Source organism: Papilio machaon, chromosome 26 (genome assembly GCF_912999745.1).
Source record: "Papilio machaon chromosome 26, ilPapMach1.1, whole genome shotgun sequence".
NCBI classification, from domain to species: Eukaryota; Metazoa; Arthropoda; class Insecta; order Lepidoptera; family Papilionidae; genus Papilio; species Papilio machaon.
Window position 1 is genome coordinate 1,100,700 of NC_060011.1, and position 72,089 is coordinate 1,172,788.

The following is a 72,089-nucleotide window of genomic DNA, read 5'->3' on the forward strand; positions in this document are numbered from 1 at the left end:
CATAGGCTACTAAATAAGTTTTTATTTTTATTTTCGCGCGGACGGAGTCGCTCGTGTCATTTAGTACATTTAGCATATCTGTATTCACTACCTTTTTACTATAACATGGAAAAGATGGGTAAGTTAATCTTAAATCAATGACCCAAAAGAATATTATCTTAACACTTTCAATGCCACAACGATTTTCACGTATAAAAGTGAATTAGCGCAGGATTTGATGTCATTGAACGTGTTAAATTACATAAGTTGATATAAGTTATACATGCTATTAACGTTCTCTACTGATGTCCCAAACCGCATGACTTAATTAACTAGCAAAAGGTCTATTTGCGGTTGAATGAAAATCAATTAAGTACTGACCACTAAACCTTACTGACCGATACTATTTATAGGTATAATAAAGCTAAAGATACTTAAAGAAGCTATTTGTGACCGGGATTCAATTAGTGAATGAATGGCTATAAAATCATTCACTCACTCGTTCATATATGTTGAAATGAAAGTCGAAAATTGTTTAACACTTTATACCAATGATTTATTAACAAATCATTGTAAAGGAATTTTTCTTTTTGTGTAGATTTTTTGATGGAATTGATACAAAGGAAACATAACTTACTAGCTTTTGACTATGACTTTCTGTTTGCGCGGAATAAAAAAAACGTAATAAGTAGTCTGTGTGTTCTTTCAAACTATGTTCTATATCTACGATAAATTTCATTAAGATCCGTTGAGCCGTTCCGGAGATAACTTCTAACAAACATCCATTTATACATCCATTCGTATATGCGTTCATCTAAACATTCGCTTATAATATTAGTAAGATTAGTAAAATGTACATCCTAATACTATATACATACTATATAAAAAAACGATTATATCTTACTAGTATTATAAATGCGAATGTTTGTATGGATGGTTGGATGGATGGATGTATGTATGTTTGTTTGAAGGTATCCTCAGAACAGCTCAACGGATCTTGATGAAATTTGGCACAGATGAAGATCATATTCTGGAAGAACATATAGGCTACTTATTACATATTTTTTTTAATTCCACGCGGACGGAGCCGTGGACGACAGCTAGTATTTAATAAATAGTTTTTTTAACTTTGCATCTAATTCTTAAAAATATTTATACTGAAGAATCTTAAATTTTGTTTCTCATTGTTTCTCCACTTTAATTTAATACTTTTATAATTTTGTACTCCACTTTAATACTTTTGTGTTTCAATATTATTCGACGGCTAGCTCATAATAACGATAAACAGACACTCCTGCGGGAAACGTTGCACTAACTGTCTTATATTTTCCTGCAACAATATTGCTGTATTTTTGTCTAGATTGTGCTACGAATGATGTTTTATTTAGGGTTCTAAAGAGCGGTAAAAAGGGAGAGACCAACGAACCCCTTATTTAAGGGCTTGAGTCCAAGGATTTTGGCCAACGATTGATTTCGGTCTGCTCACCTAATTTAAAAGGGAAATCTTTTCGTGTTTACATTTTTTTGTAATTAGTATCACTTATATTTTAAAATTAATATTTTTTTTTTCAGTAACACCGTCTTCGTTTTGACGAGCCGCAGAGAAGTGTAGAATAAATGACGTCAGCGGTCTCAAGTCGCTTTCCAACTCTTTTGTCAAGTGAGGTCAATTAAGATTTAATCACGATCTTAGAATAGTTTTTTTTAGTCGTGATTTTAAAGTTGAATAGCTTGAGAATAGATTGCAAGATTAATAAAGTAAGATTGTATAAAGTTTTTTTTAAATGCCATAGTTTTTTTTTATTAAAATATTAGGTCCTTACATATGAAATTGGCGTTTTGTATGGGAGGAACAAAAAGTCGAATATTTTTTAATATAATATATTTAATTAATCAAAGTATGAACCATTATTTTCTATGCACTTTTGCCATCTCATAGGTAGTTCATTGATCCCTTTACTAAAAAAACCAGTCGGACGGGAATCAATAAAATCTTTGAAGGCGATTTGGACTGCCCCATCGGAGTTGAAATTTTTCCCTTGCAAGAAGTTATCCAAATTTCGAAAAAAATGGTAACCTGTTGGAGCAAGGTCCGGGGAGTACGGAGGATGTCTTAGACTTTCCAATTGAAGCTCTTCTAATTTAGTAGCCGTCTGTTGCGCAGTGTGTGGTCTAGCGTTGTCGTGAAGCAGCAGTGGCGTGGAGCGATTGACCAGCCTAGGTTGTTTAGCCGCTAGCTTTTCCATCATGGTTTGCAATTGCTGACAATAGACATCAGCCGTAATAGTCTGGCCAGATTTGAAAAAACTGTAATGAACAATACCGGCACTAGTCCACCAAACGCTTACAAGTAACTTTTTTGGGGTTAATTTTCTCTGGGGCAGGATTTGGCTGGCTGGCCAGGATCCAACCATTGCGTTGAGCGCTTCCGATTATCGTAAAGAACCCATTTTTCATCACAGGTAATGATTCGGTTTAAAATACCTTCATTATTGTGCCGGTTTAGTAATGTAACGCAACAGTCGACGCGCGTTTGCCGGTTTGCTTCAGTCAATTCGTGAGGTACCCACCTTTCAAGCTTTTTAATCTTCCCAATTTGCTTCAAGTGAATTAAAACAGTTTTATCACTAACATCGCAGTCTGCAGCTAACTCGGACGTGGTTTGCGATGGATCCGCTTCCACAATAGCCTTCAACTCTTCATTATCAACTTGAGTCTCAGGCCGTTCACGGGGCTTGTTCTGCAGATCGAAATTTCCAGAACGAAAACGTTGGAACCAAAAACGAACTGTGTTTTCTTTTGCAACACGACCGCCATACACATCAATCACCCTTCGAGTCGTTTCCGCAGCACTAGTGCCACGGTGGAACTCGTACTCGTAAATAATGCGATATTTTAAGTTTTCCATTTTGTAAAATGAGTGACGCAAACAGAAAAAAACAGAAGAAAAAAAACAAATGAATGACGGTCATCGAACCACAAATACATGAGTCTATAGCTGTACAAATTTGAATTTGGAATTCCTTACCAAAGAGGAGAAATTCGTGATTAAAGTGACCAGTACGAAAAACGCCAATTTCATATGTAAAGACCTAATATTATATGGCTACTTATATTAGCATATTTATTAGTTTACTTATTAACAAACCAATTGTTTAAATGCAAATAACCAAACAATAATTACCATATCAAATTAACCTCTGCCAAGACTGAGTCATACAATATTCATGACTCGGATCATTGGCTTAAGTAAGATTACTACCAAATTGACCACAAGTTAATCTAAGTTAAACTATCTACGTGATGTAAACACAAGTAGCTAATTTGTAAAAATAAAAAATTCCAATATGTCCCCAAATTTCTTTTATATTTTGAAAGTTTAAAAAATAATTTCTTAAATTTCCAATAAGCTCTACACTTGTTCTACGATATGGTTCACAATATTCAAACCTAGAACCACGTAAATGTACTCTTAATCACTAGGTTATTGACGTGTCAAAACAATTTGCTTTATCTTACTAATATTATAAACTAGCTTTTACCCGCGACTCCGTCCGCGCGGAATAAAAAATAGAAAACGGGGTAAAAATTATTCTATGTCCGTTTCCTGGTTCTAAGCTGCCTGCCCACCAATTTTCAGTCAAATCGATTCAGCCGTTCTTGAGTTATAAATAGTGTAACTAACACGACTTTCTTTTATATATATAGATGTGATTGTTTAAATGGATGGATGAATATATCTCCAGAACGGCTAAACGGATCTTGATGAAATTTTCCATAGATGTAGAACACAGTCTGGAAGAACACATAGGCTAATTACGTCGCGAGCGACAACTAGTAGTTTGACAAATGTATATAAAATGTTTTAAGCAAAGAGTATAACCTAAGACGTGATATATTGCAACCGCCATTTTGTAAATAAATCTTAGTATACAGACACGTTTTGGCCATTGCTGTGTTGCCAACACCAAGTGTTCCGTATTGTATTATATTCCTTTAGCAAAATGCTGGCAATATTACCTTGTGTTTGACATACAAATATGTTTTTATAAAATAAGAAGTTATGAGAATTTGGCAAGGGAGGGAAGGATACATCCCTCCTTACGTATCTCTGTCTTTAACGGTAAACAAAATATTACTCGAAAGACAACACCGTACTTACTCAGTCGGATAAAAGTTTGAACCCGAACTATAAAAAACAGTTTTTAATTACATTTCAGCTTAAATTTGTCAACCCTTTAACAACACGCTGATATTAGACGTTAATAAAAATCATGATTATCCAAATATGATTCTACTTACGAAATGCGATCTTGAAAAAAAAACATACGGAGAGCGGTTTTAGTAATACATAGTTAAAGGGTAAAATAGACTTTTAATACGTTGACGTCCATAAAATCAATCATCGGCGGTCAAAGGGTTAAAACGCGTGTTCAACTAAACACTGTCTAACTGTATTTTTTGGAGTAATACAGTTATCTTATATATAAAATTTCCATGTCACAATGTTAATTACCGTACTCCTCCGAAACGGCTTTACCGATTTTTACCAAATTTTATATGCGTATTTAGTAGGTCTGAGAATCGGCTACTATCTATTTTTCATACCCCTATTAAGTTTTTTTTAACTGCGTGCGGACGGAGTCGCAGGCGACAGCTAGTAATTTATAGTTTTCTCATTTGTAGGGGGAAATTACAATTAAATATGTTTTTGTTTCAATGTCTTGCAGTGGACACGTAAATTTCTCTTCTTACGTAAGGTTTTTTCCGTTAATTTCATTGAAATCATTCAGTGAAAGGTTTTTACTGAAATTTTTACATGATATATTTAATTAATCACGCTTAATTGCAGATAATGTGAGGTTAAATTTAAAATATACCATTTACTTCCATTTGTATTCAATTAAATTATGTTTAAGTACACTTTAACATGTCGATTGAGTAATATATTTAATAAATGTCCCTCTAAATCAGATATATGAGATAAAGCGTGGATGTAACTGTCCGCACAGGAAGGGGAAATACTCTCTTTCTGTGCGTCCCCTCCTATTGATAAAAGGAAGTCAAGACATCTGCAATTTCGGATGTCTATGGGCAATAGTCACTTTGCTATTTCGACGAATTCAAGTGGCTTCTTCATTGTTTGCCATCTTGTAATGTAAAAAAAAAAATAATGTCGTAGAAACTCTTCTATAAAAACATATTACCATCACTCTTATCATCAGCTTATTAAATCTTAACTCTCGGGGCTCGAGTTTGCCCTTTGGGATGACTAGCGACTAACTCAACTACGCTGGTCCAGTGCCAGTTGATTTCACACACAATTATAGGTTGAATTACGATGTTTTTTTTAAACATAGATAATAAAAACATGTTTTTATACAAGTTATAAGCAGTCGAATTTCATGTTAAGATTTCGAAAACTCTTTCTTTATAGAACATTCAAAGTAACTGTTATTTTTTTATTATTTTCATGTAACATTTTACATTTCATTTATTTTACTCAACTATATACTTTTAACGTGTATCAAGTAAATTAAACAAGTTCAATTTAACCGAACCGAGGCAAATACGGTGTTTTTATTTAATTGGATTTCATTTTGCATACGTAACTATATTTTTATTTTTAATTAAACAGTCTACGAAAAGACCTGAACAATCTAGTTATCTTAATTTTCATTTAAATCTTAATAATTATTTTGATTTAAAAATAAAACTATGTTGTCAAGAATTAATGTACGTTTTCAAGTAACATTTTGCAACGTAATGTGAAATTCTTGTTTTAAAAGAACTTATAAAATGGATTAAAGAAAAAGAAATGTAAGCCAAATCTTACTAATGTGTTAGTTGGATGGATGGATGTTTGTTAGAAGGTATCTCCAGAACCGTTCAACGGATCTTGATGTAATTTACCACAGATGTAGAACATATTCTGTAAGAACACATAGGCTACTTATTAATTTTTAGTTTTAAATCCGCGCGGACGGAAACTCGGGTGACAGCTTGTAGATATATACCTTTTTTTTTCAGATAGGAAATCTTTAAAAGATACCCTGCCTCCTGGGGGACAGGGTTATGAGTCACTAAAACCCCCTTGTTGGCCATCCTCAAGTGCAACTGGTCTCCAAAGTAACGCACTGAGACTAGTAGCCTAAAGTCTAAAATACCTTGAAAACTAAAACTTGAATAGAAGTTAAAAAAAATAAGAGAAACAAATCAATAACCACAGAACAAGGAATACAATTTGAATCACAAAAATATAAATAGTAACATTAGTAAACATTATTCTCCATAGTCTTTCGCTACTTGAACGGTGACTAGAACTCTACACAAGATCCATTGTCACGTCACGCATTGCTACGTCATCAAATATCCATGACGTATTCACGTACAAAGAAATCACGAACATTTGCTTCGCATTGTCACAGCAAAATGCGTTACTAGAAAATAAGAAATTGTAAAAGTATTTTTAAATTAAGATACAAAAATATTACGAAGACAACACGATCGCAACAAAAAAATAGAAGCAAAGAAAAACGTTGTATTCTCTTTGCACTTGTTTGTAGAAAAATTTTAATTAAAACGGCAATTACTAAGAAGACAAAAATAAACGAATATTAGTTTTTTTTATTTCTTAATACTTTATCAGTTTTAGTTTTAACACAGCTTCTTGTTATTTAATTAAAGTACTGAAGTATTTTAATTTGTAGAGTTAATAATTTTATAGAGTTTATTACAATAATTATTTACTCATTAAAAAAGGAGGGATAAGAATACGTAACTCACGTCTTAAGCGCTCATTCGCACGGGCGCTTTTTTATCGCACGTTAAAAAATCGTTCATATAGAAAAAAACTCCGCTTTTTATCGGCGAAGGAATTCAAAGCGTAGAAATCATATTGGAATAGTCATAAATAAATTGTTTAATAAGATATTAATAAACTTATTATAACAATAGTGATCGCTTTCGAATTTCTCAGCGCAGAATAAAAGACAAATAACATCAGCTACTTTTTAACCCTCCGGAACATTACGCAGAACAAACGTGGCCTTGCAGACAGATATACACACAGACAGACAAAAGATTAAAAAAATGGTTTTTCATCAAAAACATCATATATACAAAATATGAATTTTTTTTCGATGTTACATACAAACAATCCAATTTTATTAATATGTATATGTTGGCACGAAGTGTAATCTAACGCTGGTCGGGCACAAAGGTATTCGTCGACTGTGGGCGTCACAGAGATACGAGCAGCAACGAAACACTGCACCATTACCACGAGGCCACTCTTTGATACAATGGTTGTACGCGCCATATAACGCGCAACGAGCCATAGTTTAAAAACGAACAAAGTTACGCAAGGTGGCTAGTGGAGAGGCAAGCCTCGATCCGTTCAACAACCCGTACGAACTGCAACTGTCCAGAGTTTGTCGAAGCGCAAATTTATAAGTGGGCTCCCCCTTTCTCAACTAAGAATTGCCATTCAAATCAATGTCCATCTACCGCTTCATAGCAATGAAATTATTTTATTCAATAGATTAAGTTGATATAAGTTGAACCTCAACACTTGCCACCTCCTACTATATATTACAGAGTATAACACAGTTTATAAGTTGGAAGGTAGAATTTATTAATTAAAGGTAAATATACCTATAGGTAATAACTGATTTAACTCGAGTAGACGAGTAGCTCAGTAAAATGGCTTTTAACGTTTCTAATTCAGTTACTTTGTAGCGTCAATCTTACGCAATTGCAGTTTTTAGTGGCTCAGTGGATGTAATACGAAATTTATGACATTCGACTTCGTATCGTCATCGTCAACTATGTCAAATTAGTATGAGGTTTTTAGTGTTCTTTACGCACGATAGGGGGCGCTGCACAAATTTTAACACAAATTCAGTTGATGATAATACGATGGCGATTGTCACAAATGTTCGTGCTAAGACCACTGAAAACAATATAATATAGAGCGTCGGTGGCTCAGGGGTTTAACACTTGAATTACAAACCGCAGGTCTTAGGCTCGAATCCCGCCATGTACCAATTTGTTTTTCGAGTTTCGATTTACATATTTACATTTATCCGACGTTCTTACAGTGAAGGAAAACTTTGGCCTAGTCACCCCTTAGTTAGGGTAGGCTCCGAGCCTTTCGGTGGGGACGTATATTGAGCTGATGATGATGATCACGATGATAAAAAAATCTTTCAATCAAATCTATCTATATATATATGTCGTTTTCTGTATATTGTTAGGTGGCACCAGCAACGGGCCGCAATTCACCGAAATAGCCTAGTGATTGGCCTGTAGACATCCATAATTGCAGATGCGTTTTCATTTCAGAAGACGTATGAACATTTTCGCTTACTCGTAACTATTTAAAACTTGAAGGTGCTTCATTGCCAATATCAAAAAACTTCTACAATATCCTTGTCGTAGTCGCTTATCAAAAAAACATACCTATTGTCGTGTCATACATCCTTTTGAAAAAAACTGAGATAGTTTTATACGGCTCTTTCGGTAGTGGGATTTCAGTGGGATTTCAGAGTAAGAGGCACTAACTTTATTGTCAATAAAACTTTATCCATTCCCATTATACTTACTAAAACCACTTAATTAAACATCCTTAAGGACTGTGGTTTAAGAACGGACATTGTCAATTGATCCCTATACGTAGTCTATTGTAGTCTTAATTAAACAGGCTATGAAAAGTTTTACGTCTATTGTCATGAGCTCAGCGGTTAAAGGGTTAACTTTTATTATTAATGCAAGATGAAATTCTGGTAAACAATATTTTTAATTAAAATACATGTCTACATAAATTGTTTATTTTTCATCTTTTATTAATGTTACATTAGTTTTAGTTTTTTTTTTGTATAATAGCAACATAACCGACTGACAAAGTAAAATTGTCTTAGAAATAACACTAACAAAATATTTTAACAATGTATTTTCACGTAAACTAATATTTTTCTATTTGTAATGATTCTCTTAACATATACATACTTGATAAGAAAATATACATTTAAAAGATAACGGCTCGCATGACAGAATTATAAAGTCCTTCGTACTCAGGAAAATACTAAATGCTGAAACTTTTAAGTGTAGCCGTCTCGTGTGAAAGTTCCAATTACAGATTTCTTTTAATACCGTACAAAGTGCTACTAAAAGAACGCATTTCAGTATTTAATCCAAAATTAATTGAACCGTTGGTTTCAACTGATGTATGTAAAAAACATGTAATCTATTACTCTTTGAAATAAAAGTAAGGTAACAATATTATGTTTTCGTCATATGTGGTACGTCAGATGGAACCCTTTTTTCAATTGAAATATTTATTTCTTCATTTAGACCGAAAATCCGAGTTCCCTGGCAACAAGCCAGAGGTCAGTGAGGTCACTACTTTATGCAAATTGACTCGCGATTCGTCCACGCTTTGTATACACTTCATTTGTATACCCCTGTGTATTCATTGTCGGAACACTTGTATAATAACATATTTTTACCTCTGTTCTAAATTAAATAATATAAAAGGATAGATTATGTGAAAAAAGATACGTGAAAGTTAATACAGATATCATATACTTTGTATATATATGCTATTTTTTACTTCCACTATGACTAAATTGTAGTCCATTTCTCTCCCCACCTTATTTTTACTATGAAACGATGGGAAGGGAAAGTGGCATTGGACTATGGAGTGGCAGTATGGGACGTAAAAGAAGAGGTATTATCCACTTTCCGTATGTCCTTTCCTCTGTAAGCACCGCACCTGCAACTAAACTTCTCGCGGATGTTTATGGGTCGAGGTCACCTTTTTTTTAGCCGACTTCAAAAAGAAGGAGGTTTTGAAGAAGACATTTTTTTTATGTGTGTTACCGCGAAACTCCGCCCCTGGTGGTCCGATTTTGATGAAAAATATTTTAATCGAAAGGAAGTGCTTGTAGCGAAATAACTTTGTCTCTAGCTTCTTTTCTACCTTATGATATATAAGGAAATGAAATACTTAATTTTGATTATTTAGCCTTTTAATATTATTTTGCCTTTGCAATGCATCAAGAGATCGGCTAGTATGAAATAAAAATGAATAATAGTCACTTAAGTTATGAAAAATTTTCCCCAAAAAGGTACAACCTCAGTGAGGTAAATTGATTTCGATTTATTACCGAAGCACGACGTATAAATTGTGTGGCTTAACCTCTTTATGTCGTGTTGGATTTTTACCTGACCTGACTATATAGGCGTGATAAAAAAAAACTTTTTTATTAACGAATATATAGTTTTGACATATGGTATACTAACATCCATACAGCAGTTTTGTTATCTCAGTTTTTTCAATATGTTAGAAAGAGATCACAATATTTTATTATTTTCGAATACCTTATGATATTGGATATGGTCTTAATTAGGTAACGGACTATGGAATTTAATATAGGAATTTCGAATCCGTAATTCGACTAGTAAAGAAAATAATGTTAGGAAGTTATCTATCTATTTATATATATAAAAGAAAGTCGTGTTAGTTAAACTATTTATAACTCAAGAACGGCTGAATCGATTTGACTGAAAATTGGTGGGCAGGTAGCTTAGAACCAGGAAACGGACATAGGATAATTTTTACCCCGTTTTCTATTTTTTATTCCACGCGGACGGAGTCGCGGGTAAAAGCTAGTCTTATATATATAAAAGAAAGTCGTGTTAGTTAGACTATTTATAACTCAAGATCGGTCGATCTGATTTTGTTGAAAATTGATGGTGAGGTAGCTTAGAACTAGGAGACGGACATAGGAACTTTTTTATCCTGTGTGCATTTTTTTTATTCCGCGCGGACGGAGTCGCGGGTAAAAGCTAGTTATTAATACAAAAAAAATAGTTAAAGCATTTTTTTCTTATATAAAATGATGTGTTAGATTTATATGTCTAAAGATTTTAATTCATTTTCGCTAAAAAAAATATTTTTGAAGAAAACTATAAGTTATACGTAAATCTTATCGCTTTTTCTTTATCCTAAAATAGTTTGTACGTAAATTTGTGCGTTCTTTATATCTGTTTTATCATTCTTTTCCCACAGAATATCATAAATAATCTAAATAAGGGAAAGGCGGAAAACGATATAAATCTCTTGCCGCGTCAAAACTACCTATAAAAATAATGCGGTCCTATAATGTGTATAACAAAAAGAAAAACATAATATTTAAACGTATTTTGTATAAATAGGTACTTACTTTATTTATATTATTCTTACTAATATTATAAATGCGAATGTTCAGATGGATGGATGGATGGATATTTGTTTGAAAGTAACTCTAAAACAGCTAAACGGAGCTCGATGAAATTTGGTAAAGATGTAGAGCATAGTCTTAAAGAACACATAGGCTACCAATTAACTTTTTTTATCCACGCGGACGGATTCGCGCGCTACAGCTAGTATTATAATAAAGAGGAAAGATTTCTTTGTTTGTTTGCATTGAAATGTCTTCGATACTACGCAACCTATTTGAAAAATTCTGTTGGGAAGCTACACTATCCTCCCCGCATTGCATAGTATATTAAAATTTCTACATTTTTTCATTCCACGCGGAGGAAGATGACAGATAACTGTCTGTATTTAATATTTATAAAAAGATTGTCGCCCTAAACTGAATGTAAATTTGGCATTACTATTTAATTAACTGAAGAAATTACAAAAAAAAAAAGAAATTACAAGAGAGGAATTACTAGAATTATGTAGTATTTTTATGTAGCAAACGAGCTAGCGACCACCAGATTCGCTGAAATAGCGAAGCGACCGCTGCCCATAGATGTCATATCATAAAATACATAGTGACTGATTTAAAAAAAAATGTCAACATTAAAATATGTCATTTCATTAAAATACGTTACATTAAAATAGGTCATTAGATTCAAATATGTCACATTAAAATATGTTATCGTATAACAATGTATATCTACATTAAAATATGTAATGTCATAAAACAAATCACTGAATTAAAATTTGTATTCACATTAAAATATGTCATATTCAAATATGTCACATTTTATTAAATAAATCATTGTATGACAATTTGTATCTACATTAAAATATATAATATCTTTTATACATGTCACATTAAAATATGTCATGGCATTACAACATGTATTTTCATTAAAATATATCATTTAATTCTAATATGTCATTACGTGCATATATGCCACATTAAAATATGTCATTACATTCAAATATGTCACATTAGAATACGACACGGCATTAAAATATGTCATTTAAATCTAATGTCACAAAGTGTCATTTCTTTCTTACATGTGAGTATTACTGACATTCAAATATGTCACTGTATTACAATAAGTCATTTCATTCAAATATGTCATTTAATTCTAACATGTCACATTAAAATATGTAATTTCCTTCATACATAACACATTAAAATATGTTATGACATTACAATATGTCATTTCATTAAGATATGTTACTTTAGAATATGTCATAGCATTAAAATATGTCATTACATTCAAAAATGTTACTGTATAGCAATGTGTATCTAAAGTACGTCACTATATAAAAAAATCGTAACTCGATAATTATTCATCCTATTGATATTATATTAACTAAACCTTAAGAGATTTCTCTGGTACTAAAATAACCTTAATAAAACCTCGTAAAGCTTTCTTTAGATAAACCGATCCTACGTTGTTTGTAGAGAATTTATACAATTTCGTATTCAATGACATCTGGAAAGTCAAGTACCTTTTATCGGAAAAAAAATCAACGTAAATCCATTTTATGTCTACGTAAAAGATGTAGACGTCCTTGATTGTTAAGAATAGATTACATTTTGTACTAGCAGTCGCCCGCCACTTCGTCAGCGCAGAAATAAAAAAATACTTGTAACATGCCCACTTGCACTACCTTCCCTTCAAAGTCCTCTCAATATCGTTCCAACCGTTCCATAGATTACCCGGAACAAGCACAGCTTTGCGGGCAGACATGCAGACAGACAAAAATTTGATAAAATTGACTTTTCCTTATCAACAACGCAAATACATCACGTGTACGAAATACATTTTTTTTCTCTAGGGTACAGACAGTCCAATTTTACTATTATGTTTCATTTTGTATATATTGAATCTGTGAAAAATAAAAACGACACAACTCACTCAAGTAAGCAGTAGGCAGGTAGGCAAAGATTAAGAATTTTCGACGCGGTCCTGACACACCTCAGTCCTCTCTTCTTTATACTTACATCTACGCATCTGTTTTTTTTTAATAATTAACTATTAATCATTAAAAAAAAACAAATCTGGTGGAAAAGATAACAAATTACAATTCCCTTGTTATTTCGATGGACGACTATTATTAATTAAAAAAAATCTTTATCCAGGATTATATTCTTTTAAAGGCAACGAAGCATTAATTACTCTCACTAAATCCCTCTTTGGTTCTTTAATTTGTTACGTACTTTAAAGAAATGATCCTTTTTTAATTATCTCATTTTTTTATATTAGTAGTATATCTTACTTATGTTATAAATGTGAAAGTGTAGATGGATGGATGGATGGATGGATAGATGAATGTTTGTTTCAAGGTATCTCCGGAACGGCTGAACGGATCTTGATGAAATTTGGCACAGATGTAGACTATAGTCGGAAAGAACACATAGGTTATTTGTTAAGTTTGTTTTCAATTCCGCGCGGACGGAGTCGCGGGGTACAGCTAGTAAAGTATAAATATTGGTCAGAGTTATTTTTTTATAGTTGCGGCATTAAGAGCTTGTATTAAATTATGTTAAAAGACATAGTATCTCTGTCCTTGTCCCAAATTACGATTTAGGTGCAGCAGGTACTCAAGATAACTGTGGTTGAAGACAGCAACAACATTTCATGATTGGGTCGGTACCACGACAATACAGAAGACAAGCGAGATGTCCAATGCCGGAAGTTTTATTTTAGTCCTCTTTCCCTTCTCATCATTTTCTTATCAGGAAAGGATGGAAAGGGAAAGTATGCTTCACTCCTCCGTCGATAAAAGGTATGCAACATACAATTTCAGATGTCTATGGGGAGCGGTCGCGTCGCTATTTTAGCGAACTCAGGTGATATAAAAAAGTGAAAGTAAATTATCTGTCCCAACACAAAAGATCTTGTAAAGTAGTGTAATTCAATTTATTATTTTGATACGCTAACTGGGTAAATGAGACGACTTTGTCAAGTGGAACAACTTGGCAAGAATTCGCGCCACAGAATTCCGTGCATGATTGATTAAGCTTAGTACAAAGTTCCATTGTCTTTGTAAGTAGGAAAGGAAATACATAAGATGTAAGATACATAAGATGTAATACATAAGCTACAGGATGTTCACTGAATGGAAGACTAACAAATGACGTCGTACGAACAAAAGCATTAAACCAAAGCTGCTAAGCTAAGCTATCTTTATTTTTTCCACACAAATCGAAGAATTAAAATTATGTAGAATTAGTAATATTAACATTTTTAAATAATATTTATATTAAATATGATTCTTGGAGTTCAAAGAGAAATATATACGAGAGTGTTTTTGTTCCAGAAATCTATAATTTTGTAACGCATTTTTGACCGATCTAAATTATTCTTATTTGATAAAGTACTGGAATGAAATACTTATCGATGGTTTTCAAGACCAAAATCTCTGCATAAAACATATCGCTATCCCTTTCATTATCATCGACAAAACAGAGATAGCAATATGTTTTAAATGGGGATTTTGTTTTTTCTTTTTTTATATATTATAAGGTGGCAAACGAGCAAGCGGTCACCTAAGTCAATCCATCGTTGTAAATAAAACATCGTTAAAAGGAAAAGGAGTTATTACTGTTCATAAACTTAGTTATATCTAAGTTAATATGCACGATTAACTTAGATATATTTCCTCAAACATTCTCCGCGATGTCTTCGTAGCTGCGCGTAAGAATTTAATGCGAAATAAATGAGATCAGAGGCAAATATCTCCGCAGATAGGAATTTCTAATAAATGATTGATGAGAAAAACAATTACTAGCAGTTGTCCGCAACAAAACTTACCAATATTATAAACGTGAATGTTTGGATGGATGGATGGATGTTTGTTAGAAGTTATCTCCAGAACTGTTAAACAGATCTAGCTGAAATTTGGCAGACATAGTCATAGTCTGGAAGAACACATAGACTACTTAGTACATGTTTTTGAATTCCGCGCGGACGGAGTCGCGGACAACATCTAGTTTATAACATTAATAAGTTTGTGAAAGCAACTAAAAAAAAAACAGATTTTCAAAATTGTTTTACAACTTGTTATGTTTAACAACGCTATAATTTTATTTTGATAACAGTTTTTTTTTATATTATAATGAATAACTTGATGTAAGTCTGAATATATCTGCGCCTCAACTAGAATTGTTATCTACAAACAGTTAGATAGGTAAAAGGTTCGAGATCGATTATTGGGCTTAGCAATAAGTGATTTTTAAGGTAGCTATAAATTTAGGAAGAATAACAAGTGAATTCCGGATTTGTAACGATTTCAGTAATCGAGTATTACTATCATAAATTATGGGTTACACAGCAAGATTTTCGCTGACAAATGCACAGACAAAAACTAATAATTCGTAACCTAGGCGGAACATTTGTTACAACCCTTGTCCGCTCGTTCCAGGCCATTAAGTCCGGGATATTACCCTATCGACATGGGCACGCACAGGCATCGTTCGTGACTTGACAATTCACTACTTTAGAATACTTACGATATAAGAGAACTTATTTAATATATATAGTTATATATATGTCGCAATCAGAAGACGAAATCAAGTTAAATAGTAAAAAATACTTAGTAGCCTATGTGTTCTTCCAGACTATGTTCTACGGTTACGATTGAGCCGTTCCAGAGATACCTTTAAACCAGTGTTTCCCAAAGTGGGTGATAACGCCCTCTTGGGGGCGTTTGAAACCTAGGAGACGCGATAAGGGGCCCCAAAAATGGGGGGCATTGAAATTAATTAAAGTAATGAAATTGTGGTTTTTAAATTTTAGAGCTGAATAAAAATTAGGGGACTCTGAAATATAATTGATTTTCAAAGGGGGCGGTGAAAGAAATAAGTTTGACAATCACTGCTTTAAATAAACATCATCCATCCATCCATCCACCTAAACTTTCGATATATTAACCACCTATAATATTAGTAAGATGTGATAACAATTTCATTTTTCTTATGCTACTTAGAAGAAAGAGATAACAACATGTTTTTAATTATGTTAACGGCAGTGGAAACACGCAGTTCACACAACAAAATAGTAATCACACCATTACGAGTTAGATGTTAACATTTAGTTTGTCTTAATGGAGGTAACATGTCGCCTTTATAGACAATTTGGCTCAGTGACAATGTTGGAGATTATACCTAATACGTTGAAACAATATATAGTGTGATAAATATAACTAGTCCGGTGGACAAAAGTGAAACTAAATTACCTCATTGATCTCTCCGTCAATGTCAAAAAAATGTCACAAGATTCTTGTCGGACTGTAGCATTCTTTTCACATCTTGTTGTATATTTTTTGATTAAATTAACTACGACTATATAAGTTATCCCTGACATAGAGTAGGCTCCGATCTCTTCAGTGGGAACTCACTTAGTGGTCACCCTATGACTTTGTCATAGGAGTCATATTTTAATACTCGCATTGTAAAATCTTTGTCAGACTATCTTAGGACATTGTTCATTTAAAAAAATATGAAAAACTATATTTAAAAATAATAGTTTTAAAACATTACCAGTATCAAAATAAATAAATTAATTATTATTGATCTACAAAATTTTACAATTTCCTAGGACTCTGCCTCCTGTGTAACAGGAGGTAGTGCCTTCTTTTAACTTACTTAACAAATATACTTACTTAACAAAATAGGTACTTACTTAAACAGTATGCTTTTGTGTGTTCGCAAGCGCGCACGTGTGTATATGTGCGTGTTTGTGCTTGTACTTGCGTATGTGTGGGTATGTGTTTTATTTTGTAATTATTATTTGTTTTATTTTTGCATATTCATTTACAAATAAGTAACAATAGCTTCTTTAGGAAAAACATTTTAAAAAGTATATAAGAAAATATTTGCATCAGAATTATTATGAATTCACACGAGAGCTTTAGAACGTAGCGCAGCAAATGCAAATTTCGTAGCACATGAATACAATGACTTTCAAATTAGTCGAGAGAACTAAAAAAAACAATAACTTTATTAACATGTACGTGGACTCAATTGAAACTAAAAAAGTGATCAAAATATTCTTCTAACAAATTACTATAAAAATTTTAGAAATCACAGATAAACTCTTTCTCGATTTCTTTTCCTCTCTGATTCTTTCTTCTCCGTAGATTACAAGTCAAGTATTTAACCCATGAGCCACCGATACTCTCAAAGAAAGTTTTAGATAGTTGATTTTAATAAATATTTGTTAATTCATTATATATTTTTCAATAAGTATTTTACTTTAAAAATTAAAATTACTTAACAACCATACAAATGTATTTTTGATGTACGTAAAAACGTATGAATAGAACTACAAGAGTAAAAAGAAAAACAAATTCAAATCAGAATTCCAGTTTTAAATTATTCACGGCATAACAGCGCGAGATTGAATTTACAATCTACTTGCTCTGTTCACAAGAACATCATAAATCTCACAAGTTAGGCAACAAAATTTATTTATTCTCGAACAGAGTTCTTTTATAAAGATAATATTGTGTTCCTAAGATATTCTAAATCTTACTATATTAAAATTTAAGTCCTCTAGCACACCGACGATTATGAACTGGATTTTTTTATCACGGTAGCCTCCCGCAGTAAGTATTTTTAATTTCAGTAGCCAAGGTCCAGTTATTTGGCAGAGACTTTTGTAGTTCCAGCAAATCACCTAGCAACTAGTCTTGCCTCAACATTACTACTTAATCAGAAGTGATCGAGGATAAGCGTTCATTATCTTACTAATATTATAAATGCGAATGTTTAGATGCATGGATGGATCAACGGAGCTCGATGAAATTTGACATAGATGTAGTCTGGAAGAATACATAGGCTACTTATTAAGTTTTTTTTTTATTCCGCGAAGACGGAGTCACGTGTGACTACTATTCAATATAAAAAAAATTATCCCTGTAACAGTTTCCAACGCTTACGCATTTATATATTGCGATGGAACTAATTGCACAGATTTTACAAACAAAATGCTTTTTACGCTACGTAAATTGTAACCGAGATGTATCTTATACATATTTAAGATTTGCAAGGGTGTTACAAACAGATCTCTCGCCTCAAATTACTAGACACGTGTTTACAGTTCGCGACGCTTGTATAGCCACTGATACGTCTGCGATGTCTGTGAAATTCGTGTCATGAATCCTTGCTAGCTGGTTTAACTCGAAAATCATGGTAAATTTAAAGTCGAAACTGGTTAAAACTTAATTAAAGGAACCGCCAATATTTATGTATGTTGTTTATAACAACTATTTACTATATTTCTAAATGTAAAACTTCTATTTCTGAATATAAAAACATACTTATCATTCAACATTATTATTTGATAGGTAGCGTAGAGTATTGTAACATTGCGTAGCACGTAGCTTGTAGCACACAGTGCGTAGTGCGTAGGGCGTAACGCGTAGCAGATAGCAGTTTTTAACATTTTTTAGTAAAGTACATAATGTTTGCTTCAAATAACAATTACTACCTTTAATAGCTAACATTAAAAAGCGTGCAGCATACATTACGCGTTCAGTTGTAATCGAGGCTAATTGATTTATTATTGTTGTGTTTGTGAGCCGCAATGTAGTGTAAATGTTGATTTTAGGTTGTATTATAACTGTAGTCAATGCAAACAATAGCCTGGCAAGCTGCCAATGTGGGTAACGTATCTATTGTTCTAAAAACTAGTTCTTACTTACATTATACTGCATCAGATTAGACGTGTAAACCATACATAACATAGTTATTTTTACAAGCTTTTATTTGGTTTCACCTGTCCCGATGTTTGTCATCAAATTTTTCAAATTAAATTTAATCCACTTAATTTACTGATTGACCTGAAATTTTACATATATGTGTAAATCGAGTGACAATGCAATATTATGATGTCGCAGTGCTGATCTGATGATGTAGCTGGAAGGTGGTCATAGGAACATCGCAATGAAATGACACAACTGCAACGAGTTTGTACTAGTTTGATTCGTCTTAACGAATAGTATGTTAAAAGCTTGCTTTTTTGGAACGAAGTTCCTTATCGCGCGTTGTGAAAGGGGGCTAGACGGAAAAAATTCTTACGAAAAGTTGTCACGACACTTTTTGCTATAGACGAATGAGCGCTACTTCACCATGGCAACGACGTAACAATATATAACGAAAATTCATAGAAATAAAATGTACTTCTTGTGAAGACTTAAGTGTTTTATTCATAGAATAAACATTGGTTCCTTCACTAATTAATTGAAAGGAACTTCGTTCCATCCGGGTGTCCCTTGACACCTCTCAATTTTTCTTTTTATTTTTTAGTTTTGTAAACTTGATAAGCAATCGTCTAAAAGACTAAATATTATGTTCAAATAATTTAACTCAAAGAACTGAAAATCATTGTCAAAGTTTTAACAAACAATTAAAAGATTTAAAGAAAAAATTATTTGACTCAGATTTTATAAGATTTTATTTTATAATAGTATCTAGTTTATCAACTAATAATATTCACACTTCAAATAGCTTCAAAATAAACTATTGGGATGAACAAATATTATACGTGAAAAACGCAATGAGATTTAAAAATTAACCTGCAATATTTTCTTCTCTGAAAGTGCAGCCGTTAATAATGCTAGTGAAATATAACTAGAAGCCATGAGAAATAGAAAATACGGATTGCTACTTGAATCTTCTTCGCGCTCGACTCTCCAGAATCCGCTTTCTCAGTCCGATTTATAACCACGTTTTTCCTAACAGCTCTTTAAAAAAAATCTTAATGTAAAATAAATTTTATTCGTTCGTAATAAAGTTTAAATTATCTTGCCATGCAATTTAAATAAATAAATGTAAAAAAAAATTGATGTCTTTTCAGTTTATTTTAAAATGATATTCAGCTATTCAAATTCAACATCTCCACTAAGTACATATACAGTAATTTAACTCAATAGATAAGTCCAGAATTTACCACGTACATCGGTCTGCATTATGAATTTAGTGATACTAACAAGACAAAAGTCATAAAATAAATTAATTAAGAACTGCTTAACTTACGTATGATCGTCCGGTGACGGCACCGACTAGTCATTAGACTTCACAAAATAAACACTCACCTTGAAGATGGACCTCCGAAAGATCCGAAACTAATCGGTGCCATCATCGTACGATCATACGTGAGTTAAGCCATTTTTACTTGAATTAATAGAGAAAATTTTACGTATTAATTTACCAGAGTATTATTAGCAGAGGTATATTATGTATGTACCTTTTTTATGTAAAATATAAGCTTTACAATTAAGTTCAACTTTTGTCATTAAAAGCCTAATCGTCAAAGTTGTGAACCCCGGCTTTAACAACCGTAAAACGTTTATTGTAACTTTTCCTTTCATGGCTAAAGTTCTTTAAAAGTTTTGAAGATCCAAGTAACAATGATTCATTTTTTTGCTTGTTTCTTTAAAGTTGTAACACTTTAAAATATAAAAATCACTATATATTTCAATTTTAAAAACATCACATTTTTTTAATAAATAAAAAGGTGGCAAACGTGCAAACGAAGCTGAAATCGCCGAAATAACAAACCGATTGTTACCCATAGACATTCGCAATTGCGGGTGCGTTGCCTATCTTTATTCAATGCACAAATAGAGGATATTTTCCTTCCTATCCGTCCCCTCTTCCACCAAATCCACTTCCCCTTCCCATCTTTTCCTTCACAGAAAAGGGTGGGGAGGGAACGTGGACTAAAATTAAGCCTCCGGTCTTCTGTGTGGTCGTGGTATTTCCCTATCAACCTCGCCCATTCGTGCACCCAACAAATATTATTGTTGCGAGATCTACCACTGTTAGATTTATTTTATCTTACAATTTTCACAAAACAACTCAAAAAAAAACAAAAATCGCAATGGCCGTCAAGTATGGATTTTTTTTCATTTAATTTTATTAGGCACTGTAACATATTTCATTTTATTTTTTCTGTGGATAAAGTAAACAGTTCTGTCAGACATTTCCTGCCAGATTAAGGTAACAAAGAGAGCGTTATTAAACTTAATAGGCAGAGGCGGATGCATCTTGCGACGCTCAAGTGAACGCTAAGTTAATTTGCTACGCCTCACTTAGTCTCGTTTGGCAACTTTCTGTTTACTGTGATTTCAATTTAAAGACTATTTTACAGAAGTTTATCATTTATATTTAATCTTAAATTATTTAAATGTGAGTTTTCACTGTCGAAACTTCTATATAGAAATACATTCTTTCATTTGAAACACTAATAGTGTAATGGTTAAGAGATACAGATCTATTGGCAGTGGGTTCGAATCTTGACATTAGAATGTCGACAATCTCAAAGCTCAAACTACAAATTTATTTAGACAGTTGATTAGTAAAATAAAAAACAATCTGTTAAATTGATTTTTTTAAATGTTTATTTTTTTTTTGTAAGTTGTAAGTGATGTTTAATGTACATATTTCAGCAGTGTAAGTCTGTATTATTTACTAACATCTCGAAGTTAATATCTCTTTAACTTCGAGAATTCAAGCTAAAAGCTGTGCCTTTGATGTAAAGTTAATGTGACAAATTATTTGTGAAACGCCAATTTATTTGTCTCTTATGAAGAAAATTAAATTTGTTAGAAATTTTTTCGTAAGTACATATATGTACATTTTTTTCTTACATATTTCTTTTTATTTTTACCCAACTGACAAAGAGGGTAATGTTTTTGCGCGTATGTATGTTTGGTTTTAATAATAATAATAATAAACTTTATTGCAGACACATGGTCCATACAAAATCAATTTAGAAATTAAATAAAATTACATCATATAGACGTGTCCTGTCCACATTGCTAATACTAGACAGGTCAAGCTCACTCTATCAACAATGAGTTGCAGGTAGCTGTTAGCGCTGCCCCGCACCCGCTGCATCAGGGATGCTGCTCTCTTTCTTATTATTCTTTAAGTGGTGTATGTATGTAAATATAATTGTGGGGGCCTACAGACTAAACAAATGAACCGATTTTGATAAGAGACATTTCATTTAATTTGAGTGTCATAAGGTAAAGAACAATGCTAACTTCACTTGATCTTCAACAGATCTTGCTAATTCTCACTCTGTCTTCTTCTATTGACCTAAGTCAGAATGAAAAATAATAATAATAAACGTTCTTAGAAGTAGATAATTTGGCCATGGGGGTTCTGTGGTAACGATTCACTTTGGAATAGGTGGTCACTTGTCCAAAATAGTTTGGGGATTTCTGATTTACATAGTTTAAATAAAAAAATCTTTGTTTTAAATGCTTTGTTTTAAGGCGCTATTTCATCTCTAAGAGTCTCAGTTAGACATTGGTCATATTATCGTTGGCCTCTCACACCATAATTTCAGTATTAAACATATCTCATTATCTTTGGCAAAAAAAAGATAACATTATGTTTCATACAAATATTTTGATCTCAGAAACCAACGATTACTGATATAAAACTATTTCAAAGCACGTGTAAAAGTCTTAGAAATAATTCAACACCGGCGTGTTACACTTCTGAAATATGACGTCATTCATTTTATACGTTCTCGCTGATATAATGTGATTTTGGTGGAAATAAATTTTGTTATATTTATTGGGCTCCTTTTCCTTTGACGCTTTTAATAAATTGGTTTCGGATGACTTGATATTATGACATTTATAAAGCTAGTTATATCTCAGTTACTTTGGTAGAAAGATTTAATGTTTGTGTTCAATGATATCGCTTCTACTGCTGCAAGATATATTCAGAAACGTAAAGATATCTGTTTCTTCAAAAAAAATACAGTCGAATTGATAACCTCCTTCTTTTTGAAGTCGGCTAAAAAAAAAGAAACTGAGAAATTTCACGGTAATAGTTAATTATTTTGTTAAAATAAGTAAGCCTGGTGTACCAGTGCAAGCAATAAAAGGATAAAAAATAAAAAAGGACAATTTTTTACATTTTTTTTATTTAGTTTAGTTATTCAGAAATGTTTAATTAAACTCAACTATAATTAATTAACTTATTGAGATTTTTAAACATCTTTAAATTTTAATTAAATTACATTATTTATAAGTAAACTAGCTGTCACCCGCAACTCCGTCTGAGCGGATTGAAAAAAACGTAATATGCCTATGTGTTTTTCCAGACTATGTTGACCCGTTCCGGAGATACCTTCAAACAAACAACCATCCATTTAAACATTCGCATTTATAATATTACTAAAATATCAGAACATTTACGATACGAGAAAGTAGAAGTAAGTTAAACTATTGTGTTCACATTTTCACTTCCTAAATATAAAGTTTCTGGCTGATAACAACTTTGCACATAGCTATAAGAGCTACTCAAGTTTTCAGTTTAAATTACGCTCCGACTTTGAATCCCTTCTATCTCTAGGAGGAGCCACCATCCTTGCTGGTGATTTCAATAGCAAACACATTCGATGGAACTCTACCAGAATCAGTAAACGCGGCCGTGAGCTTGACTCACTGTCGGACTTACTTGATTTTGAAATCATAGCGCCACTAGAGCCCACTCACTACCCCCACATACTGGGACACACTCCGGATGTGCTTGATATTGCAATCATCAAGAATATTAACCTAACCTTACGTAATATTGAGGTGATACATAAGCTTCACTCAGATCACCGACCAGTTTTGCTACAGCTAGGGCCCTCTGCACCGGCTGACCCCCCAATTAAGACAGTCGTTGACTGGCACAAACTTAGTGCCAGACTCAAAGACATTAACTCCCCACATCTAAACGACATCCCCGACATAATTAATTCTGATAACGATATGGGCGTCGCGATCGGCTCTCTAACAAGTCATATCCAAACCGCCATCAAGGACTGCTCAAGGCAAATGCCAGAGTCAGACAATCAACGCTGGGCACTACCACCAGATGCCAGAGACTTGTTGAGACGCAAGAACGCGGCTACCCGAGCTCACGATTTGTATCCCACTGAATCGAACCGAAAACAGCTACGTAAATTACAGCGTGAAGTAAAAACACGCATAGCTGCCATCCGGAACGAACGATGGGATTCAACGCTTCGAAATATAAAGCCATCACATTTAGCATTCTGGAAGCTTCCCAAGTCACTTAAAGGCGACACGTACTCAACGATGCCGCCATTGTCGCGCCCAAATACAACACCAGCTATGCTGGACGAAGAGAAAGCCGAATGTCTTGCAGACAGCCTCGAGGCCCAGTGCTCCCCCAGTAGCCTACCGATCGACCCTGACCACCTACGGAGGGTGGACAGCGAGGTCGACCGAAGGAAAAACGAACCCCTTCTCGACTCAATTCCTCCGGTTACTAGCGACGAAGTCGAGAAACTAATTAAAAATCTACGTCCACGCAAAGCTCCCGGCTCAGATGGCATCACCAATAGGGTGGCGAAACTATTTCCAGTTGCCATTATACAACTTCTCGTAGCCATTTATAATGCGGCAATGACCAAAGGCGTCTTTCCCAGCGAGTGGAAGGACGCCGAAGTCATAGGGTTCCTCAAACCCTCAAAGCCACCTTCCAATCCCACGTCTTATCGCCCCATAAGCCTTCTCAAAACCCTTGGGAAGATTTATGAAAGATTAATATTAGCTCGCCTTCGCACCTTTATGGACACAAAAGGCATGCCTATTGCAGAACAGTTTGGCTTTCGCGCCAAACATTCATGCACCAATCAAGTGCACCGCATCACGGAGCACATACTTGTCAAACGCCAACGTGGCCTTAGCACCGGAGCTATCTTCCTCGACGTAGCGAAAGCGTTCGATAAAGTATGGCACAACGGGCTTATATACAAGCTATATGAGTACGGAGTACCTGACCGTCTCGTATGCATAATACGAGACTTCCTAAGTAATCGCACGTTTCGCTACCGCGTCGAGGGAGTGTGCTCACAATTGCACCCCGTTCGAACCGGGGTGCCCCAAGGTTCGGTGTTAGGGCCAGTTCTCTTTACCCTATACACCAATGACATTCCTCGCGTACACGGTGTAGAACTAGCTCTATTCGCCGATGACACCTGCGTATACACATCTGGACGTTCCCACGATGCTATATGTCGACGTCTCCAAACCGCTGCCAACACGTTAGGTGCCTGGTTTCGGAAATGGAGGATCGAAATTAATCCTAGCAAAAGCGCGGCGCTATACTTTTCACGCCAGAAAGGTACTGCTCTTCCGTCCATTAAACTCATGGACAGCCCAATACCTTGGGAAGACCAAGTTAAATACTTAGGTGTCATACTTGACTCTAAACTTAACTTCTCCGCTCACGTGACCCGGGTCAGGAACCGCGCGGCTTTCATCCTAGGTCGTCTTTCCGCGTTGATTAATAGAAAGAGTAAAATGTCCCTTCGGAACAAGGTGACACTCTATAAATCAGTAGTTCGTCCCGTCATGACGTATGCTAGTCCGGTATTCGCGCACATCGCCCCGAAACAAATACATCGACTTCAGGTGATTCAAAATAGATTCTTGCGTAGAGCCACGGGAGCCCCGTGGTACATGCGCAACAGCAATCTTCATATAGATTTGGACTTGCCCACCATTGCCCAACACCTGAAGTTGGCGTCGCGTCGTTATTTTGACTCTGCCGTCGGTCATCCTAATCCGCTTGTTGTAGGTGCCGCCACCTACAATCCAATCGCGCTCGGTAAGTTTCGTCGGGATTATCGTAGACCTAGGCACGTTCTTGACTTTCAAGACGATGCAATAACTATAGCTCAGATTAAGGCTAAACATCACAGACAGATCACACGCCGCAGTCGTTGTCGGCTGCGACAATCATTCTCGCGATACGGCCTCATAGCAGGCAGGTTTTCACCTATTAATAGTAGAAGCGTTGCTGGAGTTTCTTCCGCCACTTCTTCTCCCAGCGCTAACGCTTTCCGAAGTGGTAGTAATGTTAGCTGTATTAATAATAACAATCATATAATAGCAACCGATCAAGCCGAGGTTCGGCCCTCTCGGGCACCCTTGAATCGGAATGCTAAACGCGTAATGAGTGACAGCCCAAGCCGAGGTCCCCTCTCGGGGGCCCTTGCGCCCAGTCACTCCATGGAGCGTCCACCGAAGCGACCTAAGAGCTCGGTGACCTCCCAATCCGGTAATAATAACGAAGTAACAGCCCGAGCCGAGGCTCCTGAGGGAGCCCTCGAGCCTAGTTACTCTTAAACGAGGTTAAGGCTAAACGCCATCTGCGCCCGGCCACCTCAAGCCCGGTGAAACTGTAAATGCCTCCTCAAGGCAAACAGTGACTACTCAGTCACAAAAAAAAAAAAAAAAAAATCAGTTTAAATGTATTTGAAGTTAAATGTAAGGTTAAAATGTACAGTTAAATACAATAAAATAAGATCTAAATACCTAAAAACATTATTATAATATTTATTAAGCCCCAATAACTTAATGGCTAAGGCTACCGATCACACGATCGTAGGTTCAAATCGCGCCATTCGACTACTGAGAATCACATCCTGCCACAAACCTAGAGTTTGATTGGCTATCTATTTATCTATTCAACCACGTAACGCCCACTGCTGGGCATAGGCCTCCCCCAAAGATAGCCACGATGATCGATCCTATGCAACTCGCATCCAGGCAGGATACTCCCGCAACCTTGACCCGATCATCAGTTCATCTTGATCGCCCACGATGCGTAGACCTGTCTGTGGCCGTCACTCGGTTACTTTGCGGCTCCATAGGCCGTCCGTTCTGCAGACAATATGGCCGGCCCATCGCCACTTACGGTTTACAATTCTTCAGGCAATGTCGGTTACTTTGGTTCTGCGGATCACATCATTTCTGATGCGATGATAGGCTATAAAAATATATAGGTATGTAGTAGAGAATTTTAATATCTTCGCTTAGGTTTACTTTAGCTTTGCTACTGAGGTTGTGTGCAGGAGATCTAATGCGATACATTAGTTGTTTCAATGTATAACTTAGATCAAAGTCTCCTGACGAGTCTGTCGAGTTTAAGTTTTGAAACTATTTAATGGATTCCGTAAAGGCTTTAACTGACGTTAACACCTCCCCTTGTCGGTTTGAAAATACATCTTGTGCTATTCAATTAAACCGCAGTATAAAATTTATTTTCATTCAAATTATACTCTTTGAAAAACCACCTGCTACAATACAGTTACAACCTACAACCTACAAAGTTATCTGACATGGTGAGTATAAGTTAAAAAAATTATCCAGCACACTAGCGCCCCTGTCAATGACAAAAAATTGTCCGTCTTTCCTTGTCGTTCCTTAGCTGTGTCATTTTTTATTTTATGTTTTTTATATACCTATAGTCACCATGCGATGATATCTGGCACGGTGAGAGGCTATTGCGATTAGTTCTGCCAGAAAATATGTAAAACCTACAGGGGCGTACAAAATGGCAAAAAGAGGAAAACATGACATCGACGCCCCCATTGAACAATCCTGTAATTCACTCTTACCGGGTTTTTGATTTTCCGTCGAATTCGGCATCTAAAGGTCCAATGACACGTTGTGATTTTTTTTTTATATTTCTCTTAATGTTAATTACGGAGATAAAACGTCATTATTGAAATAATTTTTATTTAATTTCCGGTATTATAATTTTTCCTTCAATGCATAGAATACGCCTGAAATACATGAATGAAAATTAAATACAATGTAGCTATAAAAATTAGCTTTGTTTTGGTATCTAAAAGATTCTTGTACAATAATTATTGATGAAGTTATTAAAGAAATACGGAAAAATTATTCCTATTACGGGGTTATTCGATGGGGGTGTCGACATGACAGTTGCATTTCGAAGGCGCTAGTGGGCTGTCGTAATTAAGTTTGACTTATGCCCACCGGGACATATAGCCTTGTTGCACTATATGTAGGTTTTACGTATTTTCCAACAGAACTTACCGCGTTAGCAGAGCGAGAATAACCTTGTCGTCCACTATACGAACTAGCTATTGCTCGCAACTCTGTCTGCGCGAATTTAAAAAAAAAAACATTTTTAACAGCTTATGTGTTCTTCCAGACTATGTTTTACATCTGTGCAAAATTTCAGTGAGATCCGATAAGCAGTTAGATACCTCGTAACAAACATCCATCCATCTATACATTCCTTTATCATACTGTCAATATCCAATACTGTTTAAAAATACAATGTGTTTGTCATTTCTTTTAAATGATCAAAATTGACAAATATTTTATAGTATGTAACTTTGTTTGGTTATTTATTCATAAACTAGCTTTTACCCGCGACTTCGTCCGCGCGGAATAAAAAAAATGCACACAAGATAAAAAAAAAGTTCCTATGTCCGTCTCCTAGTTCTAAGCTACCTCCCCATCAATTTTCAGCTAAATCAGTTCGACCGATCTTGAGTTATAAATAGTGTAACTAACACGACTTTCTTTTATATATATAGATGAATGAACTAATATTTAGATCAAACCACAAAGGATCTAAAAAATCACCAGTTTTTTTTAAAATCGTATATACTCATTATAAAAAAAATAATTATAATTAATTTAAACCTAAGGTCAACAATCTCAATTTTTTTTTCGTTAGCACTTAAAATCCTAAAGATTCAACATAAAGTTGTTTTACATTAAACATAAAAGAAAAACTAGTGAATTCAGCTTTTTCCCAACAGCGAAATAACCTCAAAAATACACGTCCCAATTTCGTTGGTGTGAATTTTTGCAACCTGTTTTCATATTCTTTAAAATAACCTTGTTCATGTAAAAATTTTAAACGTATGCGAGATTTTATTAAAATTTTCTCCTCACATACATAACACGTGTTTGCTTTTATAAGGAAAAAGTTTTTTATCCGCGCCGTAGCAACGGCTGTGGTATTCATATTTGTTAGGGCTAGCAAAGAACTACACTACTCCACAATTCTATAAAAAAATTATAAAGCATTTCTAACGCCATCTGTTAGAAAATTATGAAATCAATATTATATTTTTAATATCCCATAATAGTAATCGATGTATATGACGGCGTATCCGCCAAAGTCAAATGACTGGTTGACTTTTTCAGCCAAGCGAAGCGTCACTGTCGGTGGTTGTGAGGGCGGCCATTGAACAGTGTTGTTCGAGACGGCGCCCGCGCACCACGCTTGCGACGAATCGCTTAGCATCTAATTAACAATTAAAATCTAGCGCTTAATTAAGTTGGTGTCGCATTGGTTAGACACTACAGTGTTCATTCCACTGTGTATTTTTGGTTAGCTAACCCTTATTAAACAACTGCGATTGCAACAAGGACTCGTGATCTGTTCACGCCCACCTGCCGACATACCCGCTTTTATACTCGCACAATATGATTTCTGATGAAGGCCCTCCTGCCCCTTCATCAGAAGTGGGATAGGCCTTTCAGCCCACTATCTTCTTTCCAAATTACTTTATAAGAGGGTGAAAAAAACAAACGGCCGTTAATCAAATCTCTTGCGGTTTAATTAAAATTTGCTCAGCTCAGGTCGGAAGGTACTCCACCTCTGCGAACAAACGAGTCTCGCAAGAGGAGGCGTTGTGCCGATCGTAATAGGGATACGTCTACATCTAGTGATAGTGATAGTGAACTATCTTCGGTGCATAGTCGAAAACGTTATCCGAGTCAGAGCCATTTATGTTGGATGACTTGTCCTGGATGCCTTGCAGATTGTGGTAAGACGAATATTGTCGTCCGAGTCAGAGCCATTTATGTTGGATGACTTGTCCTGGATGCCTTGCAGATTGTGGTAAGACGATTATTGTCGTCCGAGTCAGAGCCCTTTACGTTGGTCGACTTGTTCTGGATGCCTTGCAGATTGTGGTAAGACGATTATTGTCGTCCGAGTTAGAGCCCTTTAAGTTGGTCGACTTGTTCAGGATGCCCTGCAGATTGTGGTTAGACGAATGCTGTCGTCCGGGTCACATCCACCAAAGGATTGACCTGTCCAATAGTACCGATTGTGAACAGTTAACCAACATGCTGTTTAGTGACAAGGCGGTGTCATCTGACTTAATTGTTACGAGACGCTCGCCTTAAGTCTTAAGTGTTATATGAGGATTGTAATGAGTAGTCCGTCAGGATGCCGAACGGAATAGGTACAACTGCAGTTCATTGTTTCAGAGAATCGCCCGAGGACGGTCGAATGTCAGTCCGGCCGTGACGGCGTATCCGCCAAAGTCAAATGACTGGTTGACTTTTTCAGCCAAGCGAAGCGTCACTGTCGATGGTTGTGAGGGCGGCCATTGAACAGTGTTGTTCGAGACGGCGCCCGCGCACCACGCTTGCGACGAATCGCTTAGCATCTAATTAACAATTAAAATCTAGCGCTTAATTAAGTTGGTGTCGCATTGGTTAGACACTACAGTGTTCATTCCACTGTGTATTTTTGGTTAGCTAACCCTTATTAAACAACTGCGATTGCAACAAGGACTCGTGATCTGTTCACGCCCACCTGCCGACATACCCGCTTTTATACTCGCACAATATGATTTCTGATGAAGGCCCTCCTGCCCCTTCATATAATAAATACCCTTTAAATAACCTTTACATATTTTTTTAAATATTAACAAGGTAGAAATCTTCGCGAGCCTTCCTAAAGCACAAAATGCAATCGATAGCAAAGGAGCAAATATCGAATCACTGAAATTGTTCTTCTTCCAGTGCCTCTTCAGTCTTGAAGGTTGGCCGTATGCAGCCAGTTTAAATTTTACAGATGCGTTGTGTACCACGAATTGTATGTGAAAGATGATATTGTTTGTCTAAGATTCTCTTTCCTATATGTCCCCTCCTCCGCCAAATCCGTCTCCCCTTCCCATCTTTTGACTTATAAGAAGAAGAGGGACAAATAAAAACAATGTAATAATATCTTTCTCACTTAAATGTTACGATGCCTCGTGAAGTTGCAAGAAAAACTGTTCCCAAATAAAAATCGAAAAGATTTCAGTGAAAAGTACAAAAAGATTGACGATCGAAAAGAACTTGAAATAAATATCGCTTCCGTTTCCTTTGCCATTGACAACACATTTTCAACTTTTCTATCGGAACTTCGCAATTGTTTGGGTCGGTATTGAGATCGAAGCATTGATACGTCTATAAAATGTTCAGTCGACTGAATGATTTAATCGTTTGTAGGAACAATACGATAGGGTTTTGTTATAACCGTATATTCCACTGCCTATCGTGGCACTTGTGTCAATTGCAGATGTCTGTAGGTAGCGGCCACTTCGCTATTTCAGCGAATTTAGGTGGCCGCTTGCTCCTTTGCCACCTTATTATATAAAAAATATTCAAACATCAACAACATGATAAAACAGTTAGTAACTCGATATGTTAGGGCGGGAAATAAATTGCTAATAATCAGTCTCAATGAACTGACATGTTGTAAGGACCCTAATTCGTAAGCGTTACTTTAGTGACATAAAACATTTTATGCTTGTCGTTTTGTATTAGAAATACAATAGCGTCATCATCTACAACTTGTTACCGATGTCTATGGGCAATGGTCACTTCGCTATTTTAGCGAATTCAGGTGGCCCTAAATTCTTTTGCTACTATAATTATCGTAGTATTACGTGGAGTACTAACTATAAAAAAATAAGAGAATTGCTTAATGACTTCATCTCGGATGCCAAAAAAATGTACAGTGTAGATTAGAGACATTAAAAAAACGTTCTTATAGATACAGAAGTTTCTATAAAACTGACTATTTGTTTTCATTCTTACTCCCGCGGTGGTGTTGTTGAAACATCACAAAGCACAGAACACAAACCATAGAATGTAAATATCACTGGTTCCACCGTGCGTCATGCGAATTAGTACCACAATACCAGTGAAAACCCACCTTAAACAATACACTAAATGACAAAATTTAATCAGCACACGGGACTACACTGAATGTATTATTCAAAGCAACAAACACGCCGCACAATAAAGCCTGCGAGAGATAAAACTGCGCATTTTTATCAACTTTTATGTTGCAATATAAAAAGTATTCCCTTCTACTGACGTACTGGTAAGTTTACTATCATACTGTATGTTTTATGAAGTCTGTGGTATGCTATATTATACTTATTTAAAAAAGTTGTATGTAGCATACGAATCCGTCGTCGCGGAATTATAATAAACTAAATTAGTTGCCTTTTTTTCATACTGTGTTCAACATGTATGCCAAATTTCAGTGAGATCCATGTAGCCGTTCCGAAGATGCGTTCAAACAAACATCTATCCATCTGTACGTCCATATATCTAACCATTCGCATTTCTAATATTGCTAGCTGTCGCACGCAACTTCGTTTACGCGGATTTAAAAAAAAGCCTCTGTGTTCTTCCAGAGTATGCTCTACATCTATGCCTAATTTTATCGAGATCCCTTGAGCCGTTTTGGAGATACCTTTAAACGGATCCATCCATCCATTTAAACGTCCGCATTTATAATATTAGTATGATTAAGAAAAAATGTAATACTTTAGATTTGCGCGTCAAGTGGAAAGAATAGCAACAAAATTACTACTACACTATCAAATTTGTAAAATACATCAATATATTTCTACATATCAAGAAAGCAAAATTACAGCAATAAAATTAATCAAAAGTGAAATTAAAAAATTGAAACAAATTTAAAAAACTGCCTTAAACAAAAACCTTTTTGTCCTTTGTACGTTCGACAATCGCATAGATATTTCTATTTTCTATTAAAAATAGTTCAAATATTATACATTTAACTCGTTACTTGAATTAAATTACACCATATGAACTTTTAAAACTCTTATTCGAGGTGAAATTAGGTCAGAAGTTTGTAAAAGCTTTTGAAAATACTCACGATTTTTTATAAGGAAAAGTTATAAGGTTGGATCAAACAGTAGTTTGGCAAACATAAAGAATGTTGTAAAGTTGCGAACAAGTGGGACAAATCGAAAAAGTTATAAGTTCAAGTTATGAAACGCTATAGACTTTTTTATACGTCCCATAAAACTATTATTGATATATGAGTTTGTGTCGTTTCGAATTCTGTGATAAAATATTTGCGTACGAACATTTAAAATTTGTTATAACAACATGGAATGGACCAGTCAATATCAGATATAGTCATTGTAAATTAAAATTAAAAATTTCAAATAAAGCAATGTTTTTATGCAATTTGAAATTCTAGATTAAAAATATTTTCCTGGGGTCGTGCAGAAGGTCAATGTATAGGGTCCTGATGCGTCTCATTGGAGATCCCGGGACCCGCGTAGTCGCAATTGACTATGGCCTTGGGGGTGTCCTTGCCCCGAAAAGACAGGATATCTTTTGAAGATTTCCCCCCTATAACAAAAGAAAGACTAAAATTATTATCAGTAATATTATAGATTAACCAAGTTATCTGATAGGGTGGACATTAGTCAAATTAGGTTATTACAGCGCCCTCATGTCACGGTCAAAAAGGTGTCACAATATCCATGTCATACTGTAGCTGTAATTTTCTATGGCTATATAGATTTTCCACGTTTTTTTGAGAGACCTAACCATGATAACAGCGCCTCTCTTACCGGCCCAGTTAATCTTGTAGCACTATACTTGCTTTTTAAATGTAAGTGGCAGTCAAACGGACTGGCCAGTTGGAAAGAATTATGAACATACTTATAAAAAAGATAACATTTAATTTAGTAGAGTATTTTACAACTTTTATAGAAAAAGTCGTTAGAAAAAGATGAACGTTTTCTTTTTCTTTTTTACCAAGGTTTAATGGATTATAATATCTGAATTTAATGTCTATAAAGAAGAAAGATTTGGTTGTTTGTTTGTATTGAATAGACTAGCCCTGGGTGACACATTTATTGCTAGATTTTATTTAATTTCGCGTGAACGAAGTCACGGACAACTACTATCTTACTTATATTATAAATGCGAAAGTTTCGATGGATTTATGGATGTTTGTAGGTATCTCCGTAACGGCTTAACAGATCTTGATGAAACTTTGATGTAGAACATATTCTGTAAAGAACACATAGACAACTGATTAAGTTTTTTCCGTGCGGACGGTGTTGCGTTTCACATCTAGTTTCATATAAAGTTATTTTGACTAACTTTGCAACACGTGTATGTATATAAAAGATAATGTATTGAACGTGGGTGTTGTATGGATCACGTAGTTAGTTTATAGTTTCAGTTTAAATTTACTTAAGTAATATTTATCTTCAAACGTTCATTGAATACTAAAGAGACATTTTAATAGATTATGCTTTTAAAGTAAAAGGGAATAAAGTATTTTACTAGGAATTAATTTCATATTTTCATATTTAATTCACTGGCTGGTAATAATTAGTTTGCGTACATATATGACTGCAAGAGATCGCGCTGCATCTCACCGATCAGATGAATCGATCAAGTGAAGGTTCAGTCATCATCTGATTTCTACGCAGTCGTGAGGGACGCGCTGGATCGCAGTCGGTAGAAACGAATCATCTACTACAGAACTAACCCTGATGCTGGCTACGATCCTCAGCCATGAGGGACTGACTTTAGAGAGAGAAATATATGTTACTGTTATTTTCCACTATATTCTACTTACGTCGTCAATGTTTATATACCCACCAAATGGCTCGATGCCTTTTTTCTTCAGAGAGGAATGCTTTATACATAATCCGCGCCCCCGGGGGAAGGAGACGCGGTAGTTATGAGGGATTCTCTTCCTTATTGGAAGCATACCCACTAATCCTTTCTGTTCCATCAACGCATCGGGACTAGGCCACGGGCACGCTTTCGCTTTCGTCCGCGATGGGGGCTCGATGCCTACAATAAGTTGCCGTTACCACGCTGGTCCAGTGTAGGTTGACTTTACACATATCTCTAAATATATTCGCAGATATGTGCCGATTGCATCTAGATCTTTCCTTTACTATAAGAATGTCTGATATATGTACATACGAAAATCGAAAAACACATTAGTACATGGCGGGATTTGAACCTGGACGTTCATATTACAAGTTAACTTATCCCCTGAGTCAACGACAATCTTACCTTAATTTCACAAGAGTTTAACTATGATATATTCGTTTATGTACTTTTAGATAATATGGAGCGAATGGCGCGTTAAAAGTTACCAAAACCATCGGTCAGATAGCTGTAGTGAGGGGACGTAAGCGTTGATATTTTTGTAGGTCTAGTGTTCCGCCGATACACCGGCACAGTGTTGATTTTCTCTCTAACAGATCAAGAATAATTTTCTAATCTTGACCAGCAGCTGTAAAAGACCTTGTTTTTGAAGTATGTACATCATTATCATATCCATGTCCTTGTTCCATTATATTTGGGGTCGGAGCGACAGTTTTCAGCCTCCAGATCGATCATTCGTCATTTAATTCATATCGTATCATCATTCATGTATTCCATTATTTTAGATCTATCCTAGGAAAGATTTCATTCAATTTTTTAAAAGATTAAAAGACCATCTGAATAAAATTACCTTAGTATTTCAACAGGCATTAAAATTTCATTGCTCTGACGCTCGACTCGTTAGAGTAACACGATTTCCTTTTGCCTCGACGCTCCTGTTGATCCACGGATTATTAAATACTTTGTTACACTGAATAAAATGTCTCTTTTTATATAAACAACATAGTTAAATCATGTTCATACTTATAGTCATAACTAAATAGACACTGAACAATAATTTCAATAGATTTTAGATTATTTATCAACGTGTGTGTTAATAATGTCGTCACTTAATTAGATTCATTTCGGTTCAATTTTCCTTCACTTCTGAGTGTCAGTTGATAACAAACATTACAGAGTTTTCAAAAGCCGATGTCAATGCTTTTCATTTGTTTTAAGATCAACAACGCCATCTAGTTTTCAATTCAATTAAACTATTTTTTTTAATCAAAAGAAGTTTTATAACGTGCGTAACGCAATGCATTCAAAATAGAATACAGTAAATCGTCGACAATTCGCGAATATGTCGACATGCCGGCAGTCGCTGCAATCGTGTTTCTACTCTTGTTTCATTCCACAAAACTGTACGCATACAACGAGTACCATTTTAAAAATTTAATTGCAACATTGCTCTATGTTTTGTAGTTTTTATTATTTTTACTCTGTGAATATTTTAAATTCGTACACTTTTAATATGTCCGGTATAAACACTTGAACTATCAAACCTAAATTGATGAAATTTTGTTCACATTTAGAAAGTACAATATTGTTTCAATAACCAACCAATTTTTTTTCTAAACTTATATGTGAATCTTAACATGTTTCTCTTTGTTACTACGCTAAGTTCTTACCTTGAAAAAATTTACTATTTCATTCCAAGAAACTTTGAACTCGTCTCAAAGGTTTTATTAACTCTTGTGTAGAAAAGGGATTAAGATCAAATGATCCCTTTTACTTTTTGAACTTAAGTAGTATGAATAAGCAATCATAGAAAGATGAGTTTCAAAAGACTTGGTAAACTTTATCAAATACGATGAAACATTTTTTGTATTAAATGAACGCATTTATTTATAAACTAGCTTTTGCCCGGGACTACGTCTACACGGAATTTAAAATTTCAGAAATAGGGCATGAATTTAATTGATTTTTTTAAAGAAAAAAATGTTTATTGTGAGAAAACTATAAAAGATAGATATATGCTTTCGCGGACTTTTATTTAGCACATTTAAAGAGCTACAATTCTTCAATACATCATTTTTATGTAAGTCCTATAGTTTAGCTTACGTAAGCGCTGAAAGCAAAAATTTCCCTAATTTTCGCAACACATTTTGAAGCTAAACTCAAAATATACTAGTCTTCTAGTTATTTAAAAAAAATGCAGTCGTATTGATAACCTTCTTCTTTTTGAAGTCGGCTAAAAATTAGCCTATGTGGTCTTCCAGACTATGTTCTATATCCATACCGAATTTTATCCAGATCCATTGAGGCGTTCTGTAGATAACTTCAAACAAACATCCAACCATCGATCTAATCACTCGCATTTATAAGTAAGAAGAATGATTATTTCGAACGAAAAGTTCAATGTTTAAATTTTTAAAATAGACGTAACGCCATCTATTATTAAGTCTATGTAACTAATTAGGAGACGTTTCCTATTCAATTTCCTATGCAATATGAAAGATTCGTGTATCAATATATGACCATACTTCCTGAATCGTTATAAGACGGAAGTCGTTAAGTCAACTCCAATACGAAATGTCTGGCACTCCAATGCTCATTATTTATTTTTCCTTCATATTCAAGTATTAACAAATAAAATGTAATTCTCCCGACTCTTAGAAGGGTAATTATTACGAGAGGCGAAAGCTTTGTACACTTTTAAGAAAATTGCATGAACAGTTAAACGTGAAATTGAATATAATTATGTCTAAAGCTAAAAAGAGATCGTCGGTGACTCAGGGGTTAAGCACTTGACTTGCAATCTGCAGGTCCTGGGTTCGAATCCTACCATATACCAATGTGTTTTTTCGATTTACATATGTACATTTATCGGAAGTTCCACCGGTGAAGGAAAACATCATAATGCAACCTGCACATCTGAGAAGAAATTCAAAGATACGTGTAAAGTCAACCCGCACTGGGCAAGCGTTGACTATGGCCTAGTCACCTCTAACTTAGGGTAGGCTTCTAGACCCTCAGTGGGGATGTATAGTGAGCTGATGATGTTAAATGTGGCTAAAGATACCCTCAATCAAAAGTTTTTTTTTTAATTACGGTTGAATTACGACCAATGGATGAGCACTAGTTATAACAAATCCATAAAGTTCTAAGCTAAGTATTGGGGAAATAAGTATTCCTCTTACTTGAATTCTTATCACACCGATATATCGTGGTTTGAAGATATGAAGTGGGTCGTAAATCTTACACTAAGATAGACTTTGCATGACTGAATCTTTAAATCTATAATTTATTTATAACATTAAAAATATTGTGGTTAAGTAGGTTATGTTTATGTTTTGTATGCAAATTATGTTTTGTATCAAATCGTGACAAAAACATTGTAAACTTTAAATATATATAACTTAAATTATGTTATACTTTCATTGCATAAATGCGAACGTTTAGATGGATGGATGTTTGTTTGAAAGTATCTCCAGAACAGCTCAACGGATCTTGATGAAATTTGGTACAGACATAGAATATGGTCTGAAAGAACAAATAGGCTACTAATAAAGTGTTTTTATATTCCGCGCGAACGGAGTCGCGAGCGACAGCTAGTTTCTTTATAATTATGTAAAGTGAAGAATTTTTTTTATTCGGATAGTTGTTTCTAGAAGCTTATATTTAACTTAATATGTATTTAAGTTGGGGAGTAATTTTGCAACTAAATTTTGATGCACATATCTTCAACCGATTGAGTTGAATTTATTGTAACATAAAATAATGTAATGCTGATTTCTTAAAATTTTCATTAAATTAAGGAAGTTTATTTGAAACATTGTTTCTTTTGATTGGGACACCTAAGCAGCTGTCGCTGTGCTGCGGCTTCGATCGCTCGGAATTAAAAAAATCTTAATTAGTAGCCTATACTTTTCAGGCTATGTTCTGGAGATATCTTCTATCAAACATCCATCCTTCCATACATCCAAACTTTTTGTTATATGTAATTTAAAAAAATCACTGAACATATCGTAGTTATGCTAAAATTAAGTAGGAAATGTAATTTTGTCACTATTCATTGTCCATCATAACCTGTAGTTGAATGCTATAAAGTTTACTATCTCTGTTATACGATCGCACTAAAACCTTGCTCCGCGAGTTGCATGACTTCAATTTGTAGAATAGCTTCGCTACAGCAATTCCTAAAACGTCGTAAAAGAATAGGTGTGATACAAAGATATTTAATATTAGTGATGCAACGGATGTCTGTTTCCGTTTCCGCAAGTGCGGAAGTTCCGCGTGCTTTTCAACATCTGTTTCTGCTTCTGTTTCCGCAACTTTTATAACGGAGATAAAACGGAACTTTACGACGGCTGAGAGATCCAAATGCGCGGCGCGAGACGCGCAGTCCGTGCGCGGCCTTTCGGCACTTGTCGCATTTGTTTGTTTACGTACTTTTTCGTGAATTTAAGCGCGTAATATTTTCTGCTGCTGTTTGAAACAATCAGTTTCTCTTGCTGGAGTAATCTGTCTAGTTGTTGTCCATATAAAATTTGACAACTGGCAATATGTGACTATTTCATACTTACGAGTTATTAAATGTACTTTTGAATAAGTGATAACTATGTAATATATCATCATCATTATATAGCTAGAAATATATTTGTCGTTTGTCAACACGAGTGGTGTGGCGAACTTTAATTTGTAAATAGTGTAATTTTGTTTCCTGAAAATAAATTGTAGGCTAAAGGACACCGATATCCAATGCCTTAATAAATTAAAAACGAATACAAACTGTTTTTACCGAAAAAAATATTTTTGTAAATATGTTTTTTATTATTATTTACACTTCTGTTTTCGCATCCGTTTCCGTTTCCGTTTCTGCTAAAATTTATTTTTGACATCTGTTTCCGTTTCTGGTTCCGGTAAGACACTTCCGTTGCATCACTATTTAATATATAGACGAGATATTTGAACTAAATTTTTTCGCTAGTCGCTTCTCTGTCGTGTTTATTTCTCAGTTGTCAAGTATACCACGCTGCCTCGGTTCGGTATTTTAAAGTCAAAAACATTTTACAAAATTGTAATAAACTCTGTTGTTAGGACTTAGTAAACTAATATTATAAATGCCAAAGGATGGATGGATGTTTGTTTGAAGGTATCTCCGAAACAGCTGAACGGGTCTTGATGAAATTTGGCATACATGTAGAACATAGTCTGGAAGAACACATAGGCTGTATATATTAAATACAATATTATCCTCAACTCACTATACTTCCTCACTAGGAAAAAATAAATCTCGTATAATATATAGAATAATAAACTAGAAGGCGAGGGTTTACGAAATAAACCACCTTTTGAAAAAGCAATTTTGTAGCTTAGACGGCAAATGTTTTTCAGTAGAGGTAAAATATGCGTCCTCTTTTGACGTAAAAATCCCATCATGTATGCACAACATTGTACAGAATGTTACTCTTCTATATATCTGTATCAGCAGTAAAATCTGAAATCACATGTAAGTACGAAAAAACATTATTGGTATTTTTTCTCAAACCTTTTAAGAATTTATGACGACAGTGTTTTGAAAATTAATTAGACCGGAATGCCAAAGCAGCGTATCTCGGGACCCTGACTGGCCGCCAACCTATTGGCCGGCCTAGATACTGCTGGTGCTACAAGCGATGGACTGGCAGGAGAAGGCACAGGACAGGCGACTCTGGCGATCTCTTGTGTCAGAGGCCAAGACCCACTTTGGGTCGCTGCGCCAGCGGAGAAAGTAAGTAAGTTTTGAAAATATACTTCGGTAGTTGTAGATAGTAATGAACTTTAAAATATATAGGTATATGTTATTTAGGAACATAAACCTACACCGGTTTTGCTGATTCGAAACAAGTTTCTTCATATATCTTACTAATATTATAAATGCGAATGTTTAGATGGATGGATGTTTATTTGAATGTATCTGCGGACCAGCTAAACAGATCTTGATAAAATTTGTCACAGTTGTAGAAACATAGTCCGGAAAAACACAGACTTATTAAGTTTTTTTTAATACCGCGCGGATGGATACGCGGGCGACAGCTAGTTTATTAATAAAACCGGACACCGAAATGTAAAAATACTTGTTTAATAATTTTCTCGTATGTTATCAATTAATTTTATGTCTTCCGTAAAATTTATTGTATTTAAATATTTCTAAATCGATGCCAAAAACAATTTTATTAAATATTCAATGATAGATTATTGATTTAATTTGCTGTTAATATTTTTATACATCTATAAAGAGGAAGGATTTGATAATTTGTTTGTTTACATTAAATAGGCTCCGAAATTACTGAACCTATTTGAAATTTTTTTTCACTGTCGGAAAGCTACACTATCCCAAGGTGTCATTTTAGACGCTGGCTACTAATAATATGAATGTTTCATGCTTTCCATTGTAGGTTTACATTGTTCAAGATGTAATCCAGTATTTGGATCGCTGGACTGGAATAATATAAACCGAGCATTATAACTTATAATCTCTGATACGGAAACAGTAGTATTTTCTTAACGATATTATTATACAATAATTTAACTATGACCCTGAACATCTTCCTACCGGTTTTTAGTTATGTAAGCAATTTATATATGACAAAACGTGAGATATATCTAATATATAAAATTCTCGTGTCACAGTTTTCGTTCCCGTACTCCTCCGAAACGGCTTGACCGATTCTCATGAAATTTTGTGAGCATATTCAGTAGGTCTGAGAATCGGCCAACATCTATTTTTCATTTTTTTTTTTTACTGCGCGCGGACGGAGTCGCGGGCGACAGCTAGTTAATATAAAAATCCTTACCTAATAACATAAATGCGAAAGTAACTCCGCATGTCTGTCTCGCTTTCATGTCAAAACTACTCAACTGATTTAAATGGAATTTGTACACAAAAAGTAAACATAGACTACTTTTTAATGGAAAAAAGAATTTTAAGGGGTTTAATGGTAGAAAAGTTGTATGGAAGTATAGTATTTTTTTGAGCTAGATGCTTGCAACTTAAAGGGTGTAAAATAACAACAAAAAATAGGGGATGAAAGTTTGTATTTAAATATGTGTTTAATATGTTTGCATCAAGACACAAAATATAAGAACTATTCTCACGATTATTTCTGGAGTCAATACGAAATGTGAAACTGAAACACGATTAAAAAATGCTAACCACACATACTATTTCACAGTACAAAGTTGCGGGCACAACTGAAAAACAAAAGCGAAAAACTTTGACAATGAAAAGTAAAATAAAAATCTACAGAGGCTTTCACTTGTTCGTTCATTTGATATCATTATAAAGAATCTATTATATATCGCAAAAATCAATAAAACAAACTGGCTACTGTTATTTTAAAACACAAACAATGCCAGTCTTAATAGTAAAAAAAAATACTTACCTCGATACGTTAACTACTACTCTTTGCTAATCTACTTTTTAGACACATCATCGTAGTATTATGAATCACTTTATGATTATTATTTAAATAAAAAACAGATCTATAATAAACATTTTAATGGCAACTGTTCTTACTATGAGTTTCCACTGCATAAAATCTTTATAAAATACAAATTGTCATCCGTCTAATTATCTTTGCAAAACAGAGATAATTATATGTTTTTTCCACAATTGTTTCAGCAGTGAAACTCGTTTTAAAATTAAAATATAAATCACAGATAAAATAACTACATTACTTAGTATACTATTACATTTTATTGCATACACTGTACATACGATGTCCTTAAAAACATATGCGAAACCAAAAATAAAAGGTCTCTCAATTTTAACAAAAAGGCTCTCTCAAAATTCTCTCCCTTCTTTCATTATGAGGTGTCAAAAATACAAGGGACCACTTGAATTCGCCGAAATATCCAAGAGATGCGGATGAAGAGGATAATTCCACTTCCTATGAATCCCCTCCTCCGTGAAATATATTTCCACTTCATCCAAACCTTAACCTTAACCCTTGGTCGTCCCATTGCAGCGGGCAAACAGAGTGCAACAGATATTGTTGGCGTCTACTACTGTTAAGACTTGAAATAGGTTATATTATTGTATTCTAAATGTCTCTTAAACTATAAACAAATCTTCCGCATTGACTCTTGCAGCATGATACTTATAAATTTCGTTCTCTTCATCCAATCCTTCCTTTGCTCTATAATACGGGAATTCGTTATAAGTAGGTAGATAATATAACCCAGGTCTATCAAATTTAGTCTCCAAACCGACATAATTTGTCTCCGATCCATTATAACATTTAGCAAACCTAGCATCTTGGATAGAATCACATTTAATTGCTATAAATTTCTTCGGATTTTGAACAGCTAGCCACCAATATATAGCAGATCTTATATGACTGCAAATAACTAAACAGGGAACCGCTACTATATCACCGGGTTGGTATTCTCCGCCGTTGACATAAAAATCTACATGTCCTAGATTTTCAGCTATACCAAATCCATCAATATTGGTATGTAATATATCAACTCTTTCAGCATCTGTTTTACGCAGTCTCAAATCAGGAGGTAATCCTCTAAAGCAAGGACCAGCTGGATCTAAACCGGTTAATCTCGATGGTTTTTTACCAGTTGCGCTATAGTAATATTTAGATGCATAACCAGCTATGTGAGCTCCAATACTCATACCAACAATTTCTAAATTATCCGCCTTCAAACCTAGATTTTCCAAATTGACTAGTAACTCACCAATCTTATCGCCGATCACTTTTGACAGTCTTACTGATCTGGAAATTTAATAAAAAAACATGAAGTTATAAAAGTAATGAAGAAATAAGTAATACTTTTTTTTTAATTCATTTCAAAATTAGAGATTAACCATAAATAAATCGTCTTATAGAAGAAAGAAAGGTTAAAGACTCGAACGTTCACAATACATTAAATGCATATCTTTCAAATAGATTGAATTGAGACTTGCATCGAGAATAAGGCGAAGGTATGCTATTGTATGCAATTAAGAAACTGTATAAAGATCTTACATTCATAGCTTCGGTAGAAGACACCACTAAAATTTTGTCTACACAAATTAAAGAAGCATTAGTGAAATTTTTATTGTGGCTGACCACTGTTTTAATCTTGTACATAAGTAATTTAACATGTTTTAACGTTAGAGGCGCAATTAATAGGCATCGAGTTTCATAATTCTAGGCTTCTATATTCATCATAATAATCATCAGCTCACTATACGTCCCCACTGAGGGCTCGGAGCCTACCCCAAGTTAGGGGTGACTAGGCCATAGTTAACCACGCTGGCCAAGTGCGGGTTGGTTGACTTCACACATATCATTGAATTTCTTCTCAGATATGTGCAGGTTGCATCACGATGTTTCCCTTCACCGTAAGAACGTCGGATAAATGTACATATGTAAATCGAAAATCGAAAAACACATTGTTACATGGCGGGATTCGAACCCAGGACCTGCAGATTGCAAGTCAAGTGCTTAACCCCTGAGCCACCGACGCTCTTGTATATTACGCATGGTAAATCGAAACCTAGCATATGTGGCCTACTAATGTGTGTAATCCCAGATCTCCACTTTCATGACATTTATTTTAATATATGCTGTCATCCCTTTAGAAAAGAATTAAAGATCTTAGCGAGCTCCAAGCCAAGACTGGATCGAGACGGCACACGATCCAGAAAAGTCAGAGCCCAATATTTTTGGTATAGTTCTTAGTCATCCCTTTCGTTCCCTTTGACAAAAAATAGAAAACCGTCACCGCAATCCAATCCATAGTTAGAAGGTTACACTCACTTGGGATATATATAAGTGAGGAACTGAAAGGTTTCTGACAATAACACGTTGTAACCACGTTTCGAGTAGACAGTGCCTATCGCTTGGCTGAACGGAAAGTAAGCACTGTCAAAGAAGCCACCAATGTAGAACACGGTCTTTTTGTTTTTAAAATCTGGAATAAGATCATTGTTTTTATATTCTATACCAAACAAGCAGAAGCATCACTTGATACATCTTTTAACGTTTTCCTTTATTTCTAACTTCTGGTGAAAAGTCTTTAATGAATACTAATTTATGTTTTAATTAATTTTCCACATCGGATCTACGTTTTTCGTTCAATTTTATAACAGAAAATGAAGCATAGGAAGTTCAAATTTAAATTTTATTTAGAATTTTTTGAGAGAATAGTGGGATAATAGGAAGTACATTTCGTGATTCCTGAGTACATTTTTGATTACTTACCTACTAATTTATCTTTGGCTAGTGACTTCGCTGCTCCTGCGATAGGATAGTCTGTTCTATGAACTTTACCATTAATCACTTTGTGTACCAATATCCTCAACATTTGGAGTTTCTTTTGACTGATCGTTGCATTCTTTAGAACACCTGGACCTGAGGAAATTTTGTAAGAACTTGTCACGTATCTTCTTTTTTTTAAAAAAAAATCTTTTACTAAAGTAACATGTATATACATACAATTTGCTATAGATTGCGATTACTGGTTAATAAAAGCTTTTATAAAAAAAAAAAAAAAACTTAATAACATTATTAAGTTTTTTTATATGTCTAGAAATATGGTCTAATTAATTACGAATAATAAATTGAAGATCTTTTTACTATTATCATATTTCTTATAAGGATGATAAATAATTGAAGTAAAATAAAGAAAATAAATGTGAATTACTAAATAGAAACAAAAGTAATTAATAAATTGAGAGATATATTACAAATAAAATTTAAAAAATCAGTATGCTGTAACACTACATTTGGTCCATAGTATAATAGTGACTCACAATTAGGTACCAATCCTGCTGGGGACCCGATATTCGGGCTCGGAGTGTACTCATCACCAGATACGAAACCAAACACCAAAAGCACAACAAGGGTCACATGTACGTAACCAATTACTACTTCTCTCGCCATCCTGTAAGAAAAATAATCTTTCATTTCTTTAAAGTTTTCTACCTATTTTTTTCTTTAAATTGATGTTTTCATAATTATTAATTTTTTTAATAAGAAGTAATTGTACATTGTCGAAGATTCCGAATCTAATGGTGCAATAGCACAAATTCATCATCAGCTCACTATACGTCCCCACCGAGGGGCTCGGAGCCTACCCCAAATTAGGGGTGACTAGATCATAGTCAACCACGCTGGCCAAGTGCGGGTTGACTTCACACATATCATTGAATTTCTTCTTAGATATGTGCAGGTATCACGATGTTTTCCTTCACCGTAAGAATGGCACAAACTATTTACTACGAACTACTAGTCGTCATAAGTACAAAAAAAAACACAGGATCATGGTAACTTCAAACGCAAAAAACATGGTAACTTCTTATGGGTACTAACATTTTTAGACGCTATTGAAGTCGTATTAAAGATATTTTTCCAAGCCCGAACGTTTCTTTTGAACTCTAATAGAAGATTGAAACTATAAACTCATATGAACTGGTAACGAAATCATTCAAAATAGTTATATTTCAACAATATTTCCTTAAAACGTGTGGTCCGGTTTAGGAAACTAAACAAGGTCAATATGTCTTCCTTATTACTATGTTGTACTATTTTTAAATAACAGGTTCTAATAGTTCACATTGCTGATACATTCAAAAGATTCATATTGATATTTCCTGCTCTCTAAAAGATAAATTAAAACATCCTTAATATTATATTAATACGGGAAACGTAAAATTATTACCACTTTTCTAAGAAAATCGTGTGAACGGAGTCACTAAGCAGTTAAAATTTTTCCTAAATGCTTAAGTTTTAACTGTATTTACAGTTCGATTATTATTTCATTATTGCATTTATAATTTCAAAAGTTAAAAATTCGAAAAATTTACAATCAACAAGAGACAATTTTTAACAATAATTTCAAAATAAAATTGGATAAATAAAGTTATTTAATTGTAACATATTTCATATATAATTTTGTCAACGTTTATTTAATTACACGTAATAAAAAATAACTCTATTCTTTTTATTTATTTTCAATTAAAATTCCTTTCACACAATCCATACATACATAAAACACTCATAGTTTACGTAATATAATTATATATGTACTCTGCTTATTTCCGATTCAATACGATGCTTGAATATGTAAACAACAGTCGTGATGTGAGAAGACTGTATAGAGAATAATAAGTATAAAAATTTCTGTTATATATAAGTTAAAACAAACAACATTAAGCGTGAGTTTCTGAGAACAATACCTCTGTATCAAACCATTTCCTAGTCCCATTTTCTTTCACGAAAAAGAGATGACAATTTTTTTTAAATGTACATTTTGGTCTTAGAAACCCATCGTTATTGTTGTACTAAATTAAATAATGTGAACACTGTTTAGGTTAGGTTTGTAATTTTTTTATTAATTAATTAATTTAATTACTATAATAAAAATTATGTAATTTATGAAATAATTGATTTAATTAATTAATTATATCATTTTCATTATAGTAATTATTTTGTCCAGTATTTTTTTCGTAAATTATTTTTGTGTCTTAATTTTTTAATAGTTTTGAATTTGCAATTTAGCGTTGCATTAATTAAACACTAGTGTATCAGTATAATAGAAGACAAATCTTACTATCTTACTAATATTATGTATGCGAAAGTTCGGATGGGTGGATCTTTAACGTAGCTCCAGAACGGTCGAACGGATTAATGTGGAATTTGGAATTGTGATAGATGACAGCCTGGAATGGCACATAGGCTACTAATTAAATTATTTTTAAATCCCTAAGTCTATTATTGTTTAAGAGAATATTTTATTTGGTACACAACTATTAACAGACACAAAATATAAATTACAAAAAAATGTACCAAAACAGAAACCACTCAGATTTAATTGCTATTCCTATGTTGAATCTTGATATTTCAAATAATATTATATATTGTTTAAGTTTCTTAATTATTTTTCGTCATATTTTAAGCGTAGAAATAAATAATACTGGATGCATCAAAGTTTTTTTCTTAATTGTAGTCATACATCAAATGTGCATCATATGAAAATGCACAAAGTGTAAAAGCTTTGGAAAACATCTGAAAATTTTACATACGTTCTAAAACTTACATCATAAATAACATGAGCTTAGTGTTTGCAGATGGGTTTGTTTTGGAAATAGTTTTATTTATATTAGAACTTTGTTGTTTATTGCACAAAAATAAATAATCGGAAAAAAAATACAATTAATAAGTGAAAAAAACTGAACCTCTGTTATTTTTCGTTTAAAATTACGTAGTTATATCTGTAAAGATTTTCAAAAACTTTTCATCATACTTCTTACTAATATTATAAATGCGAATATTTTGGATGGATGGATGTTTTTTAGAAGATATCTCCTGAACGGCTGCAGATCTCGATGAAATTTGGTATTGATGAAGAACACAGGGTGTAAGCTATCTAAAGGTGAATAAACACTAGAGTATTGTCTCAAGCATTTCTATGTAATGTAATGTTCTTACGAATGGTATATTATAAGTAAAAGCATAGTTTCCAAAGCACGTCTGGTTCGTGAAAGTGTGATACACTAGAACATATAGAGCGGCTTGTTTTGTTACAAGTAAATGCTCTAGTCTATACTCACCTTAAGATCGCTGAAATACGTACGGTTCTCGTGGGAGACATTTAATTCAAAAAATTTAACTCCGCAACAGTTCTACACATCTTAATTTGGAACAGATATAGAACATAGTCTCTAGTATCACTTGATATATATTTGAACCTTTTTTTTAATTCTACGCAGACGAAGTCTTCATCAAAAGCTTTTTTCTAATCACTTTTGTATATTATTTAAATCTAAAAAAAAAATTTACCTGCCAGTGATCAACTTGATGCACGACAATTGAAGAATAAAAACATTGTAGGTGCATTTAGGACTAAGAACCTCTAATTTATAGTAAATTACGTCATTAGGAATAGTGATGGTGGAAACCGGTCTTTAATTTATTCTACTAGCTGTTATTAGCTTGGGAAGCAATGTCAAAGTCTAAAACGGGTTGCAAATAGTACGCCCTATTACAAGATTACGAATCGTCATTTCAGCTATAGGTCGTCACTAACATACAAACTCACATCATTATCATCAACAGCTCACTCACTATAAGTCCCCACTGAGGGGCTCGGAGCCAACCCTAAGCTAGTGATAACTAGGCCAGTCAACCACGCTAGCCCAATGCGGGTTGACTTCACACATTGTTTTCTTTCAATGTAAGAACGTCAGATAAATGTACGTATGTAAATCGCATTGGTACATGGCGGGATTCTAAGCTAGGAACTGCAGATTATAAATTAAGTGCTCAACCCCTGAGCCACCGACGCTTTAATCTCACATATATTCACGGAAAGTAACGCCATTTCCTGTGAAGAGCAATCGCACTTGAGCATGACCACCGAGGGGTTTTTAGTGAGTAAATACATAACTCTGTCTTTCCTCTAAAAGGATTGGTATCACTGGAAGATGTTCCGATACCAAAAATAATTAAAGCAAAAAGTTTCACCCAGGTTTAGGAAAGCGTGGACAAACAAAAAATCGTTGATTTTTCGTTTTTCTTTTTAGAATTAAGTACTATTTATTCAATAACAGTTATTCTTTGATCTATTTTACAAATACTATCTTTATTTACTTGACCTCCATGTTTAAACAAGTTTCCAATATAGAGTAACGCAAATATTTATACAGCGGATTAAACTAAAAGCAAACCTCGTAAGCGCAAACCTTACTTTTAGATGTTCTCTTTGTGAATTAATTATCGTGTAAACAAATACTATCTTTATAGTATTTTACAGAAATATATCCAGTTTGTCGTGCGATTTATTAAACCATAGATTTTAACTTCCTAAAGCGGTCAAACAATTATCTCACATTAAACACTAACAGACAGCCGCGAATGCGAAATGTAAGCGAAGCGACTGTTCGTATTCAGTTCTTTCCCAGAACCGTTTAGCAGCTAGGCTAACGTGATCTTCTCGGGAAGATGGCAACATGACGTCATCCCGTTTTGCTAAATGTTTTGAAGGCACGAGGAAGTATATGTCGTGCAGAAACTCAGTGTATTGGGTCCCGGTGCTTTACATTGTAGATCCCGGGACCCTCGCAGAAGCACTTTAGAATGACTACCAAAGAGAATTTAGTGATTATTCTACTCACTAAAAACTCTTAAGCTTAAGTACGTTAATTCCTTAATGATAATTATAGCAATCAACTTATAACATTCGATTTACTGATATCTATTTTAATTAAATTGTTGCAAAGAAAAACATTTAGTTAATGTACTTAATTATACAGCTATTAAAAAAACATATCGTCACGGTGTAAAGGTTTATATGGATATTTCTATATCTATTCTAAACTAGCTTTTACCCGCGACTCCGTCCGCGCGGAATAAAAAATATCCTATGTCCTTTTCCTGGTTCTAAGCTACCTGCCCACCAATTTTCAGTCAAATCGATTCAGCCGTTCTTGAGTTATAAGTTGTGTAACTAACACGACTTTCTTTTATATATATAGATAGATATTTATAAATAAACAACAAATTGACTTAACACGTTAACTGCGGATTGAGGCAGAACAGGCCCAAAGCGTGACTTCTCGCTGGTGCGGCAGTCAAAATCGGGTTGTTTCGCTCTGTGCGGGAGGCTACTAGATCAGTATTTCTATGAGTACGACAGAGTCAAATATATAGAAATGTTTCTCTTGCGATATCTAGCCCAATGTCGTAATTAGATAAAAATGAGGTCCTACAGGCCCCAAACGCACTGAAAATAAATTAATTACGCCTAGTGCGGATTGAGGTCAAATCTATCTCAAAATTTGTAGGCCTCATGGCCGCACTGCACGAAGCGCGGGCGGCGCGGGCGCCGCGCATCCTAGCTTAGTGTTGTGGAAAGTTTCGATAACGTTTCGAGTTTCGAGGACGTTTTGGCAGGATTTATTAAAGATTGAGCGTAGAACTTTATTTTAAAATCCTTAACGTTTTAAACCAATAATACCAAATAAGTCAGATGAAGTACTCATCTGACTTATTTGAAAATGTTTATTGGAGTTATGAGAAACTATGTTGACCTCGGTAAAAATTTTACTTATACCATACAAAACCTAAATTACTGCAACTTTGAATTTTAAGGGGGTGGCCTGTATCTATGATGAACCAAAAGTGCATAAATCGGACACAGAATGTATTTACGAGCCAGAAACACAACACTAATAGCCAAGCTACTATTAACTAATTCTACTTAAATAGCACGATTAATACGTCTTATACTTAATATAATATTCGCACGCACGCACATTCACCACTAACAATACTCAATTATCATCATTATTTTGTTTTGCACATGGGTGTTGCCTTAAAATGTGTGCTCAGTTGTGGATTATTCTTCACTGTTATTTTAAGCAAGTCACAGTTCCATTCGAAGTTTAGTCCATAGTGGCAATTTTTACCATTGTGTGCTGATCATCGTTTTTGTACAGAGAACGTTGAATGTTTTTGCTGATTATTCGCTGAGACGAGAGCAAAAGCTTGCTCTCGTCACACCATGACTAAAATCCAATATTTCAATAACAAAATCCCCTTTGCAATTTTGCCCTTTTTTAAGTGTGGATTGTTTTGCTAATGCTGCAGCATGGGACTTGATGTACCTATTACTCATATATTTTAATGTTATATTTATATTTCTGGTTTACAATTCCAGATTCCTTAATAGTAGGAAGTCTTATCTTCTTTTGGAAAGTTCGAGTTGTTTCTTCGGTGGCCACGGCTGCTATACTGAAATTAGTAACACTAGGTACATACATACATACACACAGACCCACACTCTCACATATGTACTACGCGGTAACGTAAACGCAAACAAGACATATATTAGTATGTTATGCTACTAGGTAGCAAAGTTGATTATTGCGTGCGAGGTGGCATTGTTCAAAGGCGACCTCTACAAGAAAACCGAGCGACCAACAATCATCATGCTCCCTCATACGATGTTTTTCAACACACTTGTGAGTAAAAAAAAAGAAGTAAACGCAAAAACACTTACGAAATCCAAAATAAACAACAAAACTCAAATTAAAAAAAAGGAAATTTCCTTTCCTTTCAGGTATAGTAAAATAACTACGCGCTAGGGCATAATTTGTACCATATATGCCTAAAATCGATGAACGGATAAGTACACGCACAGACAAAGCCACGCACACACACACACAAACACACACGCAGACACACGCGCACGCACAAACACACACACACACACACACACACACACGCACGCACACACACACACAAGAGATCTAAAATATATATTTTATTTCAAGATTTCCTATCGGCAGATGTGCTGATAATTTGTTCCAAAGAGGTGGTCAAAGAAAGCGCTGCGTAGGTTGCTACGAAAAATTAAGATTGACATTGAATGGCACGCAAGCTGCTAAGAAAACTAAAAACATTGTGACTTTTTGTGTCCAGTGTGACAAATCTTTTTGTTTACCATGTTTTAATGAAAAACATTTTCAGTGATTAATACTCAATAAACATTTATCGTAACTACAACTCTCTTTTAATCCCATCACTAGTCGAGGCATTAATTGACCTTCCTTTCAGTGCGATTTGAGGCAGAACCGATGACAAATTTTTAATTTTACTTTATTCATTAACGAAACGTCCTAACTCCAGGCGAAGCTAGATTCATATTATGCACATATTTAAGTTCATAAGAGTGAAGTTTCAAGCAAATATCGTCTAATTTGGAATTTTTAAAAATGTTTTTCGAAAACATAATTTTGTGAGGCAGGAGAGGCCTCAATAGCACTGGAAAAAAGTTCAACTTTGCCACGAACAGACCTCAAACGCACTGGCTGAAAGTTCCGCCAAAATGGCCTCGCAGCTAACGTGTTAAATATGTTTTTATTTTTTTACTAGGTGTCGCCCGCAACTCCGTCCGCGCGGAATAAAAAAAAAACCTAATTAGGAAGCCTTTATGTTCTTCCAAACTGTGTTTATTTATTTATTTATTTATTTAACTGGAAAACTATGTTTTTATAGTTTTCGCAAATAGACAATTACAGTTTACAATGTCAGCAAGCCTAGTATTAAACAAGTCGATGTGAGGACTTTGCTTTGATATTGAGTTAAACTGTCTGGCCGCTCTGCAAAAGAAAGCGTTTGCTCTAAAGTTCGTCGTTACTCGATTTATATTAAGATATAGATTACTCCTAATTGGTCTCGATAGAACGTTAATATTTATTTTGGAAAGAAGTAGAGGAGAATCAACCGTGCCATTTGTTATTTTTGATAAATATGCAATGTCAGCTATATTTCTTCTCACAGACAATGGTAATAGGTGGTGTTCTTTACATCGTAATGTATAATCTGAATTAGGTTTTTGAGTTTTATATTGTAAATATCTAACAAATCGTCTTTGAATGGATTCAAGACGTGATATGTACACGGTATATCTCGGATTCCACACCTGAGAGGCATACTCGAGGACACTACGTACATAAGTGCAATATAATACCTTAATGACCTTAATATCAGAGAATTCAGCAGAAGATCGAATTAAGAATCCCAAGGCTTTAGATGCTTTATTTACTATTGAATCGATATGTTTACAATACAAGAACTTTGAGTCTTGGATTATCCCCAGATCCCGTATGTAATCAACTAAAAACATGTGGTGTTCTACATCTATACCAAATGTCATCGCAATCAATGCAGTCGTTTTGGAGATACCTTCAAATAAACATCCATCCATCTAAACATTCGCATTTGTAATATTATTTTTATATTTTATAAACCAGTTCCTAATATTTACGATACTTAAGGGTCGTGTAATGATGTTATTTTTCATGTTTATTTTCTTATTAATATACACTTGAATATTATTATTTTAATTATTTACTTAGAAATAATATAAATCAAACTAATCAAAAATAATATTTTTATTATTATTATTATTGAGAAAAGATTATTTTTCAATAAACATTTTTTATCATGGGTTAGGTCTCTATAGGTTGTGGAGGTTACGCTTAGGTATTAAAACTTGTTAAATGTGTAAATTGTGTGGTTATGATGGTAGTGCTAAAAATAATGTAGTTATAAAATACATACGTATACAATCAAATTATAAAATTTTAATATTATTAGTAAGTATTATAAGTAAAATAAAATAAAATATTAAAAAAATCACAAAAAAAAATTACTTACGAAATTGTTAAAGTCTCTCAGTTCAATGAACTTCACGCAAATTATTAAACACATAAATGGTACATTTTAATTTACTAACGAGAATTTTAACACTTTATTTCTAAATCAAATCAATAAACAAATAAAAAGAAAAACTAATAAAAAAACACAATTTATAAATTTAAAGTTTTTAAAATTTTAATATGTTAAATCACTGCCCGTGCTTTAATTAAAAAATAAATTATTCACAGCCAGTATCTTCTAAATCGATTAAAATTTTGTAGATTTAAATACCTGGTCATTGATTAATTAAATATGTTATTCACTGCCAGTATCAAAAAAAAATCGATTCGAATAAAATAATATCGATATAGAAATCAATTACGGTCACGTCTATGAGTGTGGTCGTGTTTGCTTCGACTGTCGGCCGATATTGCCAAGTTTAAGGACAAAGATGCACGCACGCCGCGCACAAACCAGAGGTCGACAACATTTTTACGTCCGTTAGAAAAAAAACCGTCGGAATTTAAAAACTGTCATGCAGTTAAAAAGGTTTTTTTAGAATGATTTTAAATATAAAAGGACTATGTAGCGTCTTAACAAAAAGGCTGCAAATTTGGCTTTAAGGATCTGAACAGAAAAGATAAATCTGTAAGGTACGAGTAGTAAATAACAAATTAACATGAAGGAAATGTCAGCGTGATATCAAGATCAGCAGACCATACACGGCAATAACTTTATCTTTAGTTTCCACAACTGCTGTACATATTATCTCTGGTATTTCTACAAAAGTATGACTGGATTGTGTGAAAGAGGAAGAAAAAGAGTGTCAGATATGACAACTGACAGAGATATATCGATCAGTATACTGTGCCAATTCTCGATATGAAAAAGGATATAAAAGCGATCATGCTCCTGATATATACTACAAACCTTTATTGGTTTAAAACTTTATTTTAAACTAGCTTTTTCCCGCGATTTCGTCTATGTAGTATTAAAAAATTACCAACTATATAAATTCCGCAAAATGTATTAGAACTTGATTTTGTGTTATTTACAGTTTTCCTCTTAATCCTATTTTTTTTCGATTTGAACACTCAAAAGAGTTCAATCTTAATTCTTACTAATATTATAATTGCGAATGTTACATGGATGGATGTTTGTTTGAAGGTATCTCCGGAACGGCTGAACGGATCTTGGTGAAATTTGGTACAGATGTTGAACATAGTCTGGAAGAACACGTAGGCTACTTTTTAAGTTTTTTTTTTTAATTCCGCGCCAACGGAGTCGCTGGTGACAGTTAGCAATATCATAAATGCGAATGATTGGATTGATGGATGTTTGTTTGAAGGTATCTCCGGAACTACTCAACAGATCTTGAAGAAATTTTACATAAATGTAGATCATAGACTGGAAGAACACATAGGCTATTAATAAAGTTTTTTTTTAATTCCACGCGAACGGAGTCGCGGGTGACAGCTAGTATTTTAAATAATGCTAAGTGCTAGAGTAAGATGACAATATGTTATTGTACAAGTATATAAGCAGTGAAAACCCATGCTTATAAAATGTATGCGTTGTTGATTAATATCTTTATCACGTGTACATTCAGTTGCACGTTGAAAAAACGTGCTCGAGACAAAAGCATTCCAGTACTATACGCAAAACGGCCCCGAAAGTTTAAATATTATTGTTTATGGAAAATAATTATTTTTTATATCAAAAACTTACAAATTGTAATGACAAAAAAATCTATCAATAACTAGCTTTTACCCGCGACTTCGTCCGCGCGGAATAAAAAATAGAAAACGGGGTAAAAACTATCCTATGTCCGTTTCCTGGTTCTAAGGTACCTCCCCATCAATTTTCAGCAAAATCAGTACGACCGATCTTGAGTTATAAATAGTGTAACTAACACAACTTTCTTTTATATATATAGATAGATATTGTAAAGAGGAAAGATTTGATTGTTCGTTTGTATTGAATAAATTCCGATACTATTGTCCGGATTTGAAAATTTCTTTCACTGTTGAATAGCTACACTATCCGCAGGTGATATACACTATATTTATTAGCAGACTTCAAAAAGAAGGAGGTTAACAATTCGACTGTATTTTTTTATTAGATATTTTTTGTTCCGCGCTGAGGAAGTCTGGGGCAAGTGCTAGTTATATTTAACTAATGTTTTAAAGGAAACGTTTAACTATTCTTACGGTGAAGGAAAACATCGTGATGCAACCTGCACATATCTGAGAACAAATTCAATGATATGTGTGAAGTCAACCAACCCGCACTTGGCCAGCGTGGTTGACTATGGCCTAGTCACCCCTAAATTGGGGTAGGCTCCGAGCCCCTCGGTGGGGACGTATAGTGAGCTGATGATGATGATGATGATGATGTTTAACTATTAAGTTCTTAATATAAGATCATTAATAGTGATGTATTTAAACCATTACTTAAGTGAGCCTCAGGCAGCCATCTTGATTTAAAGGTCGATTACTAGATTGAACATTTATCATACTTACCAGGGGCAATCTTACTATATCATACTAATATTATAAATGCGAATGTTTAGATGGATGGATGGATGTTTGTTTGAAGGTATCTCCGTAACGCCTTAACGGATCTTGATGAAATTAGGCACAGATGTAAAACATAGTCTGGAAGAAAACATTACGTTTTTTTTAATCCCGCCCGGAAGGAGTCGAAGACGGGTATCTAGTTTTTATATAAACCGCAAAAAAATATCCAAATTACCATTAAATAATATAATTATTATTATTTAATGGTAATTTGGATATTTATAATAATTACGCGTGGAATATTAAAGATGTTTTAATATTATATTTTGACTTTATTCGGATACTAAGATTAGATCTTTTATAAAAAGATTCCTTTAAACAAATCTCCTTATGTAATAAAGATTATTATCATCTCATCATAACAGGAGGTACTTTATTGTAGGTTTGGTAAATTAAATACAAGTACCCAGAGCTGGGCATTAACTCGTTAATCCGTTAATCGTTAATTAACGAAGTTAACATTTTGCTTAACGGATTAACTTTTAAGTTAACTTCAAAAAGTGTTAACGCTTTTGTTAACTTCCGTTAAACTCAACTTCCGTTAATAAAAGTCCGTTAATCGTTAAATTAGAATCTTAGAGACGTGCTCTCATTTTGTTTAAATTACGCGCCACACCACGCTCGTAAGTTCAACTTTGTTGGGCGACTGTCGGCGACTCGAATGGTGAACGAACTAGTTGATAATTGATATATGTGAAGTTCGCGTGCAAGTGTGATGCATCAGAGCGTCCGGGAAAGACGTGACCAACAGGACAAAATCAAAAGAAGGTTCGAAATAGTATATTTCATTACGAGTATATAAAAGCACGAGTATGTCGAGTAAGCCCACATTCCGAACGGTCATCATCCCTGCAATACGCCACTTTTTGAGCAACTGTAATAAACCACTTTTTTACTCGTGCTTTTTCTTTAGCTTTTCCAAACTCGTGCATTCTCTTTCCCAACTGTCAAAATAATGTCTGCTAAAAAGAAAAACCAACCACGAAGTTTTTATAAAAAAATCATTAAAGTTTTTATGATTCATGCAAATATTTCTAAAAAGAAGCTCCTAATTTGTTACAATTTCAGATTTAATGATTTAATTCAATGTTTTAGGTTAGGTTTCATTTTATTTCATCTCATTAAATTTCATTTTCATTTCATATCAATAAAAATAATCTACTGAAGACTTGACTGTTTGGGCATAGTTCCCTTTGCCTACCCAGAATGGGTGAAGAAAACAGAAAAAAAATCTCTGTTTGTATTCTTTTACGGTTGGCGCTATTTTCCAAACATTTTAGTTAGTTGAGTTTATTGTGTTTTTATTATTCTATTAAATTGCTTCATTTTTGGCAACTGTATCAAAAATAGTTGTTTAGTACAGAACAGTAGTAGTGCGAAACTGTCATTACAACTTGTTCCAACTGTCAACCCTCACCTTCGGCTGCGCCTCAGCTCGGGTAGACATTTGTCGGAACTCTTTGCAATGACAGGCTTTCCGCACTCGTAATGAAATATACTATAATGCATTCATACTTGTTTCTAATACTAATGTGTTATAGAATGTAGTCAAATTACTATTTTAAACAAGTGTCGCCACATAAGTGTGAAATTAGTATGAAAATTTTTGGTATGGTTAACTGTTAACGATTAACTTTAACTTGCGTTAAATTTTCGAGAATTGAACGCTTTAACGATTAACGAAGTTAATTTTTTAATTAACGAATTAACGATTAACGAAGTTAACTTTTCGATTAACTGTGCCCACCTGTGCAAGTACCTAATCATTTCAATAAAAAAAAAAGTTTTATATTATTTTTCTAGTACAATTACATCTTTTCCGGTTATAATTTTAGTAAAATTTAAAGTTGAAACGCGTAATAATTACGCGGAATCGTATCTTAATTAATTTATTCATCATTAAAATTGTTGGTAGTGACCACTATGAGAATTAAAAAAAGTTTTTAATGCAAATTAGCGCAGTAACGTCTATCTACAAGTTAATTACTATAACTGAGGGACTTGGAGCACTCACAGTTAGAGGCTAGTAATAACCAACCACACTGGCTTATCGCGGTTCGGTTGACTTCACACATATCTTTAAATTTCTTCTCAGATATTGTTCAGTTTACATCACGATGTAACAAATAAAATCTAATATGTAAAATTCTCGTGTCACAGTTTTCGTCACCGTACTCCTCCGAAACGGCTTGACCGATTCTCATGAAATTTTGTGAGCATATTCAGTAGGTCTGAGAATCGGCCAACATCTATTTTTCCTTTTTTTTAACTGCGTGCGGACGGAGTCGCGGGCGACAGCTAGTCTAATATATAAAATTCTCGTGTCACAGTTTTCGTCACCGTACTCCTCCGAAACGGCTTGACCGATTCTCATGAAATTTTGTGAGCATATTCAGTAGGTCTGAGAATCGGCCAACATCTATTTTTCCTTTTTTTTAACTGCGTGCGGACGGAGTCGCGGGCGACAGCTAGTCTAATATATAAAATTCTCGTGTCACAGTTTTCGTTCCCGTACTCCTCCGAAACGGCTTGACCGATTCTCATGAAATTTTGTGAGCATATTCAGTAGGTCTGAGAATCGGCCAACATCTATTTTTCCTTTTTTTTAACTGCGTGCGGACGGAGTCGCGGGCGACAGCTAGTCTAATATATAAAATTCTCGTGTCACAGTTTTCGTCACCGTACTCCTCCGAAACGGCTTGACCGATTCTCAGGAAATTTTGTGAGCATATTCAGTAGGTCTGAGAATCGGCCAACATCTATTTTTCATTTTTTTTTTAACTGCGCGCGGACGGAGTCGCGGGCGACAGCTAGTCTATATATATAAAAGAAAGTCGTGTTAGTTACACTATTTATAACTCAAGATCGGTCGAACTGATTTAGCTGAAAATTGATGGGGAGGAGAACTAGGAGACGGACATAAGAACTTTTTTATCTTGTGTGCATTTTTTTTATTCCGCGCGGACGGAGTCGCGGGTAAAAGCTAGTAGGAAATAAAAGAAACAATTATATGACACCTACTGTACATAGAGTGTCTTGTAACTTTTTGGACATTGACAGGGGGCGCTAGTTAGCTGTCATAATCGTTTTACTTATGCTCACCGGTTCAGACATCCTTCTCGGTATATATAATCAAGCATGTCTAGCCCGGAGAGATCAATTAGTTCTCTCAGAAAAAATATAAAACCCACATGAACATAGAAAATGGTAAAATACGAAAAGGATCTTGTTAATTTTTTTTCTTTTATTACTATTTTTTATTATTTTATATAACGATCATAATTGTTGATTTTTTTTTGTTCTCTTTTAGGTCTATACGTTACATTTGTTAGTTGTAATTTTTGTCATAAGTTTAAGTCTCACGGTTGACTGAGCATTTATTCTAAATATTTATTTATAGTTTTTCTTTTATGTTGTTTACTGTTCTCATATTTTAGGGTTCATTGAAAATCGGCGCTGCGGTACCCGCCGCAGCACATGTCGAATGAACACCTTTTCTGTTGGAAAAAAAAAAATTTGATATTAACAGGAGGGCGCTAGTGAGCGATCATAATTTGAATTACTCCTACCGAGTCCGATAACTTGTCCGTCTATAGTAAAGCTATGCAACTTGAGAAAAAGTTTGTAACGTTGACAATAACTTGATCGTCACTTAACTAAGTGGATTAGAGGTCAGTGAGAGGTCACGCCTTGCAGACCTCGAGATATGTATGTAACTAGGTTAGTAATGTACTGATATTCCTATACCGTTTATCTTTACACTATAAAAATATTTTGCCATAAAATTATAAATAGGTTATGTCCTTATAGTGACAACGCTGGTATTACGTTGACAACATAAAAGTAAATATACTGAAAAGTTTCATTTGAATTTGTTGACCATAGATTTTTGAAAAAATATTTAAAAAAAAAACAAAAAAAAAACACTGAATAAATGTACCATTTTCTGTATCCCTATGACACTTGGGGGAAGAAACGTGTTCAATGATAAATATCAAACGTTGTTCAAGGAAGTCAGTTGGAATAAGCTTATGTAGAGTGGTAGATTCCACAACAACTATATTTGTTGGGTGCACGAATGGGTCTCGCTCGGTGAAATACCACAACCACACAGAAGGCAGGCGTGAAGTGGAAGCAATTCCACGTACAGTCTGATGAGTTTGATTCCGGAGGCCTAATTTTATTCTATTTCCTTTACCACCTTTTTCTTATTAGAAAAGGATGGGAAAGGGAGGTGGATTTAGCGGAAGAGGGGACGGTGAAGGGGAAATATCCTGTTTCAGTACGTCCCCTTCTCCGTTAATTAAAGGTAGGCAACGCATCTGCATTTGCGACTTTCTATGGGCAACGATCGCCTCGCTATTTCTGCGAATTCAGCCGTTTACCACATTTTGATATAAAAAAGTCACGTAATAAAATACATAAACATTTATCGTATTGAAATATCTGATTGCTTAAACCTTGTACTATAAATTACGAACTATTTTAACTATACGTAACTGCTAACTCAATGTTATAACACCAATAAAACTGTTGTTGGATTATAAAAACTAATAAAATAAATTAAATATATAAAATATAATTTTATTTTATTGTCTATAGTCATGAAAGTCACAAAATATTGTCTACTAGCTTTTACTCCGTCCGCGCGGAATAAAAAATATAAAACGGGGTAAAAATTATCCTATGTCCGTTTCCTGGTTCTAAGCTACCTGCCCACCAATTTTCAGTCAAATCGATTCAGCCGTTCTTGAGTTATAAATAGTGTAACTAATACGACTTTCTTTTATATATATAAGATAGATATGCTAAGCTTTGAGGTGTGTAAAACAGTTACTCGTGTAAATGTGTATTGTTTTAATGCACGTTATTAACTAAACTAAGAGGTAGTTTTAAACACAAAAAAAACTAAAAATCATCAAATTGTTGCATTGGCTTATGTACACCCATCGATGTTGAGATAACAGAAGTGGGGAAGTTGGGGTTAATTCTTTGACTATAGAGAAATGGACTAGGCAAAGAGCTGTCCTTCGTTGTACCTACTAAATAGAGGTCTAGATAAAAATCACATATGTGCATATCTAATACTTTAGTCTTTATGAATGCTTACTGATTCAAAAATGTACACACACAAATTGATCACACAAGCAAGAAAATGTAGTAGTTATTATTTTTTTTATTTGACAGAGAGGAATAAGATTACAGATCCTGTCATTTAAAAATCAAACGTAAATTAAAACTGTTTGTTTTGACATATTTTCTCGAGTGGTAACACTTCAAAAGACGTCAGCTGCCACTCGACACCTATAAATTAAGCGAACTGAATTATTAAAACATCTTCAAAGGCGTAGGCGTTGCTCAAGTAAATACTTCACAAGTCTTTTCAAGTAAATTAAACTGAAACCAATATAACCTTAACCTTGTACAAATCTGCAAAATAATTCAGCCTCAATACGTATTAACATCTGCTTGTGAATGCCATTTACATGAATTAAAAAAAATGTTTCAAGATTAGTTAACATAAATTACAAATTATCATATTTTTGCGAGTGGACTGCTTCCATTTAAAGTGACGGAAACACTGACAAAGGATACTGTTAAAACACATATATTTAAGGAAGATTTTGGAAGTTTTTCAATGTATTTAAATCTATATATACATACTAGCTGTTGCCCGCGACTCCAGCCGCGTCAAAAAAAAAACTTAGTAGCCTATGTGTTCTTCCAGACTATGTTCTACATCTGTGCAAAATTTCATTAAGATCCGTTGAGCCGTTTCGGAGATATCTTCAAACAAACATCCATCCATCTAAACATTCGCTTTATAATATTAGTAAGGTTTAGTTAGTTAGTAAGGTTAGTAAGTGTACGATCTAAGTGCATTGTATCAATTTTCACTGAAATGGGTAGGATATAAACGTCCCCGGCTGTACAGAACAAAATGTTACATTGAACGATAGAAAACATTTGCCCTTGTATTCTAGATTGTCTATTGTTAGTTATTGTATTGGTCGTGTGAATGAGACATTAAACGTTGGATTGCTACTACAGATTTGTATTTATTTACATATTATGTTATTCACGTAAAATAAAGTTGATTGGTAGATGTCTTGTGCAGTGCGCAGGAATAATCTTACTAATATTATAAACTAGTTTTTACCCGCGACTCCGTCCGCGCGGAATAAAAAAATAGAAAACGGGGTAAAAATTAGCCTATGTCCGTTTCCTGGTTCTAAGCTACCTGCCCACCAATTTTCAGTCAAATCGATTCAGCCGTTCTTGAGTTATAAATAGTGTAACTAACACGACTCTCTTTTATATAATACTAGCTTTTACCCGCGACTCCGTCCGCGCGGTTTAAAAAATAGAAAACGGGATAAAAACTATCCTATGTCCATTTCCTGGTTCTAAGCTACCTGCCTACCAATTTATAGTCAAATCGATTCAGCCGATCTTGAGTTATAAATAGTGTAACTAACACGACTTTCTTTTATATATATAGATACGAATCTTTAGATGGATGGATGGATTTTTCTTTGAAGGTATCTCAGGATCAGCTGGACGGATCTTGATGAAATTTGGCACAAATTTAGAACATAGTCTGGAAGAACACATAGATTACTTATTACGTATTTTTTTAAATTCCGCACGGACGGAGTCGCGGGCGACAGCTAGTTATTATCTAAACCGCAAAGAATATTCAATTACCATTAAATAAGATAATAATCACGCGTGGAATGCTAAAAATGTTTTAATATGTTTTGACTTCACTTAGTTCTACATATGTACCAAATTTTTGCACAGATGTAGAACTGGGTCTGGAGGAACACATAGGTTAATTATTATGTTTTAAATATATGATGAGGAAATAAGTTCTATTTAATATAATTATTAAATAAAGAAGCTTACTATTATCACCAGTATTCTTCGTGGAAGTATATTTTGTGAATACGTAAATATTTAGGCAAAAACTTTGAAGGCAGTTTACGGATCCCAATTAGACCCCTCTCTCGCTCCTCGCATGCCCCTCAGTTCTCTGCCCCTCTCATTATATTAAATGTCGAGTTAAAAACATTTGCCAACTCAAAGAAATGCCCCCATTAGAAATTAGCTGTCCTAAAACTCAAGGAAATACATTTTAAAATGTTGCCGTACATACCAAAACAAACAGACATATTTGTATTAACAATTGTAAGATCAATAGCGGTTCTTTTTTGAGTACAGAACCTTTTTTGGTAAGCGAAGTATTCGATTCTAGATCTAGACTTTATTATTCTAATCCCTAAAAATTGTAATGTTTTTCTTGCGTTTTATCGGTATTTATTTAAGTTAGTTAGCCTAGATTTTCGTTTAACCATAAATAATATAGTTTATTTTATGTTATTCAAAAGGAAAACATCATAAACGTTTATTAAAGTACACACAGAACCGACATAACAAACAATAATCAACATTTAACTTCAATAAAACGAAGACGGTGAAACTTCATTTACTCGTAACATTTACACGTTTATATTCTATTTACGAGCTGTGTAAAACTTACTCCATACTAACACAGCACTACCGTATCTAACCAAAAATAATCTCACAAAAATATCTTTGCGTAGAAATAACGCCTAAAGTTGGGCCAAAGACATTTAATAAATCTGTTTATTTGCTTTAACATAAATATTGAAGTATTTGTTTGTTAACAACTTCAAAATAACAATTAAAAAAACTTAACTTTGTATTAAATAGTTTCAAATCGTCGTTAATACAAATTAAAATAGCTTCCTTTAATTACCTATTATAATTTTTAGGGTTCCGTACCTCGAAAGGAATATACGGAACCCTTATAGGATCACTTTATTGTACATCCGTCTGTCTGTCTGTCAAGACCCTTTCTCTCAGGAACGCGTGGAAGTATCCAGTTGGAATTTATATCAAATACTCATGTCTTATCCCTTGGAGCTGTAAAAAAATAAAACTTCTACGCCAACACAATCGAAAGATACAGCCATTTCTGTGCGTCCCCTTCTCGGTTCACTAAAGGTAGGAAGCGCATCTGCGTTTGCAGCTGTCTATGGGTAAAGGTCGATTTGCTATTTCGGCGAATTCAGATGGCCGTTTGCTTGTGTGCCACCTTTATACATAAAAAGGTATTATCATATACCAGTTCGAACGATTTAAATGGAATACTATTTAGCTGTAAGATATGGTATAGAAGTATGAACTATCAGGGAAATTGACCGCATACCACCTTAAAAGCGACATACTTTTCAACGTTTAGTAAAAATTAAGACGACGACGAGAAAACAAATACAATAGGACACAGGTTTTAAATGTGACTGTACAAAAAGTTCTGTCAGTGGTATACGACTAAATGTTGATTTCTGAGAGCAAAATATATAATATCTAATCAGAGATAACAGAGAGTGTTTTAAACGCAGATTTGGATCTCGTTACCCATGCTAAATGCGTGTGTTTACTATTATGACGTCGTTCATTTAGTTAGAACGGGCGGAATCTCGTTACAAAGAACAATACAATCTAATATATAAAATTCTCGTGTCACAGTTTTCGTTCCCGTACTCCTCCGAAACGGCTTGACCGATTCTCATGAAATTTTGTGAGTAGGTCTGAGAATCGGCCAACATCTATTTTTCATACCGCTATTAAGTTTTTTTTAACTGCGCGCGGACGGAGTCGCGGGCGACAGCTAGTTTTAATAAAAGTGTAACACCGTGCAATGCTCTGACTGTACTTGAACTCGAGCTGGTACGAACCTGTGTACCAAGTATATAACTATATATAACCATCAAACAAGTTGCAGTCATTAGATATTAAACTGGTTTATTGGCATTATTTTTATCGTAACTGAGCCCAGGTTATATGCGTTCAATAAACTCGTTCAAGGTTAAGAATATTAAACACGATAAAAGGTAGCATAAATAAAAACAAAAAACTATGTCTCAAAACACACAACTTAGAGATTCAAAATACAGAATCCCACCATGTACTAATATATCTTTCAATTTTCGATTTACATATGAACATCTATCCGACGTTCTTAAGATAAAGGAAAACATCGTGATGCAACCTGCACATATCTGAGATATGTGTGAAGTCAACCAACCAACACTGGGCCAGCGTACTAAGGCCTAGTCACCCTTAACTAAGAGTAGGCTCCGAGACCCTTAGTGGAGATGTACAGTGAGCTGATGATGATGATCTCTATTGAGCCACACTCTTCCCTTACAGTACTATTTCTTATCATACATTCATAATAACTCCATAATCATGCGAATGGTCAGTAAAATAGGAACAAGCAAAACATCTAAATCTAAACAAAAGGATTGTTTCGACAGCCATAATTTATTTAAAAGGGTGTTTGTACAAGCTGTCAGAATTATTTAAGAGTAGACAAATATTTGCGGAAGAAAAATTCTACGGTTACCTAAGGACTGACCTTAGCAAACCCGCACTGCGCTTGTCTTTATAATTAAACTTTGTGTTAAAACTCTTGCTAACGGAATAACTGGCCTAATAAAAAGTTAATTACTTATTTATTGTCACCTTAAGGAACGGAAATAAAAAATGTCATATAGTAATTACGCAACAAAATATGATAATAACGGGCTGCAGGCTCAGCGTGTACCGCATGCCATGCAGAGCTGGTTTTCAGCCCGCATGACATGCGGTACATTGGCCGTTGGCCTGTTCAGAGGTGGCCATCAACTGGTTAAAAACTACAAGAATATAAACGAGAGAAAAAAAACAATAAATCAGGGCTATATTCTTTTCACACGTATGTGCTAGTTTCAGACCATTTGGAGATCCATCTTCAGGGCGAGTGTTTATTTTGAGGACTTCACGGTCGCGTCGCGTCTCGTACTGAGTGCGGACCAAATAGTTTGGATCCACAACGGGTCCGAAACTAGTCGGTGCCGTCACCGGATGATCACACGTGAGTTAAGCCGTTCTTAATTAATTTAAACCACAACTTTTAAGACCAAGAAGCTGGACTTTTTATAAAATTTTTCAGTAATACGATTCAAAAGACAACTCACTTTAAAATTTAACAAGGTATCCGAATAAAATATCCATGCATACACTTACAAATATATTCACTGTACCTGCGAGTAGCGTTGCCAGGCGTCCGGAAAAAGCCGGACATAGGTAGGCTTTTTGATTGCGTGTCCGGCCAAAATAAACGATTTTCCGGCTTTTTCCCAAACGAAAGTGTACCTATTAATACTGAGACAAAATCCTAAATAATATAGGGTATCCGACCTTTCTACCCAAATGTCCGGCCAAACTGGCTGGTCTGTCCGGCTAGTAGGTTTGGCGACCTGGCAACCCTACCTGCGAGAAATATTACGTACCGGTCTGTCTAGCAAAAACGGAAACAATTTTTTTTTTCAATAGTAATATTACATGGATTTACGAATCAAAAGCCCTAGTCCTCATAGAAAGTATTATCAATTTTTACATCATAAAATCAATTGACTAAAATCCCATTTTAAGAAACTTGGTTATAACATACAGATGTACAGTTTTCATTTTCAGAATTTAAAAAGGAAGAAAACTAAAGCTATTGTACTCGGAAGCCAATAAGCTGCAATCCATTACATTGGTAATATTGTTGTTTGTTGAGACGCGGACCAAGAAATAACATTGTCTGGATATTTACTTTTATGTGAAATTAAAAATATATTTTTAAACCAATAAAGTTCTTTAGTAAACTAGCTGTCGCCCGCGACTTCGTCCACGCGAAATGAAAAAAACTTAATTAGTAGCCTATGTGTTCTTCCAGACTATGTTCTACATTAATGCAAAATTTCAGTGAGATCCGTTTAGCACTTCTGGAGATACCTTCAAACATCCACGCATCCATCCAAACATTCGCATTTAAAATATTACTAGCTGTCGCCCGCGAAGCGAATTAAAAAACTAAATAAGTAGCCTATGTGTTCTTCCAGACTATGTTCTACATCAATGCCAAATTTCATCAAAATCCGTTGGGGCGTTCTCGAGATACCTTTAAACAAACATCCATACATCTAAACAATTTAATAGGAAATGACCTCCAATATTAAGTTACAAAATATCACAATATAACGTTGAAAGAAAAGACAAACAGAATATATTCAAACTTTTACACATAACTTTTCTCGTTGTTGTTTTTTTTTTTAATGAAATTTATTACATGTAAGTACATTTATCTGTAATGTCTTTTCGTTTGATTTTATTGCGGTTGACTTTAAGTAAAATATCTTATCTAAAAGTACAAAGTCGGTCCGATCTCGACGGCAAATTGAATCTCAGTAGCAACGTTACGTTCTTTTTGCTTTATTTCTGACTAGTCTTAAAATCAGATTTGTTACGCTGCAGAAAAATTGCTTTAAAATTGAATTATATTCGACTCGATGAATGTTTGCCTAGTCTGACTTCCGAACTTAAATGTCTATACTGGTACTGGTGTTTTAGATTTATTTCCATTATCCTATTTATTATTTTCCTCCTTTGAGAATATATTAGCAAAATGAAAATAAAATTTTTTGCTATTTCAATTATCCAGGCGTTCAGGCAGCATTAAACTGCGTGAGTGTCACAAGAACAATAACATGTTAATGATATGGAAGATAAAAATTATTATTTATGATGTAGAATTATTATTTATAAAACAATAATAGCAGTATAACGAAAGAAAATAAATATGCAAATATGTCTGTCTTCTCCGGCAGTATCACGTGAGTATCTGGCTAAGATACACGTCAAAATGGCGTCTAAAATTGCTGTTGTAACAGGTGCTAACAAAGGCTTAGGATTTTCCATAGTGAAAGGGCTTTGTTTTAAATTCGATGGCGTAGTATATTTGACGGCGAGAGACGAAAAAAGAGGCTTAGAAGCTGTAGACAAGCTAAAAGCTCTAGGCTTACATCCCGAGTTTCATCTGCTTGACGTAAGTAACGAAAACAGTGTTAAAAATTTCGCTGATTACATCAAAACAAAACATGGTAGATTAGACGTCCTAATAAATAATGCTGCAATACTAGAATGGAATGAAATTTATCCAACATATGACGCTGCAAAACGTAATATTGACATAAATTATCGGAGCTTATTAACTATCGAAAAATGGTTATACCCATTGTTAACAGATGGCGCTAGAGTTGTAAATGTTTCCAGCGCATGTGGACATTTATCAAATTTAAAAAATAAAAAATGGCTTGAAATACTGCAAAAAAAGGATTTAACAACAAAAGAAATCAACGATTTCGTCGAAGAATATCTTGAAAGTGTACGAAATGGGACATTTAATAAAGATGATTTTGCGGATGATGGCAAACATGCTGAGCATAGAGTTTCGAAAATGGCGATGACAGCTTTGACTATGGTTCAGCAGAGAAAATACCAAGATAAAAATATTTCTATAAATGCTGTTCACCCCGGACATGTAAAAACCGATATGGCAGATGGTGGAGGAGATTTAGAAGCAGATAAAGCAGCCCAAACAATACTCTATCTAGTATTGGATGCTTCTCCAAATATGAAAGGTGTCTTTTTATGGCATGATAAAAAAATTGTTGATTGGTATGATTATGAAGGAGATTATTTTTGTAAAGATGTTTGGTAACCGCCTTCAAATAAGATCTTTTAATTTTTCCTTTTTTTACTTTTTGTGTAGATTGAAATGTAAAGCCTTTTTTATCTTGTCACATTACAAGTTAAGTATTATATAATCATGGTCGCGAAATTAAATAAAAATTTTAATCATAAACCGTTGTTTATTTTCTTTTTGTAGGCTATTGAAAGTTCCCTGGACGAAAAGAAAAGTTCGAGCTACGGGCTATTCCCATTATATTTGTTTATTACTCCACGAAGTGTTTTTATTGATTTTTTTTTTAAAATTGAAAGCTTGCTAATTGTTCCCTTTGTGAAACGGAACGAAAGCCATTTGACAACCCAGCGATCGAATAAGACATGAAAATTTTGACAGTACGAATTGATGTATTCCGTTTGTGGGTGGTGCTTATGTCTTTGGTTTAAATTTATTCGTCCAAATACGAAATAAATATTCAAATAACAATCAATTAAATAGATATTAAATTTTAACAAGTGTAAGTCTACAAAAAAGCTATCGTGCAAAATACATCCAACTTAAAATCTGTTGGGTAAGTTTATCATTTATATTTTTATTTTACAAATTAAATTAAATTGAAGATGAAAGGAATTTAACGTAACGACAACTGTGCTACAGTTTTAAGAAACTGTGTCGCTCGGAATGAAATGTCAATAAAAATATCAAAACCATTGTGTGTTTATTCGTTCAATTTAAGTACTGAGCCAAAATAGGCGTTGAAGTGCCTTGACCTAACAGAGAACATTGCCATTCTGTGTACGGCACTGCGCAGACCTAGTTTTGAAATTCCTGTTAGTGAAAAGACGAATTTACATTCACTCTGTGTCTCCTAGTGTTAAAAGTGTTGCAAATTTCGTGTGCCAATAATAGCCATGCAAAAAAAAAACATCGGAATGTGACAAACGGCGGGAAATGACCTTCTAGTGTTTTTTGTGCCTGTGAATAATTAAAATGATAAACTTTTTAAGAAACCCAAACATTTATGTAAACAAGTGATTTTCACTTAATACATTAAAAATTGAGACAACATTTTCAAAGCTGCATTAAAATGTTAATTTGAAAAAAATCTAATGCAAAGAAATTATATATCTAGATAATATACAAATTAGAAAAAATATTTTAGTAATTTAATTTACATAGATAGTAATTAAATAAACAATTTAATTAATTTTAATTAAAAAAGCACAAAACAATTAAATATGTCATTTTTTATAGACAAATATAAATTTACTCACTAAATAAACCATTTATGGAGTTACAAAAACTATAGTCCTACAATGGTTATAAAAGTGAATTTATTCCTCATAAATATCAAACTGTGAACTGTAACCTCCTTATATCAACAAAAGTGATTTTTTTCTACAATAATGTGATACATTGGAACTATTATAATGATTTTAGTGCGATCAGTGCATGCTATGGCGTCGTTTGCGGCGCAAGCGGCTCTCCGATCACGCTGGAGCTCATTGATAGAGTCAACCAGTGTTGATGTACCAGGGGAAGTCACAGATGGTGTCCGTTCAGTCGTCGGATGGCTTAAACAGGCACTGTCTTTTATTGTACTGAGTAGCGTTCACTGCTCTGCACTCTTGTTATTGCATATTTTGTGCATGATGTACTGCACTGTGGTTTCCAACTGATAAATTCTGTAATAAAACATATAAATATCTTCATTGGTAAAAAGAAACAATCGTTATTTGTACAGTCAGCTACATAAATTGAATTTACAAAATTTAGGAAAATTGTGTAAGTCTTGGTTTTTAAAAATATGTTTGCATGTATTCAACAAAATATTTAGTGATGTTTGAAAACATAGTCAGTTATGTGGATAGATATTTTTGAAACCAAAGATATGTACATGTTTCTGAAGCTTTTTAAATGTAAACATATGCATCTGACTGTACTGTGTTTTGGCAGTCGGAATCCACATATAGATGTGCATAAATGTTGCATGATATTATATTTTTGGAAATATTTATGTAGACATAATTTTATGTTAATAAAAGAAGGTTTTCTAAGAGAATGTTAAATATGAGTGTGGAGGTACACCGGTAGAGGTAGGCTTAGGAAGAGATGGATGGATTGCGTGAAAGATGACATGATCAAGAAGGGGGTGATTGAAGGGGGTGGATATGACGTCAGACAGATTCATTTGGAGGACGGAAACCTGGTGCACCGATCCTACGTAGGTGGAACAAGGTCAAGGAGATGATGAAAAGAAGGTTTTCTGGAGATCCTGAATAAAATAATGTCCAATTTTTTTTTACTGTCATAATAGTTCATGGGCGAGTTAAAACCAGCATAAGTTAATTTATAATGCTTGTTAAAACTTCTTATTAAAATATTTATATTAAAGTACCTTGAAATATTAGATAAGACATCATCAATCAATCAAGGCTGTACACATTTTTTCTTACCATATTCCGTTGTTATAATACCACTAGTTGTAGCCCGCGACTCCGGCCGCGCGGAATTAAAAAAAAACTTAATAAGTAGCCTATGTGTTCTTCCAGACTTTGTTCTACATATGTGCCAAATTTTATCAACATTCATTGAGCCATTCCGAATAAACACTCTCGCATTTATAATATTAGTAAGATTACCATATATACCTTTATGTCGTTTTTTTCAAAGGAGCAAGACATTCCTTTACAAGTACTAGGTATACCTACATAAGTAGGGTAACCAAATGTTTTGTTACGGCTGAGGAAACACTGATTTACTTGATTGTTATGGTCTGGAATTAATTAAAAAAAAAAGTTAATGTTTAACGAGAAGTTGTAGCATTCATGTTAACTGTTTCATATAGATTTTTATTTATTTTCATTGCTTTAGATTTTTTTTGCTTCTTATGTTATAACTTTTAAATTACTATCCTACCTAAGTGTAAATTAAAAGTAGATTAAAATAATCAAACCAAAAAGATCTTA

At 34.1% G+C, this 72,089-nt stretch overlaps 3 protein-coding genes across 4 annotated transcripts in view; 2 read left to right on the forward strand and 1 right to left on the reverse strand.

Annotated features, from left to right (window-relative positions):
• Positions 1-42,323: 42,323 nt before the first annotated feature.
• Positions 42,324-54,079, reverse strand: LOC106713851 (lipase member H-B). The gene is made up of 5 exons (XM_045684491.1): positions 53,974-54,079; positions 45,564-45,694; positions 45,013-45,162; positions 44,569-44,722; positions 42,324-43,539 (listed from the first exon to the last, which is right to left on the reverse strand). The coding sequence occupies exons 2-5, from the start codon at positions 45,691-45,693 to the stop codon at positions 42,867-42,869; spliced, it is 1,107 nt and encodes a 368-aa protein (XP_045540447.1). The 5' UTR covers position 45,694; positions 53,974-54,079; the 3' UTR covers positions 42,324-42,866.
• Positions 54,080-68,244: 14,165 nt separating this feature from the next.
• LOC106718276 (carbonyl reductase [NADPH] 1) lies at positions 68,245-69,161 on the forward strand. Its single transcript, XM_014512326.2, has one exon. The coding sequence runs from the start codon at positions 68,296-68,298 to the stop codon at positions 69,151-69,153; it is 858 nt and encodes a 285-aa protein (XP_014367812.2). The 5' UTR covers positions 68,245-68,295; the 3' UTR covers positions 69,154-69,161.
• A 374-nt stretch (positions 69,162-69,535) lies between these two features.
• The window catches only part of LOC106718263 (mannosylglucosyl-3-phosphoglycerate phosphatase), a 14,013-nt gene continuing 11,459 nt past the window's right edge, over positions 69,536-72,089 (forward strand). The window contains exons 1-2 of one of the 2 annotated variants that reach the window (XM_045684453.1): positions 69,536-69,691; positions 70,561-70,703. In XM_045684453.1, the coding sequence (XP_045540409.1) occupies positions 70,578-70,703 (126 nt within the window). In that variant the 5' untranslated portion in view covers positions 69,536-69,691; positions 70,561-70,577. The remainder of the gene's footprint in view (positions 69,692-70,560; positions 70,704-72,089) is intronic. The other variant, XM_045684454.1, reaches the window with a different exon arrangement.

Coding starts and splice junctions, on each gene's coding strand:
- LOC106713851 (XM_045684491.1), bottom strand. CDS start 45,693: ATGGCGAGAGAAGTAGTAATTGGTTACGTACATGTGACCCTTGTTGTG. Junction 45,163..45,563: donor AGCAGGATTGGTACCTAATT/GTGAGTCACTAT, acceptor AAATTTCCTCAG/GTCCAGGTGTTCTAAAGAAT. Junction 43,540..44,568: donor CTCACTTATATATATCCCAA/GTGAGTGTAACC, acceptor TTAAATTTCCAG/ATCAGTAAGACTGTCAAAAG.
- LOC106718276 (XM_014512326.2), top strand. CDS start 68,296: ATGGCGTCTAAAATTGCTGTTGTAACAGGTGCTAACAAAGGCTTAGGA.